This window comes from Neoarius graeffei, chromosome 12 (assembly GCF_027579695.1).
Source record: "Neoarius graeffei isolate fNeoGra1 chromosome 12, fNeoGra1.pri, whole genome shotgun sequence".
In the NCBI taxonomy this organism is placed as follows: Eukaryota; Metazoa; Chordata; class Actinopteri; order Siluriformes; family Ariidae; genus Neoarius; species Neoarius graeffei.
The window spans coordinates 76,311,825-76,383,913 of record NC_083580.1 but is presented as its reverse complement, the minus strand read 5'-3'; the positions used below and the strand labels follow the sequence as shown (position 1 = coordinate 76,383,913).

Genomic DNA, 72,089 nt, shown 5'->3' with positions numbered 1-72,089 from the left:
AAATGGCTCTATAAATACTACCATACTTTAAAAATATACTCCACAAAGAAATTCACTCAAATGCAAAATTTTAGTACTCCCAAAATACACTCACTAAAAATCTTTCACTTAAAACCTCAAAACTCTATCAAAATCAATCACTTTCCAGATAATTCACTTGTAAACTTTCACTTAAAACTTTCAAACATAAATTCAAAATTTATGGGGCGGCACGGTAGTGTACCGGTAGTGGTTAGCATGGTCGCCTCACAGCAAGAAGGTTCCGGATTCGAACCCAGCGGCCGGCGAGGGCCTTTCTGCGTGGGTTTCCTCCGGGTGCTCTGGTTTCCCCTACAGTCCAAAGACATGCAGTTAGGTTGATGTGGGGCGGTCTAGGGCTGAGGTGCCCTTGAGCAAGGTACCTAACCCCTGGGTGTTCTGGGCTGCCCACTGCTCTGGGTGTGTGTGTTCACTGCTTCAGATGGGTTAAATGCAGAGGATGAATTTCACTGTGCTTGAAGTGTGCATGTGATGAATAAAGTCTTTAAAAATAGCACTAAGACACTACCACACTATTCAAATACACTCATCAAACAAATTCTCTGTCATGCAAAATTTCACTAAATACTTTAGAAGTTGTACAGTTTGTTTCTGAAATGCTATAGAAGACTAGTTTAATTTCACACTCAAATGTCCATTATATTCTGATTTAAGGTATCTTTACCTTAAAATGTGTAACTGGCTGGTCGAACATTTGCTTATCCATGGAAATTCATTCTCCCATGCAACCTGGTATTTGCATTCATATTTTTGCCCTTTGGTATTGGGTTTAGTGGCCATGATGAATGACTCCTTGTAAAAAATGATGGACAGCCTGGGTGAACCCTACATTACAGAAGTGACTGTCGTTCTGTTCGTTGATTGGTTAAAAATCAGTTGACGTCAGCAGTGTTTCTCATACGATTCTGATTGGACATAATCAGGAGTATTTTTAACTTGGTGGTAGGGATTTCCCCAAACTGGGAGATTATCCAGTTTTTAACAAATACGATCGGGAGGCGGGAAATGGAGGCTACAATCAGGAGCCTCCCACCGAAATCGGGAGGATTTGGCAAGTATGTGTTTGGAGAAAGGAAAACACTGCGTTCCAGCATAAGAACCTCATCCCATCTGTGAAACATGGTGGTGGTAGCATCATGGTTTGGGCCTGTTTTGCTGCATCTGGGCCAGGACGGTTTGCCATCATTGATGGAACAATGAATTCTGAATTATACCAGCAAATTCTAAAGGAAAATGTCAGGACATCTGTCCATGAACTGAATCTCAAGAGAAGGTGGGTCATGCAGCAAGACAACGACCCTAAGCACACAAGTCGTTCTACCAAAGAATGGTTAAAGAAGAATAAAGTTAATGTTGTGGAATGGCCAAGTCAAAGTCCTGACCTTAATCCAATGTTGTGGAAGGACCTGAAGTGGGCAGTTCATGTGAGGAAACCCACCAACATCCCAGAGTTGAAGCTGTTCTATACGGAGGAATGGGCTAAAATTCCTCCAAGCCGGTGTGCAGGACTGATCAACAGTTACCACAAACGTTTAGTTGCAGTTATTGCTGCACAAGGGGGTCACACCAGATACTGAAAGCAAAGGTTCACATACTTTGGCCACTCACAGATATGTAATATTGGATCATTTTCCTCAATAAATAAATGACCAAGTATAATATTTTTGTCTCATTTGTTTAACTGGGTTCTCTTTATCTACTTTTAGGACTTGTGTGAAAATCTGATGATGTTTTAGGTCATATTTATGCAGAAATATAGAAAAGTCTAAAGGGTTCACAAACTTTCAACCACCACTGTATTGTCTAATGATACATGTTCATGTTGCAAGTCCTGAAACTTGGAATTGCATAATTTTTGACCTTTGAACACTAGAGTGATGAGACATGCAGCGGCTCCATCTGCTGTACGAATGATTCTTAACTGTCCAAAACAATCCATCCTGTCTTCAGTTTTGTGAAGCAGAAACGCAGTGCTTGGTGGAACAATTCATATCAATTTTTTTTTTAATCCCAAGTGATCAGAAATGGGCGGCATGGTGGTGTAGTGGTTAGCGCTGTCGTCTCACAGCAAGAAGGTCCGGGTTCGAGCCCCGTGGCCGGCGAGGGCCTTTCTGTGCGGAGTTTGCATGTTCTCTCCGTGTCCGTGTGGGTTTCCTCCGGGTGCTCCGGTTTCCCCCACAGTCCAAAGACATGCAGGTTAGGTTAACTGGTGACTCTAAATTGACCGTAGGTGTGAATGTGAATGGTTGTCTGTGTCTATGTGTCAGCCCTGTGATGACCTGGCGACTTGTCCAGGGTGTACCCCACCTTTCGCCCGTAGTCAGCTGGGATAGGCTCCAGCTTGCCTGCGACCCTGTAGAACAGGATAAAGCAGCTAGAGATAACGAGATGAGATGAAATGATCAGAAAGTAGACTTGAGTGCAAAATTGTTCGTGACAACTGCAGTTCTAAAGGTATCATGGTGATTGTAGTCCTAACCCATCGTAGCAGAACTGTTTGTGTTATATTAATTGTCCAAAGCCATTTTCTAAGTCTATCTTTGGGCCGTTCATATAGTGCCATTCTCCACAGGAGCAAAGTAATGAGAACAACTAGAAGTAGGGCATGAGGATGGATCAGGCAGCCAGTACTAGGTTATCTCTCTCTCTCTTTCTCTCATACTTGTTCAGAGATAAGCTAGTCAGATAATATTGCAGCCCACTAAGTGACCCAACTGTCAGGGAATCAAAAACTACTGATGATAAATTATACTTAATTGAAAGTACAGATCATTTATCCTGTCATAAAATCCTAATCACTTAAAAGTGGCAGTATTCAGCCAAAATGCAGTCAAGTGACAGTCAAAAGTTCCTACCTTTAAATGTACTTAAAGCTAGATGGCCTTTCAATTTCATAAAATTGGTGAAATTTAGTTCCCTCTGAAATGTGGTCATTGTGATATATGTTTATTTCTGTAATATCTCACAAAATATCAGGCCATTCTGTGGCTGGCATCCACAGTGTTGCATTACTACCATCTACAGGTTTACCTTTGACTGTGCACTGACAGTTCCATCATTCTGTCACTAAACGAACAGCTGATCACACCGAGGTGCTCGCTGACCGCCGATATTTATTAGTTTGGTCCTGTGTTTCCTTTCCTTCGTATATAACATAACGTCTTTTCTTCTCACTTTCTGTTACTGTAGTCGGTCTTTCATGTTTCATTTGCACACTCACGTCCTCCATTTTTCTCTCCTGTTTCAAATTTGTATCCCACAATGCCTTGCGTGAACAGGGAAAGCCCACCACGTGATGCATGACGTAGTATCTTGAATTGGGTCATGGTGAAGCAGGAAAAAATAGCAAAGAATTTAGGGCCATGTGGCCTTAAATTCATTAATTGTTCCATTAAAAAAAAACTAATAAAATTGGAAGTCTGTGATTTGAATTCCGTAGCTTTTGGTCCACTAAACAGAAATAATTGGGTGTTGGGGAAAATTCTTTTTATGACCTACACTTGAAAAATCTGAAAGGCAATCTAGCTTTAAGTATTAAAATGTAAAAATTTTTTAAATGTTTTGAAATGAAATAATGGCACTTTTCATGTGAAACCTAACTTTTATGACGTATTATTACTAAGCCTATGCCGACTACACCATTTTGCCTAAAAACATCATTCAGTCTCTATAGTTTTGCTTCTCATAAGCATGACTAACGCTATGTAGCTGGCTAACAAATTAATCCGGAGTAAAATATCATGTAACGAACCAGTAATTACCATTAGTTAGTAGAATTTGACTTGCTGTGTTGCCAGTTACACTGCTGTAACTAATGCTAGTCTAACTTGGTATTCGCAAAGAAAACAGCCATGTTAGCAAATTAGCTAAACTTACCTCAACATGCTTGCTTGTTGTTGTTTTTTCAAATTAGATGGAGTTCGTGCCTTGTAGGTAGGCGAAAGAGACGCTTCATTTTATAGACAAGTCTTTGCTTATTCCAGCATATTGAACCATTTTACTGAGGAAGGGCCAGAACACTCATCTTCACCTTCCACACTGCAGTCCGATGGATTATCCATCTTCAAAAGCACACAAATAGTTATAGCACGAACTACACTGTGTAACAGAGTGTATAACTGGCAAAATTCCTCATTGTTTTTTCTACACTGATGAATGTCTTTGGATGCTAAACCGAAATGACTGGATGCTAAACTGAGCCCATTTAATTGATGTATATTGAAAAGTCGTTGGTGGGATAAAAGACGAAGAAAACCTTCACGATTTGTAACAAGTACTTTGAATGTCTATTTAATAAAAATGTAAGGAATAAACAAGAAGTTTTTCTTGGAAATATTTTTTAAATAAACATACAGTATTCAGTTTCAATAATACATATGTGTAAAGTATATTATATGTTATGGTGTGGACAATGTCTGGTTGATCTCCTCCTCCACAAAGCTCCATCAATGAGCCAGAATCCTCAGGCCATTACACCGATTAGAATGCACACTGGGACCTCCTGTAGTTCTGTAGCTTATCTTATGTTTTATCTTATGAACTTGTGTATCTATTACCTGTGTGTCTGTTATCTTCTGTAAGATTCTATTACATATTGAACAACACAGCTATAAACTCAAATCTTGTGCTTATGCATTGTCAAAAAAAGTCTTGTTGATTAATTATTACACTGTAATCAGATTACTAATTTTGCTAACTGTTAAAGTGCTCTGATATGAAGATAGAACAAGAACAGATAACGATTTAAACCCAGGTCTGCAGCTGTGTTATAATATTTAGCTGCTATTCAGTTATTCACGGACTTCTTCACTTCTTGTCTCTATAATTTCTTCGAGATAGAAACTAGCTCAAGTGAAACACAAATAGAAGAGTAAGAAGAATTCTTTATTTGTCACATGCACACTCAAGCATAGTGAAATTCGTCCTCTGCATTTAACCCATCTGAAGCAGTGAACACACTCATGCACACACACAAGTGAGCAATGAACACGTGAATTTCCCCGATGTGGGATCAATAAAGTGAATCTAATCTAATCTAATCAAATAATGTATTTTATTTTCTGAGAGTGTACCATATACACTGATTAACCATAACACTAAAACCATTAACAGGTGAAGTGAATAACATTTGATTATTTTGTTATAATGCCACCTGTCAAGGGGTGGAATATATTAGTGATAGGTTTAGATCTGTCTGTACTGAAGGAGGTTGAATTGACAAGGTATGACCTAAGAATGTAGACCCTCTTCCACCTAGAAGATTCTACCTCACAGATCGATCCGGGTGCAAACAGTCACTGACACAGACACAGCTGCTCAGAGATGTTTCTCAGTTTATTGTAGGACAAACATGAGTATATATTCACATTCGAGAGTGTGTTGTGGCTATGTGATTAGATGACAATGATTTCAGAAGCTGAGGTGTCTGTGTGTGACAGAGTAATGTAAATGGATGATGAAGCATTACTGTACATCACTGGTTTGAACCACACTACTGTATGAAAGAAGAGAGAAATTATGTGGCCCATTCTATAATTGTGGGTCCATTTCAAGTGTTGACTCTGTTAGTCATTGTCAGCTCTGTTGTCGTTAAACTGAGCAATCGGTTAACAGAATTCATGATAACAGAGTTGACCTTTCCCACCATTTTGTGTCTTAACTCCACATGCTAGCTTCAAACTAGCTACCACACGGCATGCATAAAAACAGAATTTTATGGCTTTTAATCATATTATTGTTTTTAAAAAATGAGTGAGAGATTCACTCCAATATCACAATAACAGATTTGACGAATAAGCTACTGTTGGTGTATCCATGACATTTTGTTCAAATTAACCCCTGTTTCCGAATAGCAGTGGCCATTATGTCAGCAGGACAATACTCCGTGTCACACTGCAAAAATTGCTCAGGAATGATTTGAAGAACATGACAAAGGGTTCAAGGTGTTGACTCGGCCTCCAAATTCCCCAGATCTCAATCCGATTGAGCTTCTGTAGGATGTGCTGGACAAACAAGTCCGATCCATGGCGGCAATCCACCTCGCAATTTAAAAGGACTTAAAGGATGTGCTGATAACATCTTGGTGCCAGATACCACAGCACACCTTCAGAGGTCTTGTGCAGTCCAGGTCTCGATGGGTCAGAGCTGTTTTGGCAGCACAAGGTGGACCTACACAATATTAACCAGGTGGTTTTAATGTTATAGCTGATCTGTGTGTGTGTGTGTGTGTGTGTGTGTGTGTGTGTGTGTGTGTGTGTGTGTGTAATAGGAAGTACTGACCTCAGCGCAATGGACTCCTTGTCTTTTTTTTCCACATCTGACACACAGGTGCTCATGACGTGCCACGTCCATGGAGCTTCCTCTTCCTTCACAATATGCAAACACGTGAATCCTGTGCTCTGTTTGATGTGGCAACACATCACTGTATCTCCTGTAAACCTGTGGTGAAATCTCAAGCCGACCTGCCAGTTTGTGCGCTTTAGGAAGAATGTGCAAATTTAGGTGCAAAATTATGCCATGGGAATTTAACTGAAAGACGGCTGAGTGCTTTGACAGACGACACACAAATACATGTCAAATATGTGTTTGGATAGCTGTGTTTGGGATTCAGATGAATTGCTTTTCAGTTCTGGTCATGTGGAAAGGAAGTGTTAAAGATGATAGCTTTTTTAATTTGACTTATATTTTATTCTTCCATTCTTTTATGACCTTATTTAGATCACATATGGTGAAATGAGGTATGCTGAGGCATCCGGTAGATTGAGACAGTTTAATTTATCAGTATTTATTTCCTGGCCTGATACGTGAAGGTCAAACATGTCACTAAGCTCTTGCAGCAGAACAGCATGAGAGACTCCATTCACGGAACATCATATAACGGGGTGCCTTCGGCATCAAACAAGAAGACAGGGAGCTAATCCCAGAAATCTGACGTAGAAAAAATAACATAAGCTTTGGCTAGGTTTTTTTTCTTTTCTTTTTTTTGTGGTTGTTGTTTTTGTTTTTCATAATTTTATAAAACTGACATGGTTGATATCACACATTTTTATCAGAGGAAAACCGTCAGGGCCTTCTAGGCCTTCAGAGAAGACCCAAACATATCATCATTTCAAATGTTATATGTAATTTCTTTCATTCTTCAATTACTTTCATAATTTCATTATGCAACCCTGATTCCAAAAAAGTTGGGACAAAGTACAAATTGTAAATAAAAATGGAATGCAATGATGTGGAAGTTTCAAAATTCCATATTTTATTCAGAATAGAATATAGATGACATATCAGATGTTTAAACTGAGAAAATGTATCATTTAAGGAGAAAAATTAGGTGATTTTAAATTTCATGACAACAACACATCTCAAAAAAGTCGGGACAAGGCCATGTTTACCACTGTGAGACATCCCCTTTTCTCTTTACAACAGTCTGTAAACGTCTGGGGACTGAGGAGACAAGTTGCTCAAGTTTAGGGATAGGAATGTTAACCCATTTTTGTCTAATGTAGGATTCTAGTTGCTCAACTGTCTTAGGTCTTTTTTGTCATATCTTCCGTTTTATGATGCGCCAAATGTTTTCTATGGGTGAAATATCTGGACTGCAGGCTGGCCAGTTCAGTACCCGGACCCTTCTTCTACGCAGCCATGATGCTGTAATTGATGCAGTATGTGGTTTGGCATTGTCATGTTGGAAAATGCAAGGTCTTCCCTGAAAGAGACGTCGTCTGGATGGAAGCATATGTTACTCTAGAACCTGGATATACCTTTCAGCATTGATGGTGTCTTTCCAGATGTGTAAGCTGCTCATGCCACACGCACTAATGCAACCCCATACCATCAGAGATGCAGGCTTCTGAACTGAGCGCTGATAACAACTTAGGTCATCCTTCTCCTCTTTAGTCCGAATGACACGACATCCCTGATTTCCATAAAGAACTTCAAATTTTGATTTGTCTGAACACAGAACAGTTTTCTACTTTGCCACAGTCCATTTTAAATGAGCCTTGGCCCAGAGAAGACATCTGCGCTTCTGGATCATGTTTAGATTCGGCTTCTTCTTTGAACTATAGAGTTTTGGCTGGCAACGGCGGATGGCATGGTGAATTGTGTTCACAGATAATGTTCTCTGGAAATATTCCTGAGCCCATTTTGTGATTTCCAATACAGAAGCATGCCTGTATGTGATGCAGTGCCGTCTAAGGGCCTGAAGATCACGGGCACCCAGTATGGTTTTCTGGCCTTGACCCTTACGCACAGAGATTCTTCCAGATTCTCTGAATCTTTTGATGATATTATGCACTGTAGATGATGATATGTTCAAACTCTTTGCAATTTTACACTGTTGAACTCCTTTCTGATATTGCTCCACTATTTGTCGGCGCAGAATTAGGCGGATTGGTGATCCTCTTCCCATCTTTACTTCTGAGAGCCGCTGCCACTCCAAGATGCTCTTTTTATACCCAGTCATGTTAATGACCTATTGCCAATTGACCTAATGAGTTGCAATTTGGTCCTCCAGCTGTTCCTTTTTTGTACCTTTAACTTTTCCAGCCTCTTATTGCCCCGTCCCAACTTTTTTGAGATGTGTTGCTGTCATGAAATTTCAAATGAGCTGATATTTGGCATGAAATTTCAAAATGTCTCACTTTCGACATTTGATATGTTGTCTATGTTCTATTGTGAATACAATATCAGTTTTTGAGATTTGTAAATTATTGCATTCCGTTTTTATTTACAATTTGTACTTTGTCCCAACTTTTTTGGAATCGGGGTTGTATAATTGTTCTCTTCTAATTTGGCCTCATTTTCTAGCAAGTGTGCTTCAGAAATGAAAGGACAGAAATTACTGTCTTGAAAAAATTAAAATCAAGTTATCCAATGAGATTTTTTTGTTTGTTGTGTCTAAGCTGAGAAGAGTTTAGAGTTGGCTCATTCATCAGTTAGGACTTCATTGCCGGGACAGAAGGCCATGGCAGTGTATGTTTATGTAGGAAGTGACAGATGACTAATTAACCAATCAGATTTTGATTTACAGTGGGAGGGAACAAAAATTTATCGGCCTTGGCCTACTTGAAGACCAAGGTGAGCTTAACCGTGATTCGGCGTCATCAGTGCAGCAGTGAAGTCACCTTCCAGCCAGTGTAGCATTCATCAGTAGTGTTAGCAAATGCTAATAAAGCGGTCAAGCCAGTGCTATCTATCAAGAGCAAGTAGCACAGGCTAACAACCGAGAAACTAAGATTTCTGTCTCCAGACTCTTCTTCCACGCTGCACACTTGCCACAGTATTTTTCACTCAGACTTAAGTATTAATTTCCCTGTGCAATTTACTTAGTTACCTTTAAAGTCAACATCGACAGCTACACACATCAGAGTGACCTGGCAGCCTGCTGCTAATCCCTCGCAAAATCCTTTGCCCTGTTGCTTTTTTGGTGTCTGGCTAAATTTTAGCTGAGCTGAAGTCCCAGCTCTAATAGTAATGGTTCACCACTGATTTTTATGATGCACTAATACACACGTATAAGATGTACGAACGTAAGAAAATAAGCAGCATGTTAGTTCAAATCATCTACATATGTTTATTGTTTATCATTTTCAAGATGTCCTTGAAAAAATAGATAGATAGATAGATAGATAGATAGATAGATAGATAGATAGATAGATAGATAGATAGATAGATAGATAGATAGATAGAAATCTATCAACACATTGAGGATTTCAGAAGTGTATGCTGTATCGAGGGATTGTGTTTTATTTTGTCATGAAAGCTTAGACAATGTGGAAATTGAAAAACTATATACAGTCCTGTGTAAAAAGTATTTTTAGTACAAATTTTGTTTACAAACTTGATGACTTGCATTATTGAATCAGTAAAAAGTATTAGCCAATTTCCTGATACCTGAGGCTGCAGCTCATCTTATAAAATTGCACAAATTGTACCTGAAAATATTATAGTTTTTTTAAAGCAAAGGTTCGTCTCCCACCAAATATTGACTTTGTTTCATTATGTCTGCCAACATTGTTGGAGAAGGTTATACTTTCACTTCAGTTTGTTTCTTTGTTTGTTTGTCTGTTCCCAACATAACTCAAAAAGTAGTGAATGGATTTGGGTGAAATTTGGAGGAAAGGTGAGTCATGGGCCAAGGAACAATTGATTACATTATGATGCAAATTAGGATATGGAGCCAGGATTGTTTTGCCTGTTCCCAACATAACTCAAAAAGTTGTGAACAGATTTGGATGAAATTTGGAGGACAGCTTTAGTATTATCCTAGTATCAAGAGATTTTGAGTTTGATGTTATGTTGATAAGATGTGGCTTGGCGGAGGTATACACCCTACCGATTGCCCTTCTAGTATATTACTGTTTACTGATATTTATAGCCTAGTTGTTGTTTTTTTGAGATGTAGAAACATTACAGTTTCAAAGGCATTTGTGGCAGCGGGGGCGTGGCCAAGCAGCAGTCTGTGAATGGAGGGCGGGGTCAGGGAAGGTAAGTGGCAAGGTCATTACGCCTGATGTCAATTTGTGTGTGTGTGTGTGTGTGTGTGTGTGTGTGTGTGTGTGTGTGTGTGTGTGTGTGTGTGTGTGTGTGTTGCAGGGATGGAGTATAAAGGAGGGGGAGAGGAGAGAAGAGGAATTCGCTCCCTGACCATAACACATGAGTGAGTGAGTGAGTGAGTGAGTGAGTGAGTGAGTGAGTGAGTGAGTGAAAGAAAGAAAGAAAAAAGAAAGAAAGAAAGAAAGAAAGAAAGAAAGAAAGAAAGAAAGAAAGAAAGAAAGCCGAATAAAGTGCGTGTGTAAACACAAACTCTCGCCTGCCGTGCTTCTGTGCTCCACCCACATCGGGGATTACTACAGTGGTGCTGAAACCCGGGATGCACAGAAGGGAACCACCCCATGGAGTCCTCCCCGTTCAAAGAGCTCATCCTTGCCCTCACTACCGCCCAGCAGAACCAGTATCAAGAGCTGATCACCCTCCGGAAGGAGCAGCAGCAGCAGCGCTTCGAAGCCTTGATGCTGGCCGAGCAGGAAGATTGCCAGGCGTTCCAGCACCGGCTCACGTCAGCAGGGCCGCCGGCCACCGCTGCCACCACCCTCACGAAGATGGGACCGCAGGATGATCTGGAAGCGTTCCTCGCTCTCTTTGAGCAAGCAGCCGAGGCATGGGGGTGACCGCTGGACCAGCGCACGGCACGCCTCCTCCCGCTCCTGACTGGCGAGGTGCAGCTCGCAGCGCAGCAGCTACCTGCTGACAGCCGGCTGGTCTATACGGACCTGAGGAAAGCCATCCTGCAGCAGCTCGGCTGCTCCCCGGAGCAACACCGTCAGCGCTTCCAGACGCTGACACTGGAGGAGGTCGGCCGGCCGTTTACATTCGGCCAGCAGCTCCGGGACACCTGCCGGCGGTGGCTGAGGGCGGAAGACTGCGACGCTGAGGAGATCATTGATCTGGTGGCACTGGAGCAGTTCATCTCTCAACTTCCGGAAGGAGCAGCGTAATGGGTCCAGTGTCACTGCCCGGCGTCGCTGGAACAAGCCATCGAGCTGGCGGAGGACCATCTGGAGGCGGCTCCGACGGCAGGCAGACGAGGCGTCTCCCCTCGATTCTCTTCTCTCTCTTCCCCCCTGTCTCTTGTCCCCCTCCCCACCCTGTTCCCCTGCCACGGAAGCGGCGGCTGGCTCCTCCCCAGCCGGCCCGTCGCACCCGTGGTGTCCTCCCATCTCCCTCTTCTGTGTCTGTGTTGTCTCCCCCTCAGGTGAGTGACACCCATAACACCAATGCAGAGGGAAAGCCTGGGCCGGTGTGCTGGTGCAGCGGGGAATCGGAGCGTCTCCCAAGTCAGAGCCCCGCAAGGGAGGTGGGGGCTGTCATCTGGATCCCCAACGTGCCAGAAACCGCCCCCGATCGGGCCAGAATGTATCGTGTACCGGTGAGTATTCAAGGGGATACATATCACACTTTGGTGGATTCCGGTTGCAATCAGACCTCAATTCACCAACGCCTGGTGCAAGGTGAGGCATTGGGGGGAGCACAAGCGGTGAAGGTGTTGTGTGTGCATGGGGATGTTCACCATTACCCTCTAGTGTCGGTCCAGATTCTATTCCAGGGTCAAACGCATAAAATGAAGGCGGCGGTTAATCCTCGCCTTACCCACCCGTTGATCTTGGGTACTGATTGGCTGGGATTTAAAGAATTAATGGAGTATTTAACACGTAGTGGGTCCTGCCCTAGTAGGTCATGGGAAGATCCTGGTGTGGCATTGGCTGGAGAAGCTGTCGCAGAGCTGTCCATGTCGATACCGTGTCAGAGTGAGGAGCACCCCGCTCCTCCTCCCTCTCTCGGGGAGTCCCTTGGGGATTTCCCGTTAGAGCAGTCACGAGATGAGACTCTGCGGCATGCGTTTGACTAAGTGAGAGTAATCGATGTTCAAACTCTTCAGCCAAGCGCGGCACCAACCTTCCCCTATTTTGCCATTATTAAAGATAGATGGTACCGAGTGACGCAGGACACTCAAACTAAGGAACGAGCAACCCAGTTGTTAATCCCAAAGAGCTGTAGGGAACTCGTATTCCATGCGGCTCACTTTAATCCCATGGCCGGACACTTGGGGCAAGACAAAACACTAGCCCGTATAATGGCCCGGTTCTATTGGCCAGGGATTCATGGGGATGTCCGTCGGTGGTGTGCAGCGTGCCATGAATGCCAATTAGTAAATCCCGCGGCCACTCCAAAAGCTCCATTGCACCCTCTTCCTCTAATCGAGACCCCGTTTGTGCGAATTGGGATGGATCTCGTCGGGCCATTAGATCGGTCAGCACGGGGATATCACGCTTTATTTTAGTTCTAGTGGACTATGCAACGCGATATCCGGAGGCAGTGCCTCTCCGCAATATCTCAGCACGCAGTATTGCGGAAGCACTCTTCCGCATTATCTCCCGGGTCGGGATTCCGAAAGAAATCCTGACAGACCAAGGCACCTCGTTTATGTCACGCACACTGCACGAGCTGTATGGGTTACTGGGGATTAAGTCTATCCGCACCAGTGTCTATCACCCACAAACGGATGGATTAGTCGAGTGATTCAACCAGACACTCAAAAACATAATCCGGAAATTCGTTAGTGAAGATGCACGTAATTGGGATAAGTGGCTCGAACCCCTGTTGTTTGCAGTACGAGAGGTCCCGCAAGCCTCCACAGGGTTTTCTCCCTTTGAATTATTATATGGGTGTAAGCCGTGTGGCATTCTGGATGTGCTGCAGGAAAATTGGGAGGAGGGACCTTCACCGAGCAAAAATGAAATCCAGTACGTTCTTGACCTGCGCGCAAAACTCCACACCCTCACGCAATTAACCCAGGAGAATTTACGGCAGGCACAAGAACGTCAAAGCCGGCTGTATGACAGGGGCACGCACCTTAGAGAATTCACGCTGGGAGAAAAAGTACTCGTATTATTGCCCACGTCGAGTTCTAAATTAGTCGCCAAGTGGCAAGGGCCCTTCGAGGTCACACGACGAGTCGGGAACATTGACTATGAGGTAAAGCGAACGGATAGGGGCGGGGCACTGCAAGTCTACCACCTTAACCTTTTAAAATGCTGTAATGAGGGGGTCGCTGTGGCGTTGGCGTCGGTAGTCCCAGAGAAGGCGGAGCTGGGGCCGGAGGTAAAAAGGATAACATCTCAGGACACTCCGGTCCTTTGTGGAGACCACCTCTCGCCGACCCAACTCACGGAGGTAGCCAAGTTGCAAAAGGAATTTTCCGACGTGTTCTCTCCCCTTCCGGGTCGTACCCACCTCATAGAACACCACATCGAAACGCCCCCGGGGTGGTAGTGCATAGCCGCCCTTACCGCTTGCCCGAACACAAGAAAAAGGTGGTTCGGGATGAACTCAAGGCCATGCTCGAAATGGGCATAATCGAGGAGTCCCACAGTGACTGTAGCAGCCCAGTGGTCCTGGTTCCCAAGACTGATGGGTTGGTCCGGTTCTGTGTGGACTATAGAAAGGTCAACGCGGTGTCTAAATTTGATGTGTATCCAATGCCTCGCATTGATGAGTTGCTTGATCAGTTAGGCACTGCTCGCTTTTATTTGACACTGGATCTAACCAAGGGTTATTGGCAGATCCCCTTGACTCCTCTATCCCGAGAGAAAACGGCCTTTTCCACACCGTTTGGTTTACACCAATTTGTCACGCTCCCCTTTGGGTTATTTGGGGCGCCTGCTACGTTCCAGTGGCTTATGGACAGGGTCCTCCGCCCTCATGCTGCCTACGCAGCCGCCTATCTAGATGACATAATAATCTACAGTCATGATTGGCCGTGGCACTTGGAACACCATTCTAAATGCTTTATTTCTGGCTTTGACCACTTTTTTACATTCATCTGACCACCATGGCACCATTTTCTTTTCCCTTATCCCAGAAGACTCACCCAGAACCTCCTCTGCTGACTCATATAATATATTTGTGATTATGGAATTTACTAATTCAACATCATCACTTAAGTTTGACATATTCTCCATAAGTTTGCCACTTGCCTTCATGCTATATTAGGGTGACCAGACGTCCCGGTTTTACCGGGACAGTCCCGATTTGGGGTTGTGTGTCCCGAGTCCCGACAAAAGTCTGTCGGGACACGGATATGTCCCGGTTTTCGCCACTCGCGACATTTGCGACTGAGCAGTGTGGGAATCATTAGCGGAGAAATGTCTGCATTTACTATTTTGATGAATTGACAGGAATTGCAAACTTTCCTGGTTACTGCCCCCTGGCCCTGTGGCATGGGTGTTTATTTAGCCACATTATTCCAGACAACAGAACATGTTGCCATGCAACAATAAAATAAACATTAACTGGCGCGAATGTTCTTTGTCTAGCAGCTAGCAGCAGTAATGCCGCAGCAATTATGCCGAAAAGAAAAAGTACCTTTTCCAAAGATTTACAGGGCACCTACCCCTTCCTCCGAGAGGTGCAGAACAATGTGCACAAAGCCTACTGCACACACTGTAAGTGCTTTGTTCTTGTACTGAGTTGGGTAGCCTATGCTGCAAATGCTGTGCGCTCCTGTGGGGGCTTTCCTTGGGCTGTCGCCCTTCTCCTCCTTTATTGCTGTTTTGTTTGAGTGTATATTTACGGAAGCCGCGAGAGGCCCTTCATATAATCTTTTTTTATTCACCTTGTTATCCCGAGATAACGACATAATTAATTCAGGATCTCGAGAAAACAAAACCGTTATTCCGAGATAACGACATAATTAATTCAGGATCTCGAGGAAACAACACAACTAATTCGAGATCTCGAGAAAATAAAACCGTTATTTCGAGATCTCAAGAAAACAAAACAATTATTCCGTGATTTTGAGAAAACAAAACAATTATTTCACTGTATCTCCATCGGTAGAGACGACGCCGGGCCAGTCTTCTGCGGAGGTGCCGCGGACTAATTTTGAAATTATCCCTTATTAAAAGACTTAATGCAATCTCTCCCTGTGTCAACCCCTGATCAAAATATTGCCTTATTAGGTGATCGATTATTCCAGGCATTCTAATGACCAAAGTTGCGTCTATACAGAATGAGAAATAGCCCTAAAGTCAGCATATCACAAGTCTCTTGGCGCACCTGAATGAACCATTTCTCAGCTGTTTACTCGAGATCATGAAATAATTGTTTTGTTTTCTCGAGATCACGGAATAATTGTTTTGTTTTCTCGAGATCTCGAATTAGTTGTGAATGTGTTGTTTTCTCGAGATCCTGAATTAATTATGTCGTTATCTCGGGATAACAAGGTGAATAAAAAAAAGGATTATATGAAGGGCCTCTCTCGGCTTCCATATATTCTCAAATCACTTGTCTCTTTTTTGTTTCTGTTTAACATACCATTCTGACAGTTTGGCCATATTGCTGTGTTGAACAGCTTGTTGCACCTTCCATTAAAGTGTTCACTTTTGTACACATCTTCTTGCTTTATTCATTCAGTTGTGGGGAATGGTTAGTAAGGTTGATTCTGACCTAGGCTATGTTGAGGTCACATATCTACTTTTTAAGTTCATGCTATAGTGCATGCAATTTTAGAGATATAGCCTACATGTGCATATGCATTCTTCTTGGTGTTCTCACAAACGGGTGAAATAAATCAGTTTAAATTTGGCCTATGGACATAGCCTGGCCTATTCTCAGCCATTACAACATCTGTTGTCTGACCATAATTTAACTGATCTGTATACCACTATGCTACTAGATAACAAAATGCCTGTTTGTTTTATTTCATGTGAGATGTTGATAAACGTGAGCTTCAACAAAATGATAAGAGCACCTCTCTGAGTGTCACGTTTACGTTAAAAAAGGTGTGCGTGCACGAGCATGGTCGCGCGCAAAAGTGTCCCGGTTTCAGACTAGGGAAATCTGGTCACCCTATGCTATATAGTCCCCAATTAGCCTCTCTCATTTTCCATCTTGGGTACCAGTTTTCTTCCAAATTAACATTCTGCTCTTGTATCTTGGTCCAAATTGGGTAATGATCACTTCCTAATGGGTTATTATTAAGAACTTCCCACTGACTGACTCCTGCTAATCGTTCTGAAAGTAAGGTAAGGTCAAGTGCTGATTCTGTTCCATGTACTAGATCGAACCTAGTGCCTGTTCCATCATTTAAACAGACTAGATTGTGGTCATCCATAAACTCCTCAACAGTACTCCCATTATCATCTGTTCTTTTGCTTCCCCATAATGTGTTATAAGCATTGAAGTCTCCACATAAAATATTTCTACAATTTCCCTCCACACAAAAACTATCTAAAAAAATCTCTTCTAATCTTTTGACAAGGGTTATAGAAGTTAATTATTTTAAACTTAGTTCTACCCACCCATACTTCCACTGATATTGCTTCAATTTTTTATTTATACTTTGTGCTTTGTAATTAAGTCCCTGTTGAATAAATGTGGCTACTCCCCCATCTGTTCCTAGGCTTCTATCTTTGCGTACTGCTACATATCCATAGATTATAAAGTCAAGTGATGGCTTTAACCATGTTTCTTGAATACAAATGATATTAGGTTTAACCTGCTGTTCTTCAATAAAATGTTTAAATTCTTGCCCATTTGTACAACCCCGATTCCAAAAAAGTTGGGACAAAGTACAAATTGTAAATAAAAACGGAATGCAATAATTTACAAATCTCAAAAACTGATATTGTATTCACAATAGAACATAGACAACATATCAAATGTCGAAAGTGAGACATTTTGAAATTTCATGCCAAATATTGGCTCATTTGAAATTTCATGACAGCAACACATCTCAAAAAAGTCGGGACAGGGGCAATAAGAGGCTGGAAAAGTTAAAGGTACAAAAAAAGGAACAGCTGGAGGACCAATTTGCAACTCATTAGGTCAATTGGCAATAGGTCATTAACATGACTGGGTATAAAAAGAGCATCTTGGAGTGGCAGCAGCTCTCAGAAGTAAAGATGGGAAGAGGATCACCAATCCCCCTAATTCTGCACCGACAAATAGTGGAGCAATATCAGAAAGGAGTTCGACAGTGTAAAATTGCAAAGAGTTTGAACATATCATCATCTATAGTGCATAAAATCATCAAAAGATTCAGAGAATCTGGAAGAATCTCTGTGCGTAAGGGTCAAGGCCGGAAAACCATACTGGGTGCCCGTGATCTTCGGGCCCTTAGATGGCACTGCATCATATACAGGCATGCTTCTGTATTGGAAATCACAAAATGGGCTCAGGAATATTTCCAGAGAACATTATCTGTAAACACAGTTCACCGTGCCATCCGCCGTTGCCAGCTAAAACTCTATAGTTCAAAGAAGAAGCCGTATCTAAACATGATCCAGAAGCGCAGACGTCTTCTCTGGGCCAAGGCTCATTTAAAATGGACTGTGGCAAAGTAGAAAACTGTTCTGTGGTCAGACGAATCAAAATTTGAAGTTCTTTATGGAAATCAGGGACGCCATGTCATTCGGACTAAAGAGGAGAAGGACGACCCAAGTTGTTATCAGCGCTCAGTTCAGAAGCCTGCATCTCTGATGGTATGGGGTTGCATTATTGCGTGTGGTATGGGCAGCTTACACATCTGGAAAGACACCATCAATGCTGAAAGGTATATCCAGGTTCTAGAGCAACATATGCGCCCATCCAGATGACGTCTCTTTCAGGGAAGACCTTGCATTTTCCAACATGACAATGCCAAACCACATACTGCATCAATTACAGCATCATGGCTGCGTAGAAGAAGGGTCCGGGTACTGAACTGGCCAGCCTGCAGTCCAGATCTTTCACCCATAGAAAACATTTGGCACATCATAAAACGGAAGATACAACAAAAAAGACCTAAGACAGTTGAGCAACTAGAATCCTACATTAGACAAGAATGGGTTAACATTCCTATCCCTAAACTTGAGCAACTTGTCTCCTCAGTCCCCAGACGTTTACAGACTGTTGTAAAGAGAAAAGGGGATGTCTCACAGTGGGAAACATGGCCTTGTCCCAACTTTTTTGAGATGTGCTGTTGTCATGAAATTTAAAATCACCTAATTTTTCTCTTTAAATGATACATTTTCTCAGTTTAAACATTTGATATGTCATCTATGTTCTATTCTGAATAAAATATGGAATTTTGAAACTTCCACATCATTGCATTCCGTTTTTATTTACAATTTGTACTTTGTCCCAACTTTTTTGGAATCGGGGTTGTAATTAAACTCCTGGCATTCCACTGTAATATGGACAGTACCATTATAAAACACCACCACATAACTGCTGACTTTCAGACACTCTGGTCGCTAATACTGCATTTACAGACTCAACGGATAATTCCCCTATATCCAGGTACTTTTCTGCTGCTCTTGTGATAATCTTTATTCTCTCTGTTCTGCTATCTGTCTCAGCTGAGCATAGCAACGGTGTTTCTGCTACGACAAATGGTGCGTTCAGTTGTACTCGTAAGTTGGAAGTTTGAAATCGGAAAAGCATTGAAATCTAGCATCTACCAGCATAAACATTGGGGTTTTCGTTTCATTTCATTAACTATCCATTTTTTTCGAATTCCATGTTCCATGATGTCCCAGTTTTTAAACTGGGAAGCGCTCAGTTCTGAGGTTATGTTGTTCGGAGCTCCAAGTTCCGACTTCCAGTGTAAATGTAACGCACCATCTTGACCCCGGGGTCCTAAGGGGAGCTGGTGACTTTGCCTGTCGCGGTAACCATAGTGATCATAAACTACTGTCTAATGACTGAGCTGGTGATCTTTCTGCCACATTAAAGTGCCATTCCACCATTGGCTGTATTCTTTGGCATAAAATACAATATATTTTATGACATGACTAGACAGAGAAATCTTTTAGCTTCAAAATGATATATCAAACATAATTTTTTGACAACGACAAGTATATTAATTTTGCGACCAAAGTCACCTACCCTTTTAATTTCTGCACGGTAGTGAAACGTGATGTCATCGGCAGGTTTCCCTTCTTGTGTACCACGTCACGTGTGACGTGGCACAGATTATCAGCAATGGCGGATAGAACGCGATTTCCACTTGTCGATTGCTGTGCCGATATTCACCATCGACCGTCTCCTTTGGGCATCACTTGCTAATTTCCTTCGCTTCTTTTCCGGAGCTGACAATCGCGTTCTAGCCGCCATTGCTGATAATCTGTGCCACATCACACGTGACGTGGTACACAAGAAGGGGAACCTGCCGATGACATCACGTTTCACTACCCCGCGGAAATTAAAAGGGTAGGTGACTTTGGTCGCAAAATTAATATACTTGTCGTTGTCAAAAAATTATGTTTGATATATCATTTTGAAGCTAAAAGATTTCTCTGTCTAGTCATGTTGTCATAAAATATATTGTATTTTATGCCAAAAAAATACATCCAATGGTGGAATGGCACTTTAAGCCAGAGAAGAGGGAAAAAAATCACAGCATTTGTTTCAAGAACCAAAAGATGTAAATATCCTATGCCTGTTGCCTGTTGACTTTCCCAGATGTGACAAATACTTGTTTTGTAATGTTGAGTAGCTAGTCTGATAATAATAAGAAGGAATTTGGACTTACCTGAAGTAGGCTAAATGTAAAATAACAGCATTCTAGGCTGTAGGTGAATATCTTTTTTAATGTTGTTATTTTTATGTATAATGTTATTTTAGTAAGCAGCAACTGTTAACTGAAATTATGAGATTTAAGATGTTAACATTGTCCTCCTGGCCTGCAGGCAATCCCTGGTGGGGTCAACAATGAAAAAGCAAAAAACAATTACAGCGTTTTTTCAAAAACCGAGCAGTATAAGTATCATATTGCCTGTTAACTTTCCCAGATGTGGCAGATATTCTTTTTATAATGTTGAGTAGCTAGTCTGACAATAATAAGAAGGCAATTTGCACTTACCTGAAGTAGGCTAAATGTGATATAACAAGCTTTTTAGGCTGTTATTAAGCAACTTTTAACTCAAATTACAAGATTTAAAATGTTCAGTTAGAAAACTCACAATTCTAATGTATATTGAAGCTTCAGTACACACACACACACACACACATTATATATATATATATATATATATGCATTTACACAAAATGGAATCATTTGCTGACAGCTCAGTCCCCCCCCCCCCCCCCCCCCCCAGTTCAAAAATCCTATCTGCGCCCCTGGCAGTGGAGCATCTTCAGATCCAGTCCATGAAAATCCAAACTTTAAATAATCATGGTCATACTTCCTTCTTTTTTTGCTTGGCCCAGACTCTGTCTCCTCACTCACTGTAGCTTTAGGTACTAAAAATCGATCCATTTTGTCTCTGGCAAAGGCTAGCTGAAGTTCGCTAAATGTCCGCAATAGTCCACTTGCATGTGACGTCACAGCCGATCCAGATTGTAAACAGACGCCATCTTGTCAGTCAAACGCCATATTTCCGCCATCGCAATTTACCGACATTGACTTTCGTTGTTTTTCGCCCAAATCTGCAAATATTACCGTGCCACAATGCCGGAGAGTTGTATGGCATATAAATGCCACAACAGGAGAGGTCAGAAATCGGGAAGAAAGTTTCATAGGCTGCCACGGGACCCTGACAGGCGTGCAAAATGGATTGCTGCTATCAGCCGGGCCGATCCAAACAACAACAACAAGGCATGGGTACCGACTGGAAAGAACGATCACTGGCGCCTGTGCAGTGACCATTTCATCTCAGGTTCGCCATGTATTTATTCCAGTATATCCATGTGGTATCAGTACTAGTACTCAATACTTAAGTGACTTACTCATCCAATGAGGATTGTTATTTTCTTGTTTACAAGATGCCACATCTGAGGGGGGCTGACAAATTCTGAATTTCTGTAAAGATAACTGTCCAGAGATTTATAAGCACGCAGTGCTTCACCACTGAACAGCGAGGAAAAGTTAATGAGGTACACATCTGGGTATTCCACCTCTGGCAGTTCAATATCCACTGACACGGTTGTGAAAACTACGTCCGGTAATCGATAAGGGTCACTAATCTGTAGGTCGTTTATTTTAGACATATATCTAGTTATCTGTTCATTAGAAAAATGAGCCGTGTAGTCCGTCGGTTGAAATTGATCCATTTTGTATACGAGTGCAACAATATTCAGCTGTGTTGTTGACTGACAAGATGGCGGCTGTTTACATTCCAGCCGGGATTCGGTCACGTGACTGCAAGAGGTCTATAGTAACTTATCAGGGTTTCTGCACATTTTTCAAGTACAAATTTAAAGACTTTCAAGACCTCTAAATGGAAAAATTAAGATTGTACCATGGCAAAGAAAATGATAAATACGACAACTTAAAACTGTTTTCTGCAATAGTTTTTTTTACTAACTTTAAGAAGAATGCACACAATTGGTGAACAACAGGGTGCATCAATGGCAACTGTTAGACATGCAAACAGCTGAAGCAAAGTCGTGTGTTCTGGGCCTGCAGAACTACTGTAGCAGCAAGGAGAAGACTGGTGTTTACTGGAGAAAACACCATGAATCATTTCAAAAATGAAAACAATAAACGGCAAGTAGAACCAGCTGAACAACCTTAGCCGGCATTATTTCAATCCCCAAACATTATCTTTGATGATGTGTGATTTTGTGTCCGACAGCAAAATCAGTCTGAGTGTCGTACAGTATACAGCTGGCTGAGGAAGTTCTCGACTATCTTCTGCATTATAGCAGGTAACAGCATATACCTGTTTATGCAGTCATACAATCATCAGAGCGTTACATTAAACACAGAAAAACAACTGTCACCTTTCATAACCATTATTATCAATATTAATCAATGTGTTGTAATAACTGTAAACTAATTATCATCAGTGCAATTGTTATATCAATGTTCATTATTCAAAAATAATCATTAATTATTATCTATAATCCATGAATAATTGTTTGTATTACTACTACTACTACTACTAACTAGTTTTTTAATAATAATAAAAAATAACTCAATTTTATAACATTTTAATAATCACTACTTATAAGCTATATTAATTAATAATTAATAGAGTAGCAATTATTATAATTCAGTATTAATTACTACTTAATTAATAAGCAGTGATTATCAAAATGTAATTTAATAATTAATACGTAGTAATTATTATCAACTACTACTTAATTATACTAATAATTAATAAGTTGTGATTATTAAAATGCTATAAAATTGAGTTATAAGATTATTTAAAATTATTATTATAAAAGTAGTTAGTAGTAGTAGTAGTAGTAGTAGTGATACAAACAATTATTCATGGATTACAGATAATTTGTTTTTAATAGTGAACATTGATATAACAATTGTACTGATAATAATAATAATAATAACAACATTAACAACAAGTATTACTAGTAGTGTTTATTATTATTATTATTATTATTATTATTATTATTATTATTATTATTATTATTAGGCAGATGAGCAAAAGTAACATTCTTACTCAGCAGGATCTGAGGGATTGGCCATATCTCAAAGACATTAACATTCCCAGTCTGGAGGCAGAGGTGGAATTGCTCATAGGTACCAATGCACCAAAACTTATGGAGCCATGGGAAGTAATCAATAGCCATGGTGAAGGGCCATATGCAGTTAGGACCCTACTGGGGTGGGTCGTGAATGGTCCGCTGAGAGGTAGTGAAGTTAAGGGCATGTATGGCTGTTCTACTGTTACTACCAATAGGATCTCAGTCGCCAAGCTACAAGATCTGTTAATTGCCCAATACAACCAGGATTTTAATGAAGTAACATCAGATGATTCATGTTTGTCCCGGGAAGACCATAGGTTTATGCAAATTGTAGAGTCATCAATCCATCAAGATGAGGGTCACTACTGCTTTGACTTGCCCTTTAAATCTGCAAATGTTACACTTCCAGACAATCATTGTGTTGCAGAGCAGCGTCTCTTTGGTCTTCAAAGAAAGCTGAAAAGAAACAAAGAATACCATCAAGAATACACAGATTTCATGTCTGAAGTTATTGCAAATGGTTATGCTGAGCCTGTCCCCCGTCAACAGCTGAATAGGTCCAATGGGAAGGTTTGGTATATTCCCCATCACGGGATATACCACCCTAAAAAGAAAACACTTAGGGTTGTCTTTGATTGTGCCTCTGTCTTTCAAGGAATCTCTCTGAATTCCCAGCTCCTGCAAGGTCCCCTCCTCACCAGCACCTTGCTTGGTGTACTCACCAGGTTCAGACAGGAATGTGTAGCATTGATGGCAGACATCCAAGCAATGTTTCATCAGGTGAGAGTGTCTCCAGAGCACACTGATTTTTTACGTTTTTTGTGGTATCCTGATGGTGACCTAACACTTGCCCCTATGCAGTATAGGATGAAAGTGCACCTTTTTGGAGCAGTATCATCACCTAGTTGTGCAAATTACGCATTGAGGAGAATTGTGCAAGATTACAAAGACCACTTTGAACCATCCATTCTAAACACAATACTCCATAACTTTTACATGGATGACTGTTTAACGTCTGTGTCCTCAGAGGTGAAGGCCATAAAGATGGTGAACGAGTTGACCGCAGCATGTGCCAAAGGAGGGTTCCGCCTGTTGAAGTGGACAAGCAATAGCAGTGAAGTCTTGGCCAGCATTCCAGAGGCTCAGAGATCAAAGACCACCAGGGAGCTCGATCTAGATCAAAATGCAAATGCTGTTGAAACTGCTCTTGGTCTGCATTGGTGTATTGACGCTGATGCCCTAACCTTTAAGTTGGCCTTAGAAGAGCGCCCACACACACGACGTGGCATATTGTCTATTGTGTCTTCTGTGTTTGACCCCTTAGGCTTTCTCACACCATTCATGCTGCCAGTGAAAAGAATGCTGCAGGAGATGTGCAGACAGAACATCGGTTGGGATGCTCAAATACCTCATCTCTTCTCTCAGCAGTGGTCCAACTGGCTTGCAAACCTGCATCATATTGCTGAGCTCAAAGTGGACCGGTGCATGAAGCCCAAGAGCTTTGGGGAACTTACTCGCATGCAGCTACACCACTTCTCAGATGCCAGTGAGTATGGCTATGGGACTGCTTCCTACCTCAGAATGGAGAATAAGGAGAATCAAGTGAGTCTTGCTTTTATCTTGGGAAAAGCTAGGGTTGCCCCTTTAAAGCAAACAACCATTCCCCGTCTTGAATTGACTGCTGCTGTCCTAGCTGTCCATGTAGACAAGATGCTGAGAAAGGAAATGCAGCTTGACTTGCAGCCATCAGTGTTCTGGACAGACAGCACCACTGTTTTAAAATACATTGCCAATGAGACTAGAAGGTTCCATACATTTGTAGCCAATAGGGTAGCTGTAATTAGAGAACTGACTTGTGTTGCACAGTGGAGATACGTTGGCACTAAGCTGAATCCGGCAGATGAGGCGTCCAGAGGGCTGAGTGCTGAAGAGTTTCTGGCCTGTGAGAGGTGGCTGAAAGGACCCCTGTTTCTCTTGAAGGGAGAGGAGGAGTGGCCTGCTACCATACTGGAGCAGCCTCTGATCTCTGTTGATGACCCTGAAGTGAAAAGGGAACCGCTGGTGAGTGCTTTTGTTTCGCAGACACCATTGAATGCGACACAATTGTTTTTAACCTACTTTTCTGATTTTAAAAGATTAAAGAGATCTGTTGCATGGATTCTCAAATTTAGAGACATGCTTTTAACATTGTCACAAAAGAGAAAGCTTTTTAAACCTGAGCTGCAGAAGGAAAAAGTAAAGGTTTCTGGCCAGCCGTTGACACCAGCCGACCTGCAGAGGGCAGAAGATGCCATTATTCGCTTCTATCAGCAAGAGAAGTTTGCAGAGGAAATTGCTGCACTACAGGAAGGAAGGCCTGTTATGCGCAGCAGTGATCTCCATAAGCTCGATCCAGTGCTGCAGGATGGATTGTTGAGAGTTGGAGGTAGGCTCAGTAGGTCGGCCATGCCCGAAGTGGAGAAGCATCCTGTTATTCTGACAAAAGACCAAAATGTATCCAAACTCATCCTGAAGCACATCCATCAGTGTTTGGGCCATGCAGGTTGTAATCATATGTTGTCCTTTCTCAGGAAGAAATACTGGATAACCCATGCAAATTCTACTTGCAGGAAAGTCATCTTAGAATGCACAGAGTGCCGGCGCTTCCAGGGAAGGATGGGGCAGCAAAAGATGGCGGACCTCCCAGAGGAAAGAGTTGTTCCAGACCTGCCCGCCTTCACCAACGTGGGCGTTGATTATTTCGGACCAGTGGAAGTGAAGAAAGGCCAAGGAAGAGTGAAGCGTTATGGTGTTTTGTTTACATGTCTGGCAAGTAGGGTAGTTCACCTTGAGGTAGCCTATGCTCTTGATATGGATGCATGCATTAACGCCATCCAACGTTTCATGTGTCGAAGAGGTCAAATATCTTATTTAATATCTGATAATGGCACCAACTTTATTGGAGCTGAGAGGGAGTTAAGGGAAGCCGTTTCAAACTTAGACCATAGCAAGATCCAGCATGCTCTTTTACAAAATGGTCTAACATGGTCTTTTAACCCTCCAGCAGGCGCTCACCATGGTGGGGTTTGGGAGCGGTTGATCCGGCATTGTGAAGCGTGTCCTGTTTTCCACTCTCAGACTCCAAACCCTGGATGATGAAGGCTTCCACACAGTTTTATGTGAAATTGAAGCAATTCTGAACGGTCGACCAATCACAAAGGCCTCTGAGGATGTCAATGACCTGGAAGCTCTCACACCAAACCACATTCTTCTCCTGAAGACAAAGCCAGTCCTTCCACCAGAGCTGTTTCAAAAGGATGACCTGTATCTGAAGAGAAGATGGCGACAGGTGCAGTTCCTCTCTGACCTTTTCTGGAAACGTTGGGTGAGGGAATACTTACCACTGCTCCAGGAGAGACAGAAGTGGATGAGGCCTAAAAGAAGTTTTGCCATTGGGGACATCATGGTCATGATGGACCCATTAGCCCCAAGAGGGTCCTGGCAGATGGGACGAATTACACAGACCTATCCAGACAAGAGGGGTCATGTGCATTCAGTCCAGTTAAGAACAAGAACAGGTCAATTGGAAAGGCCAGTCACCAAAATATGCCTCTTGATGGACCCATGGCAGACGACCCGAAGTGCCACGGACGATGACCAGATGACTAGATGACCTGGCCGCTCTAAGAAGACATTTAGTCTTAAGAACTCAGATTAGCTCTGCCCAAATGGCTCCTTAGTTTTAATTGGGTAATTGTGGTTTAGTATTCACTCACAATTAGGGGCCAGGGTGTAGGAGCCATTTATTTTCACCTATAGGTAGGTTTAGTGTAGTTTTAGATTTAGTCACTAGGGGGAGCACTTCACTTTTAGCGTAGGTCATGCAGGCACAGGTATATTACGGGTATTTGTCATCCCCCAACCACTTGTCATTAAACAGAGATCTTCCCATAATTATCAACGCTTTCTAGCACCCACGTAAGCTACCTGCGCATCGCTCACTCTTCACAACCACCGCACCACACCACAACCACACCACACCACAACCACACCACACCACACTTCCTCCAGTAGCCTCCTAACGTTAGTTCTTGATTTACAGAATGCATAGAAGACGCACAGAACCAATGCTGCCCCCAAAAGGTACGCTGGTCACTTTTAAAATTACGGTTAAAAAAAAAATACCCCAAACTGGATGGAGACATTTCACTCATTCGGTCCAATATTAAATTTAATACCTCTCTTTCGAAAATTCCAGTCATTCCAAACAATTTAAGACGTTTTAAGGCCTTGAAAACCGAAAGTTGTATTTAAGGGTGTTTTCACACCTGGTCCCCTTTAAAGGAACCAGACTCAGTCCTCTTTAAGGGTGTTTTCACACCTGGTCCCCTTTAAAGGAACCAGACTCAGTCCTCTTTAAGGGTGTTTTCACACCTGGTCCCCTTTAAAGGAACCAGACTCAGGGTGTTTTCACACCTGGTCCCGTTTAAAGGAACCAGACTCAGTCTGGTGAACCAAAAAGTGGACCAACAGAAAAAGAACTCAGTTCTTTTTGTGTTCACACTGTGAATTTATTACAAAGAGGACTGGGTTCTCTTTCTGGTCCAGTTAAGCTTTGATGGGGCCTCAGTCCTCTTTCTGTTCACACCAGGTCCTCTAGAGCCCTCAGACCCCCAGTGCACGGAATTCTGGGTAATTTTCTCTTGAATCAAAATGTCTGCTGCCATGCTTGCCCTGCTGTATTCTTTGATCAAAATAGTGCGGATTAAGGAAAATAAATTTATTCCAGCTATCTATGAGCACAAAACACAGCTGGTAAGTTCCAAAAGGAAGTTGAGTTTCCCTGCTACAGTCACGTGACCAACTACAGCAAACGAAGAAGGTTAAACTACAGTGAAAAAGGCGAAGTGAACCCGATGCGCTTTTTGTTCACAATGCGCAGATTAGGCGAACCGTACCGTTGATTTTTTTGCGAACCGTACTGAGACCACCTCCTGAGGTGGTCTCAGTTCGGTTCACTTTAAAGGGGTCTGGGTACGGTTGGAGTGTTCACATATGCGCAAAAAATGCTGAGTCATCGATCTGAGTTCGGTTAGATGGCTGAAAGGGACCAAGTGTGAAAACACCCTAAAGCTAGCCGCACACTACGCCGATCCACGCGGTACCGAACCGACCCATTTCAGAGCCGACTCCCGACAGGGCACGCACATATCCCCGACTAACTCACGACTAAAAGAAAACAGAGGTTAATATCTTGGGCCATTATTAAAAAATTTTCTGTTTCCGGTCCACCGGCCGGGTGAGTGCCGTTTGTGCGGGTGAAATTTTTTTAATGCCGGTTTTTCGACATTTTTTTCGGGTTCGTAAATCTAAAATCGAACTTGACATTTCCGCATTCCCAGGGCTTTCCACTAAGGCTCATACTAGCCAGCCATGACAAATAAGTAGCCAGCCGGGGGGAGTAAACACAAAATAAACTCCTGTGCACGCAGTTCCCAGGGTTAAGTGTATTTTCCACAGACCATTTATTTATTCACTTTACTCAAATACAAAGTAAAATGGAAGTAAATCTTCTTTCTTTTCTTGCGTATTGCATCATGAGGCGTTCCTGGCTTGTAAATCTCTTATTTTCGGTGCATGACACATTCACGCAACTGAGCATGCGCCGAGTGCGCGCGCACACCGCATGTCGGGGTGCGGATCTCCATTGATCAACGGTTCAGTTTGACATTTTTGTCAGTCCGTTCATTTTTCGAAAAGATAGAAGTCACATGATCACGAAATATCACGTGTTATATGCGAAAGATATGATTGGCTATTGCTAGCGACTCTCGCCGATCAGTCTGGCTCCCGATTAGTTTTTCGAATCGGCTGTGAGATGAGTCGGTACCATCGAAAACTAGTCTTTACGCCTGACTCGCGACTTCAGTTGGCTCGGTACGCTGAAAATCGGCGTAGTGTGCGGCTAGCTTTAGACTTTGTGAGACTTTTTAAGGACCCGCGGGAACCCTGCAAGTTATTAACCCCGCCGACAGTAGTCGGAGGGGTTATTATTTTCACCTGCGTCAGTCTGTGTGTGTGTGTATCTGTCTGTCTGTCTGTCTGTCTGTCTGTCTGTCTGTGTGTCTGCAAGATATCTCAAGAACCAATGGATCGATTTGGACCAAATTTTGTACGTGTTGCCAATCACCCAGGAAGGAAACCATTAAATTTTGGAGGTCAAAGGTCAAGGTCATGGCAGAACTTCGAAATTTTCGCCCAATGTATTTTAATAGGGAAAAGGCGGGGTTTGCACTCGTTAGAGTGTCCCTGTCTAGTTCTGGTTTATTTTTCCTCACGTTGCGCCCCCCCGAAGAACTCTGGCGCCCCCTAGGGGAGGCGCGCCCCACACTTTGAAAAGCCCTGGTTTAAAACAAAGCAAAATTGGTCTTACTCCAAATATTGACTTTGTTTCATTTATTATGGCCTACTGCTTACTGTTTAATGTTGAAACATGCATCTAAAACAAAACAAAAAACAAAGTGTCTAAGATTTCCGTATCTTTACCCTGCTGATACTTTGTTACACATATACTGCAGCCTCCAGCAGAATGCTGCCTTAGTCCCCGCCTCTTCTAATTAGCCCCGCCTATTCCGTTGGTGCTGCCGTTAACCGACTGGTCGCGTACCCGTGCTCGGTGGTTGGCTGCTGCAACACCGATAAGCTTGACTGAGTCAGAGCTGGGAAGGTCAGCTGAGAGGACAGGAACAGGACAGAAGCAGAAGGGTAACAGTTTAATATCCACTGGGTTTCTTTCTGGTCCGGTGCGTTTCCGTGATCGAGCAACACGACGGGTTTCTGAGCTGAAAAGAGAAGAGGTTGTGTTGAGTATCAACATTTCTAAACCCCAGAGCTCAGCTGGTGTGTGTGTGTGTGTGTGTGTGTGGTTATTAGAGTGCTGAGTAAGAGTGACCAGTGTTCCGGGTTATTTCTGCATCCTGTGATGTTCTTTAGCGCCTGTGTGTGTGTGCGTGTGTGTGCGCGCTTGTTGGTGTCCACTTAAAGCTGCAGATGGTGCGACTCATCTAAACAAACGTCACAGTTTGTTTGCAACGGAGCCTTGCGTCCATTGAGTGTGTTGAGGATGAGGATGAAGGAACACAGCTGTAGCTGTAGCACTGTGAAGTGTGTGGATTGTTTCAGATATTTTTGGCTGGACTTTTCCACATGAGAGTTAATAAGAATACAGCAGGAGAGAGAGAGAGAGAGAGAGAGAGAGAGGAGGAAAGCTCTTCACCCTCAACTAGGGTTTTATTCATGCCTTCAGAATGATTCGTACCTCAGTAAGGAGAGCTGGAACGCTTCAGAATCAGAATCGGGTTTATTGTCAAGTGCGTTATCACATTAGATTAGATTAGATTTTATTTGCCATTTGTGCAAACCAACAGTTCAGACACATTGGAATTTTTGTGCAGGGCTCTCTCAGAGTCAACAGTTTAGGAAATAAAACACTATTTATAGAAAAAAAAAACCATTAGGAAGTAGAACATTATAATAAAAATATAAAATATGAAGCACTATACAAAAAGGTGGTAATGTGTACACAATTTGAAAAAATACAAGTATTAAACAAAAGGAGAGGGCAAATGTTAGGCGGCACGGTGGTGTAGTGGTTAGCACGGTCGCCTCACAGCAAGAAGGTTCCGGGTTCGAACCCAGCGGCCGGCGAGGGTCTTTCTGTGTGGAGTTTGCATGTTCTCCTCGTGTCTGCGTGGGTTTCCTCCGGGTGCTCTGGTTTCCCCCACTATCCAAAGACATGCAGTTAGGTTGACGTGGGGCGGAGGTGCCCTTGAGCAAGGTACCTGACCCCTGACTGCTCCCTGGGCGCTGTAGTGTGGCTGCCCACTGCTCTGAATGTGTGTGTGTTCACTGCTTCAGATGGGTTAAATGCAGAGGATGAATTTCACTGTGCTTAAAGTGTGCATGTGACGAATAAAGGTTTCTTAAATAACAGTAATAAAATAAAAGACTAGTCCTGATTACCTTTCCTGGATTATGAAAAGAGGGGAAAGTTATATGGAAATATTGCACATTTTGGGAGGGGGATGAGAGTTATGTGGGGATATTGCACAGTTAGAATATTGCACATTTATCAGAGGGTATATAACACAATCCTATTTCACAGACAATAATATATTACATATTGCATATGACAAGTGAAGTGATGTAGTAATGGGTTATTGTTACACTTATTCAGTAGTTTTGTTTTGCGATCAGTCTGACTGTGGCAGGGAAGAAGCTGTTGAAGAACCGTGTTCTATGAGTGATGATGCTGTCCACTCTGCTGTGTCTCAAGTTGTACGGACAACTTGAGACACATACACATACAACGTACACATACAAGGAATTTGCTTTGGTGGTTGGTGCTTGAACAGTTAAGATCGAAGAATTTAAAAAAACCCACACAATTAATAGTTATTCCACAAAATGGAGTCGTACATGAGCTGATATCTGACAAGGCGCATAGCTATAACCAAGTCGTCTATAATCCATGTACGACGAGATTGAGTGGAATAACTGTTTTATTCTATCCACATTCACTGGATTTTGAGAAACAGAGGGGTTTTGCGGGGTTTTTTTTGCAAATTCGATAAATAAAAACCTTATACAAAACATCAGACGAAATCATTTCCGCTTAGAATGTAAACAAACCGGTAAAACGACAGGAGCAATTTGTGAAAAATGCAATAATAATAATAATAATTCTTGAAAAAAAAAGTTCTTACCATGAAATATTTCGTTGTGGATTTTTTTTTTTTTTTTTTGGGGGGGGGGGGGGGGGGGGAGGGTGTTTTCGAGTAAAGTTTTTATTTCGTCCTTGGTTGGTTCAGCAACACGCTCCGCCATTTTGTTTTTCTTGACACGGTATATGAGCTGATAACCTAGTAGTAGAGTAGCCAATCAGAGTGTGCGATTGTTCATATCTAGTGAATGTGAATAGAATAAAAGTAGTTATATACAAATAGAATAAAAAATAAGAAGAATCTTCTTTGTCCAGCACTTTTGCCAGGTCAGGGTCCATGTGGACCTTGTTGATCCACATGTCATATTAATTGGAGCATGGTTTTATGCCCTTCCTGCTGCAACCCTCACATTTCTGGGTTTGGGAAACAACCATTCACACCTACGGACAATTTAAAGTAGCTAGTTAACTTAACTGCATGTCTTTGGACTGTGGGAAGAAACCGACAAAGACACGAGGAGACTATGCAAATTATCTCCACACAGAAAAGCCCCCGTCGGCCACTGGGCTCAAACCTAGAACCTTCTTAAGGCCTCTGCATGCTCTTGCGACAAGGCTTTCGCAGATAGTTTTTGGGAGGTGCGCACAGAGCGTCTGCGAAGGTGGGGGGGCTACGCAGACACTATCTGCGACACCGTCTGCGAGGACTGGGTTGTCAGCATAAATTGGCCTTTACTGTGAGGTGACAGTGCTAACCATTATACCACCATGCCACCCTGAAAAATAAGAAGAATCTAAAATATACAAATTTGAAAAGTGGACATATTTAACTTAAGGAGTGTGTGCATGGGTTGTTTTGAAGCCCAAGCTGTACATTGTGTCCTGGAATGTACAATTTTACTGAAAACAGAATCTCAGCTTGTGAGATAATTTAGCACAATATTGATATTATATTGTCATCTCACCTCGTCTATTTTCAGGCTTATTATTCACTAATTACTATGAATTGGTATGTCGCTACAAAAGATGAATATACATCTGGATCTGCTGATGTCTCTTATGAGTTTTAATGGATTTTAGGAATTCCTCCTCAGCTGGCTTTCTCTCATGGAGTCATAGTGAAATAAAAAAACGCCCTTCCCTTCCCTTTTCACAGGATGTCGAAACAGAAGGAGGCCGTGGAGCGTGCCAGGAAGGCCTTTCGTACGGGCCGCACCAAACCCCTCGAGTACCGCATCATCCAGCTGAAGAACCTCCAGCGCCTTTTTGTGGAGAGACACAAGGAAATCGCAGATGCTCTCAAGAAGGACCTCCACAAGGTGCCTCACTACTGGTGTTTACAAAGCAATTCCATGATTGCGTTGCTGCTGTTTAGCCCTCGTAGCTCCTAAGAATTAAACTTCTACAAAACAATGAAACTTTTACAAAGTTAACCATTTTGCAACACTGAATTTAAGAAAAGATGTGTTTAACCCTTAAAAAAAAAAAGAGTTACACCATCTCAAGCAACAATCTGTTTTTTTTTTTATTTAACCAGGTTTCTTTAGGAATTCTTTAGAATCAGCAAAAACAGAATTTTAAGAATGGTGTTAGTTAACATCAACGCTAATGACATGACATGAAAATAGTAAGGACATTCTATTGATTCTGTTGACGTATAATATTGTTTTTTTTCTAAATAAATAATTTACATCCATTCTATAAAATTAAGTTTGACTTAATTAAACCAGGTTGTATTTTCAAAGCGAACTTGTCAGTCAGTATGACTGAAATTAAAAAAAGAACAAAAGAACTTCCTTTTTGCCTATGCATGATCTTCAGGAAATTCAGATGGTGCAACTTCCTGTTGAACATGTGACTTAGTATTATATTATATTATATGGACGCGAGTGTTTTACTGGGAAATACACCACTCGTATTTTTCATCCGAGCTCCATCCAGGACACGGAGAACCAAAACCGTGACATAAGTCTCTATATATCACTCGTGATTAAATTGATGAATTTTTTCAATAAATTTGGGGACTTTTTGTTTGTGAATGTATCGCTGTAATAAAAAGAAAATCACACGTTGGCTTGAAGATATGAAGTTTATCTTCTCGTGTTGAAAAACTCGCATTTTTTATATGAAATACCTCACGGATCTGAGTGACATATCTAAATAATATTGGCTGGATTTTTTTTCGTGGTATATCAGATATATTCCATTCAGCTAGCATGATACTGAACGAGTCGAAGACGAGTAGCTGAATGGAATGTATGTGATATACCACGAAAGAAAGCCAGCCAATATTATTATTATTATTATTATTATTCATACACATTCCTTTTGGGTGTTCAACGTGTCTTTCTCTTTCAAAATTCTCTCAAAATCTTCCATATTTAATGAAGCAAATCTGGTGGCCATGTTTGTTTACAAATTATCACAGTCGCTCGCTTGCTAGCGTGGAAGTTTTACATCTCCGATGTTTGACGTCATGTTGTCTTGACAGCCATGCAATATCGTAAACCATATTCAACGCTCATTCTCCTTTGAGTAGAGTGATGTAATACATGTAGGATTAGCGATATGCTGACAATATTGCATGCTATCGAACCAAATGAATGAAACCTGCTAGAAGGGAATAGAACATGTTTTTATTCCATCGAAAAAGTGTCCTGTATGTATAATAATTTAGCTTAATGAATACTGCTCATCATGTAATTTATGTGAAAATGGTCTGATATTCATCATGGCTGTTTCTGCCGACAGAGTGAGTTCGGCATCCCGCTGTATGAGACACTGGGTCTAGAAGGAGAGATCAGCATGGCTATAAGCAAGCTGACTGAATGGGCGGCTCCACGGCCGGTGGCTAAAAACCTACTGACCATTTCAGATGAGGTGTACATTCAGCCCGAGCCCCTGGGAGTGGTGCTCATTATTGGGGCCTGGAACTACCCCTGGACCATCACCATCCAACCACTGATCGGAGCCATCGCCGCAGGTGCCCTTTGTGACTATTTTCATCTGAAAATATACCTGTCCACATATCCATTTTATTCCATTACACAGTATACACACTGCAGCTTTGCCTTCTCCAGTGAGAAATAATCAGAGTGATGTTTAAAAGGACCAGTCAGAGTGCATAGCTTACAAAATGGCCTTTTGTGTCCGTGTCAAAAGAACGCCAAGCCCTCAAGGCTATAAAGAGAACAGAACAACAGACGCTATGTCTCTTCATGTACAGTCATGTAGGCATTTTAATCTAATATGAGCCTATGGGATATGTTTCCTAAATACTTTGAGCTTTGAAAAACATTTACACATACAGTAGTATTAATCCACCTAACACTGTGTTGTTATGGGGTTTTTTTTAATTATGCCATCTCCATTACACTACTGTTTTTAAGTAGCAACCTTTCGCAAATACAAACCATCTCACTGTGTCAACATTTCTGTAACAGATAACACAGAGAGAGAGAGAGAGAGAGAGAGAGAGAGAGAGAGAGAGCGCTTATTGGAAAATAATTAGGCGGGTAAATTCGATAAGAAAAACATTATTAGTGATGCATTACTATGTTACATGTACAAGTATTAGTGCTACTAGAAATTCTTGTTAAAGGTCCCATGGCATGAAATTTTCACTTTCTGAGGTTTTTTTAACGTTAAAATGAGTTCCTCTGACCTTCTTAAGTCACCCCAGTGGCTAGAAATTTCATAATGTATAAACCAAACTATGCCCAACATTTGAGAATGGCGCGTCAAAATGGCGCGTTGATAAACTCTTCCCTTGCCTACGTCAGCAAGGGAGATGATCCCCACGCCCCCCCTCTGGATTCCCACCCACTGTATGGATTGCCCGCCCAACTCAAAAGTTGCTGTTTGTCCTACCAAGCCTACTGCGCATGCGCGAAGCCTACTGCGCATGCGCAGAACACATGACTACATTTTGTAGTGAGGAGCCCATAGAAGACACAACATGGAAATTGCGCTGTACATGGATGTGACAACACAGAAAGGAGTCTGTTTTTACTGCCGAAGGGAGAGCCCCTGAAGACGCAGTGGCTTAATTTTATTTACTCCAATAATACGCCGTCGAGTCTACCTAAGACGGTGTATGTTTGTCAGAAGCATTTTCCTGAGGAATGTTTCCACAACTTGGGACAGTAGGGCAGGTTTTGCACATCAACTGTCACTGAAGCCTGGGTCTGTGCCAAGCATCCCTGCCGCATCAGCAACAAACACCGAACAAGTAAGTGTATAACTGGTCGTTTTGCCGTGTTTTAAAATCAGTGCGTTAGCCTAGCAATGGCTACATTAGCTGTGCAGCTAACCGCTTCCTGCAGTTAGCCAGGTACATGGGCTCGAGTTGTACCATTTTTTTAGACAGGGCGGACGGACCAGGGCATTCGCCCGCCTGGCTGTGCCCGATGAGGAGCGCTCTCGGCCGGCTTGGGAGGCAGACGGCAGCCCCTCCTGGAAGTGCAGTTTTACCATGGGCCTCATGCGGAAAAAAATGACAAAGTCCCACTGCTCAGTTTTACCATGGGCCTCAGGTGGGAAAAAATGACAAAGTCCCAGTTTTACCATGGGCTGGAGTTGTACCATTTTTTTAGACAGGGCGGACGGACCAGGGCATTCGCCTGCCTGGCCGTGCCGGACGAGGAGCGCTCTCGGCCGGCTTGGGAGGCAGACGGCAGCCCCTCCCCCTCCCCCCATGGCACGCCCCCACCCTCTACCCTTCCCCGCCTCCTGCTTCTCATTAGCAAAACGACGCACTGGGAAAAGCGCTGAAATGGGGCTTTCTCCCAGGAGGCTATATCTACGTACCGAGGGTTCATTTCGAGAAAGGCTGCGGATATAACATCCGGAAGCCTCCACGAGCCCGTTTAAACCATCAACAAACCACCATGCCATGGGCCCTTTAACAAAATGCACCTGAAGCACTTTTGCATTTTTTAAGTCCACCTGAGTGGTGAGAAACTCTTAAGAGATGTGTGTAACTTCCTGTTTCACTGGGATATAAATATGAAGTGACCCAGACACTAATTCTCTTTGTCATTCATCGACATGATGAATAGAGACGAAACCTTTATCAGGTAATCAGCTAAATGTAGTCGAGCTAACGAGCTAAGTCCAGGAAATAAACAAACAACAAAACACGAATAAATTGTAATAACATGTCTTGATCGTAGCCATGTTGTTAAATCACTCAGTTTCATGGACTGAGGTAATGTTTTCTCATACAATCTTAAAGGTCCCGTGGCATGAAATTTTCACTTTCTGAGGTTTTTTAACGTTAAAATGAGTTCCTCTGACCTTCTTAAGTCACCCCAGTGGCTAGAAATGTCATAATGTGTAAACCAAACTATGCCCACCCTTTGTCAACATTTGAGAATGGCGCGTCAAAATGGCACGTTGATAGGCTCTTCCCTTTACTACGTCAGCAAGGGAGATGATCCCCACGCCCCCCCTCTGGATTCCCACCCACTGTATGGATTGCCTGCCCAGCTCAAAAGTTGCCACCATAGATACGTCATTTCAATTTTGTAGTGAGGAGACCATAGAGGACACAACAACATGGCACCACCTAAGCGAGCGAAACATGGAAATTGCGCTGTACATGGATGTGACAACACAGAAAGGAGTCTGTTTTTACTGCCGACGGGAGAGCCCCTGAAGACGCAGTGGCTTAATTTTATTTACTCCAATAATACGCCGTCGAGTCTACCTAAGACGGTGTATATTTGTCGGAAGCATTTTCCTGATGAATGTTTCCACAACTTGGGACAGTACAGGGCAGGTTTTGCACATCAACTGTCACTGAAGCCTGGGTCCGTACCAAGCATCCCTGCCGCATCAGCAACAAACACCGAACAAGTAAGTGTATAACTGTTAAGTCGTTTTGCCGTGTTTTAAAATCGGTGCGTTAGCCTTGCAATGGCTACATTAGCTGTGCAGCTAACCGCTTCCTGCAGTTAGGCTGCTGGGCCATAGAAGGTTCACGCTGCATGCTGCACGCTACACGCTACACGTTCACGTGAAGAACCGGACCCTGGGCCATTAAACTTCATGCTTGGATGTTCACGTGTTGCGTCTGTTCTACTTTGACCGAGTAACCAACAATATGGACTCTTCGGATGACGACGATCGCCTCATTCTGCTTTTACTGAGACAGAGGAAGAGAAAAAGGAACAGAATTTGGAGCCGAGAACACTTCCTTCTGAGAGAAACCCGTGGTGAATTTCACCGAACATTCTATAATCTGCTTGACAATCCCGATGAAGAACTATTTTTCAATTATACCATTCAATTATATTTTTTCTGAAGTTTTCCCCTGAAAGCATAGAGTTATCTCCCTAGACCCGTTCTGATTGGCTGGCGCGGCGGTGACCGCATGCATTGACTGGAATTTCCATCTTCACGCCTAGAAAAAAGTGTGCATGTTCATTTCACGCTTCACGCGTGAAGTGTGCAGCGTGCAGCGTGCAACGTGAACGCCGTTCTATGGCCCAGAGCAAGTCATGCTACGTTTGTCCACCTTTCTTTACACGCGTGTAGCGTGCAGCATGCAGCGTGCAGCGTGAACCTTCTATGGCCCAGCTGCCTTAGCCAGGTACTCTGCGCTACAAAACCAAAAAGCATACAGCATGCTCTGTTAAACTGAGTTTAGTCTGGAGATTGACTGTAACTTATGAGCTTATGTTTGACTATTGCTCCGCAATGCATGTCTTCTGTTGGATAAGCGATATGTTGCTGTAGTTGCTGCTTCTATCCTCTTTGGTTATGGAGTGCGTGTTCAAGCCTAGGGTATTATACGTTCATAAACTACTTGTATCCAGCACGATAGGGATATGATGAAGTATGGTGGCTATTTATATCAGCATGTGAACATTTTGTCAAGCAAACCGGGATATAGCCTAAATCACTACCTTTGTGTAAACACAGACTCGGTTTGATCGCGAACTTTATAACGGAAAACATAACCAACCCAATAATTCCCGTTTCCAGACATAACATTTCAAACTCACCATTCTGATACGTCCTGCTGAAGTCGGTGATTTACAGTTTGTTCAACTGCTTGCGCTTCTGCTTCGGGGTCGGACTCCGGGTCAAAAGCGAAAGCTTGGACTGTTGCTTGACCTGCCATTGCTACTGTTCACACACAGGTAGCATGCCCGCAGCTTGGTCAAGCCCCTCCCCCTCCCCCCATGGCCCGCCCCCACCCTCTACCCTTCCCCGCCTCCATGCTTCTCATTAGCAAAACGACTCAACTTGGACTCAACTCAGATCAGTAGTGGACTTGACTCAGATCAATAGTGGACTTGACTTGGATCAGTAGTGGACTCAATTCGGACTTGACTCAGATCAATAGTGGACTCAACTCAGATCAATAGTGGACTCAACCTGGACTTGACTCAGATCAATAGTGGGCTCGACTCAAATCAATAGTGGACTTGACTCGGATCAGTAGTGGACTCAATTCGGACTCGATTCAGATCAGTAGTGGACTCGACTCGGACTCAACTCAGATCAATAGTGGACTCGACTCGGATCAGTAGTGGATTCGACTCGGACTCGACTCAAAAATTTTTTTAATGACTTGGACTTGAACACTGGGGACTCGAGACTGGACTCGGACTCGAGGTTAAGTGACTCAACTACAACACTGATATATATATTCTATCCACATTCACTGGATATGAGCAATCGTGTGCTCTGATTGACTACTTTACTACTAGGATATCAGCTCATATACCCTGAGTAGAAAAAACAAAATGGCGGCGCGTGTTGCTGAACCAACCGAGGATGAAATAAAAACTCTCGTCAGTAATGGTGTTGAGAGCGCCAGCTCCAAACAAACTTTTAATATGGCTTCTCAGAACTACAACACCCAAGAACCACAGCGCTCTCTATCACCTGTCTATTAATTACACCTGCCACTCATTTCCTGGTTTATCAGCCCTTTGCTATTTACTTTAATTCAAGTCATTTTTTGATACCGAAAGAAAAATAACTTTCTCCATGATGAAATAAATCACTTGCTGTAAAAGTTCTACATGTTAATTTCACATCCAGTTGAATGATGATGGCAAAAAACAGTGATGCATTTTTTACTGACATATTTTTTAAAATACAAAATTCAGGAGCAGGGATAGGGAGGTGATAAAAGCAGCACAGCAGGAGGTAAAACGCTGTGTAAGGGAAGCTAAGGACAGCTACAGGAGGAAGGTGGAGCAGGAGCTGAAGGAGAACAGCATGAGGGAGGTCTGGGAAGGTGTGAAAACTATCACAGGCCACAATACAGAGACCAGAGTTGTTGAGGGGACAGTGGAGAGGGCGAATGAGTTGAATGACTTTTTCAATTGGTTCAACCAGCCCACGTCCCCCCCACCCTCTCACTCACTGCAGCCATCTCTCCTTCTTCCCTCAACACACCTCCCCCCAGTCATCACAGCAGCCCCCTCCTCCCACTCCTCCCCCACCTCAACACAGACTCCTCCATGCATTACTGCAGACCAGGTCAGAGGTCAACTGAGGAAGCTTCACCCCAGGAAAGCAGCAGGCCCGGACAAGGTGTGTCCCCAACTACTGAAGACCTGTGCTGCTGAACTGGGTGAACCACTCCAACGCATCTTCAACCTTAGCCTGCAGCTGGGGAGTGCCCACCCTCTGGAAGACATCATGTATCGTTCCAGTTCCCAAAAAGAATCGGCCCACCGAGCTGAACGACTTCCGACCGGTGGCACTCACTTCACATCTGATGAAGACGTTGGAGCGGCTCTTCCTCAGCCTCCTCAGACCCCAGGTACAACATGCCCAGGACTGCCTGCAGTTTGTGTACCGGGCAGGTGTCGGTGTGGAAGATGCCATCCTCTACCTACTACACCGAGCCCACTCTCATCTGGATAAGGGAAATGGCACAGTGAGGATCCTCTTCTTGGACTTCTTGAGTGCCTTCAACACCATCCAGCCCCTATTGCTTCAGGACAAACTGAACAGGATGCGAGTGGACCCCTGCCTGGTCACCCAGATCTCCAGCTACCACACTGACAGGCCGCAGTACGTCAGGCTGAAGGACATCACGTCTGACACTGTGATTAGCAGCACCGGAGCACCCCAGGGCACGGTGCTGGCCCCTCTTCTCTTCACCCTGTACACCACGGACTTCTGCTACAACTTGGAGCTGTGTCACATTCAGAAGTTTGCCGATGACACAGCCATCGTTGGATGTATCAGTGACGACAGAGAGGAGGAGTATAGGAGCCTGGTGAGGGACTTTGCTGTGTGGTGCAACAGGAACCATCTGCAGCTCAACACCTCGAAGACCAAGGAGCTGGTCATTGACTTTGGGAGGTCCAGACCAAGGTCACGACCAGTTCTGATCGAGGGAGTCGAGGTGGAGGCTGTGGATTCCTACAAGTACCTCAGGCTGTGGCTGGACAGCAAGCTGGACTGGACTTGCAACACCAATCACTTATACAGGAAGGGACAGAGCAGGCTATACTTCCTTAGGAGGCTGCGGTCCTTTAACATCTGCAGGAAACTCATGTGGATGTTCTATCAGTCTATGGTCACCAGTGTCCTGTTTTACACTGTGGTGTGCTGGGGGGGGCAGCACAACCAAGAAGGACACATCCAGGCTGGACAAACTGATCAGGTGGGCCGGCTCTGTGGTCGGCATGAAGTTGGACTCTCTGGTGACAGTGTCAGAGAAGAGGTCTATGGACAAACTATTGAACATCATGGACGATGCCAGTCACCCTCTGCACACCGTCATCAGCAACCAGAGGAGCCTGTTCAGTGACAGAATGCTTCTTCCCAAGTGCAGGACAAACAGACTCAAAAACTCCTTTGTCCCTCACACCATCAAACTGTACAATTCCTCTTTGTGGGGGGAGGAGGGGTAGCAGGAGGACAGAGGATGGGAAGGAGCAGTAGCCTAGCCTAACAATAAGCAATACCGGACAATGTGCAATATAAAGTGCAATATCTCTCCTACCGCCACCCCCCCTTCTCCCCACCTTTTTTTTCCCTTCCCCCTCCTTCCTCTCTTCCCCATATCTTATTCTTTTTATATATTTTATGTAAACACTTAATTTATTTTAATTTATCTAGAAGTTTTCTCTATTTCTTTTCTCTGTTTATCTGTAATGATGCTGCTGGAATCTTAATTTCCCTGAGGGAACCCGCCCAAAGGGATCAATAAAGTTTTATCTAATCGAATCTAATCTAATCTAAGGTCTCGTCTTGTCTCGTCTTCATCCGCTTTATCCAGGGCCGGGTCGCGGAGGCAGCAGTCTGAGTATGGAAGCCCAAACTTCCCTTTCCCCAGACACCTCGGCCAGCTCCTCAGGAAGAACACCGAGGCGTTCCCAGGCCAGCCGAGAGACATAGTCCCTCCAGCGTGTCCTGGGTCTTCCCCGGGCCCTCCTCCCGGCGGGACATACCTGGAACACCACCCCAGGGAGGCGTCCAGGAGGCATCCGAAAGAGATGCCCGAGCCACCTCAGCTGATTCCTCTCAATGTGGAGGAGCAGCGGCTCTACTCCGAGCTCCTCCCGAGTGACTGTGCTTCTCACCCTATCTCTAAGGGAGCGCCCAGCCACCCTGCGGAGGAAACTCATTTCGGCCGCTTGTATTCGCGATCTTGTTCTTTCGGTCATTACCCAAAGCTCATGACCATAGGTGAGAGTCGGAACATAGATCGACCGGTAAATCGAGAGCTTCGCCTTTTGGCTCAGCTCCTTCTTCACCACGACGGACCGGTAAAGTGACCACATCACTGCGGAGGCTGCACTGATCCGCTTGTCAATCTCACGCTCTATCCTTCCCTCACTCGTGAACAAGATCCCGAGATACTTAAACTCCTCCACTTGAGGCAGGACTTCTCCACCAACCTGGAGAGGGCAAGCCACCATTTTCCGGTTGAGAACCATGGCCTCGGACTTGGAGGTGCTGATTCTCATCCCAGCCGCTTCACACTCAACTGCAAACTGACCCAGTGCATGCTGAACATCCTGGTTTGAAGAAGCCAACAGGACAACATCATCCGCAAAAAGCAGAGATGAAATCCTGTGGTTCCCAAACAGGATTCCTTCTGGCCCCTGGCTGCGCCTAGAAATTCTGTCCATAAAAATTATGAACAGAACCGGTGACAAAGGGCAGCCCTGCCGGAGTCCAACATGCACTGGGAACAGGTCTGACTTACTGTCGGCAATGCGAACCAGACTCCTACTCTGTTCGTACAGGGACCGGACAGCCCTTAGCAAAGAGCCCCGAACCCGATACTCCCGAAGCACCCCCCACAGAATACCATGAGGGACATGGTCGAATGCCTTCTCCAGATCCACAAAGCACATGTGGACTGGTTGGGCATACTCCCATGAACCCTCGAGCACCCTATGAAGGGTATAGAGCTGGTCCACTGTTCCACGACCAGGACGAAAACCGCATTGTTCCTCCTGGATCCGAGGTTCGACTATTGGCCGAATTCTCCTCTCCAGTACCCTGGAGTAAACCTTCCCGGGAAGGCTGAGAAGTGTGATTCCCCTATAATTGGAGCACACTCTCTGGTCCCTTTTCTTAAAAAGAGGGACCACCACCCCAGTCTGCTGCTCCAGAGGCACTGTCCCCAACCGCCACGCGATGCTGCAGAGGTGTGTCAGCCAGGGCAGCCCCACAACATCCAGAGACTTGAGATACTTGGGGTGGATCTCATCCACCCCCGGTGCCTTGCCACCGAGGAGCTTGAAAACCACCTCAGTGACTTCGGCTTGGGTAATGGACAAGTCCACTTCTGAGTCATCAACCTCTGCTTCCTCAATGGAAGATGTGACGGTGGGATTGAGGAGATCCTCGAAGTATTCCTTCCACCACCCGACAATGTCCCCAGTCGAGGTCAACAGCTCCCTACCCGCACTGTAAACAGTGTTGGTAGAGTACTGCTTCCCCCTCCTGAGGTGCTGGACGGTTTACCAGAATTTCTTTGAGGCCGACCGATAGTCCTCCTCCATGGCCTCACCAAACTCCTCCCAGTTCCGAGTTTTTGCCTCTGCAACTGCCCGAGCTGCGGCATGCCTGGCCTGCCGATACCCGTCAGCTGCCTCCGGAGTCCCAGAGGCCAACATGGCCCGATAGGACTCCTTCAGCTTGACAGCATCCCTTACTTCCGGTGTCCACCACCAGGTTCGGGGATTCCCGCCACGACAGGCACCGGAGACCTTGCGGCCACAGCTCTGAACAGCTGCATCTCCAATGGAGGTAGAGAACATGGTCCATTTAGACTCAATGTCCCCCGCCTCCCTCGGAAGCTGGGAGAAGCTCTCCCAGAGGTGGGATTTAAAGACCTCCCCGAAAGAGTGCTCAGCCAGACGTTCCCAGCAGACCCTCACCATACGTTTGGGCCTGCCAGGTCTGTCCAGCTTCCTCCCCTGCCAGCGGATCCAACTCACCACCAGGTGGTGATCAGTTGACAGCTCAGCCCCTCTCTTCACCCGAGTGTCCAAGACGTAGGGCCGGAGATCAGATGAAACGACACCAAAGCCGATCACTGACCTCCGACCTAAGGTGTCCTGGTGCCACGTGCACTTATGGACACCCCTATGCTCGAACATGGTGTTCGTTATGGACAAACCGTGACTAGCACAGAAGTCCAATAACAAAACACCACTCGGGTTCAGATCGGGGAGGCAGTTCCTCCTAATCACGCCCCTCCAGGTGTCACTGTCGTCGCCCACGTGAGCGTTGAAGTCCCCCAGTAGAACAATGGAGTCCCCAGTCTAAGCACCTCTCAGTACCTTTCCCAGGGACTCCAAGAAGGCCGGATACTCTATACTGCTATTCGGGCCGTAGGCACAAACAACAGCAAGAGCCCTCTCCCCGACCCGAAGGCGCAGAGAGGCGACCCTCTCGTTCACTGGGGTAAACTCCAACACATGGCGGCTGAGCTGGGGAGCTATAAGCAAGCCCACACCAGCCCGCCGCCGCTCACCATGGGCGACTCCAGAGTCCTCGAAGTATTCCTTCCACCACCCGACAATGTCCCCAGTCGAGGTCAACAGCTCCCTACCCGCACTGTAAACAGTGTTGGTAGAGTACTGCTTCCCCCTCCTGAGGTGCTGGACGGTTTACCAGAATTTCTTTGAGGCCGACCGATAGTCCTCCTCCATGGCCTCACCAAACTCCTCCCAGTTCCGAGTTTTTGCCTCTGCAACTGCCCGAGCTGCGGCATGCCTGGCCTGCCGATACCCGTCAGCTGCCTCCGGAGTCCCAGAGGCCAACATGGCCCGATAGGACTCCTTCAGCTTGACAGCATCCCTTACTTCCGGTGTCCACCACCAGGTTCGGGGATTCCCGCCACGACAGGCACCGGAGACCTTGCGGCCACAGCTCTGAACAGCTGCATCTCCAATGGAGGTAGAGAACATGGTCCATTTAGACTCAATGTCCCCCGCCTCCCTCGGAAGCTGGGAGAAGCTCTCCCAGAGGTGGGATTTAAAGACCTCCCCGAAAGAGTGCTCAGCCAGACGTTCCCAGCAGACCCTCACCATACGTTTGGGCCTGCCAGGTCTGTCCAGCTTCCTCCCCTGCCAGCGGATCCAACTCACCACCAGGTGGTGATCAGTTGACAGCTCAGCCCCTCTCTTCACCCGAGTGTCCAAGACGTAGGGCCGGAGATCAGATGAAACGACACCAAAGCCGATCACTGACCTCCGACCTAAGGTGTCCTGGTGCCACGTGCACTTATGGACACCCCTATGCTCGAACATGGTGTTCGTTATGGACAAACCGTGACTAGCACAGAAGTCCAATAACAAAACACCACTCGGGTTCAGATCGGGGAGGCAGTTCCTCCTAATCACGCCCCTCCAGGTGTCACTGTCGTCGCCCACGTGAGCGTTGAAGTCCCCCAGTAGAACAATGGAGTCCCCAGTCTAAGCACCTCTCAGTACCTTTCCCAGGGACTCCAAGAAGGCCGGATACTCTATACTGCTATTCGGGCCGTAGGCACAAACAACAGCAAGAGCCCTCTCCCCGACCCGAAGGCGCAGAGAGGCGACCCTCTCGTTCACTGGGGTAAACTCCAACACATGGCGGCTGAGCTGGGGAGCTATAAGCAAGCCCACACCAGCCCGCCGCCGCTCACCATGGGCGACTCCAGAGAAGTGGAGAGTCCAGCCCCTCTCAAGGAGCTGGGTTCCGGAGCCCAAGCTGTGCGTGGAGGTGAGCCCGACTATCTCTAGCCGGTACCTCTCAACCTCCCACACAAGCTCAGGTTCTTTCCCCCCCAGCGAAGTGACATTCCATGTCCCAACAGCTAGCCGCTGTGTTCGGGAATCAGGTCGTCGAGGCCCCTGCCTTCAACTGCCGTCTAATCCACACTGCACCAGCCCCCTACGGCTACCTCTGTGGGTGGTGAATCCACAGGAGGTCGGGCCCACGTCACCGCTTCGGGCTGAGCCCGGCTGGGCCCCGTGGGCAAAGGCCCGGCCACCAAGCGCTCACATACGAGCCCCAACCCCGGGCCTGGCTCCAGGGTGGGGCCCGGACTGCGCCATACCGGGCGACGTTACGGTCTTTGATTTTTTTTTATTCATAAGGGTTTTGGTGAACTGCTCTTGGTCTGGCCTGTCACCTAGGACCTGTCTGCCTTGGGAGACCCTAACAGGGGCGTAATGCCCCCAACAACATAGCTCCTAGGATCATTCAAGCACACAAACCCCTCCACCACAATAAGGTGGCAGTTCTAGGAGGGGCTAATCTAAGGTGCAATTATTATTTTATGTGTCTACAGCAGTGCCCCCTGTTGGCTCAGTTATGTATGTATGTATCATTTATCTACCTTTAGCAAATGCTGTTGTGTTACAAGTAATTTTTGGTGAAAAAGCAGCACAGTGGAAGATTTTTCTCGCGGCACTACTGCAGTGAGATTGTGAGCAGGAATTTGTCTGAACTCTACCCCACTTTCCCTGAATGCTGTGTTTGCTCAGAGATCAGAGATCACTTCAGCTTCCCTCCCTCCTGTTATCATTCAGGTTAAAAGTTGATGCAGTGATCTTTCTGCATACAAGGTTCACAACGATTATACACCAGAGTTTTAGATTGATTTCCATCTGAACTTTGGAATGATCTTTCAGTGTTTGGACATTTCATGCATTATTTATGACCATAAAAGCGCTTTAGGGAAGAATAACTTTAGGAGCGTTTGTGTTGTAAATTAGTGTGTGTTTGATGGATTATACAAGTCGTAATTCCCATAATCAGTGTATTCAATCAGTGATTCAGCAAAGTACTGCATCTTCACCGCTGTAAGTGGTGTTCTTAAATGGTCTTCTTTTTTTTCTTTTTGCTATTCTTGTTTTTATTGCATGAAGGACTTAAAGATTTTATACCAGGGTTTATAAGTTGTGTTCAATAATCAATATGAAAATAATTCAAAAAATAAACTTGTGTTTGGTTTGTTTTTTTAGGTAATGCCGTTGTTATTAAGCCGTCAGAAATCTGTGCTCACACTTCCAAAGTGATGGGGGATCTTCTGCCATTGTACCTGGACAAGGTACGAAATCACTGATCACTGATCATGAAGAAAAACTCCACCCTTTCATGAACATGCATCTTTTTGGACTGTAGATTTGAGAGGAAATCAGATCAAGGGTTTTGCTCTCAGATCAAGGGTTAAAGGAGAACTGAAGGCAAATTTTTTTTCATCAAAATTCTATTTATCTCATTTTATTAAATGTCGGAATGCATTTTTAATCTCTATTTTGTCGCTGCTATAGCAAGTTATGAGTGTTTGAAATATGCTGTGTAATATATCAGTCCATATCTTAAAGCAACAGCTGTAAACGAGATTCGTTGAGACCTGTGCGAGACATCGTAGGACGGAAGTAAAACGTACAGTGGAAATCAGAGTGACCAACATCTGCCAACGTTGTCAAAAGACGCGCGCGCCCTCTTTCGAATGCTGATGTAATCAAGCCGGAAGTTTTGTTTGTTTTCATAGTGATCAGGAAAGTTTGGAAAAAGTAGGCAGTAATCGTCATTTAAACTCGTTTTTGTGCAATATTTCGTTTGGAAAACAGTTTTCAAAATGGTGGTGCTGACGCCTGGCTGACACTTCACGTTTCGAAGTCTCGCACAAGTCTCGTGAAGATCGCGCGGATAAGCGACGCCTGCCATGGACCAAACGAACTAAACTCAACACGGCTAAAAAACGAATAGGCCAATAAGTATAATATTTAATTGCAATTAGGTGCCAATATGAGCCACAATATAAGGTTACTAAAACCCAAAACGTAACTGACTAACATGTTAATTAAGAAATAAAGCAAGTTTAAAAATGACTTCAGTTCTCCTTTAAGGTTTTTTCTTTCTTGGTTTGTTTGCTTGTTTCTTTTATTTTTATTTTGATATCATGGCGGTCATTTTTGGAGAATGTACAATTTCTCATCGGCGTTCATTCTGACAGACGTCCAGTTATGTTATACTACATTCAAAAATGAAACATTTGAAAAATGAGAAACAAGACCAGGTTTTGAGAGCCGACCAGCTCACATGTCACGTGTTTTTTGTCTTATTAACTTCAAGAGAGGAAAAAAAAATAGTCTAGTGAGGGAACTTCTCTTTATAGCTGCTATAATGTAAGCGATAACAGGAATTATTCTATCCACATTCACTGGATATGAGCAATTGCATGCTCTGATTGGCTACTCTACTACTAGGCTATCAGCTCATATACTGTACCATGAGTAGAGAAAAACAAAATGGCGGAGTGTGTTGCTGAACCAACCGAGGACGAAATAAAAACTCTACTCGAAAACAAAACCTAAAAAAATACAAAAACAAAAGTAACAAAATATGGAATAAAAGTATTTGATGGTAAGAACGTATCTTTTTTAATTTTTAATTCTTCAAGAATTATTATTATTATCGCATTTTTCACAAATTGCTCTTGTCATTTGGCCGGTTTGTTTACATTCTAAGCGGAAATTATTTTGTCGGACGTTTTGTATAAAGTTTTTATTTATCGAATTTGCAAAAAAATAAAAATAAAAATGCTCCATTTCTCAAAATCCAGTGAATGTGGATAGAATAAAACAGTTATTCCACTCAATCTCGGTGCTACGCACCTCGTCAGCTATCAGCTCATGTACGACTCGATTTCACAGAATAATTGTTAAATATCTTGTCTCGCTGACGGTCTAGAGGACTTAACATAATTGTAAATGGTTAAAAAACATGTTGTACACTATACCAAAACCCCAGGAATCTAGAAATAACTTTTTAAATTCTTGCAAGAATCAGGAGTCATAGTGTGAAATATTCAGACAAAACCATCTCTGGATTCTGGGGGATTTTACACCGTGGTATTTGTAGGTAAACTCTTGTGGTATAAGAGGAATAAACCACTTCATGTCATGCTGATATGAGAAAATAATCATCTTCAGGATGGCATCGGCGCTCCAGGTCACATCAGCCTGTGATACATGACATCATCATTGATTATTTTCCTATAACACATCCCCAAGTGTGTTGTTTCAGACATGTTTAATGCTATTCGTATTCGTTTATTCAGATTTTCACACAGTCGCCTGTTTCTGTAAGTGAAATAAACTCATGTGGTTATTCCAGGAGATGTTCCCAGTAGTTACTGGTGGAGTCGCAGAGACTCAGGAGCTGCTGAAGCAGAGATTTGATCACATCTTCTACACCGGTAACTCCCTGGTTGGGAAAGTGATCATGGAGGCAGCCGCTAAACACCTAACTCCTGTTACTCTGGAGCTGGGAGGAAAGAGCCCCTGCTACATCGATAAGAAGTGCGATCTTAGCGTCACCTGCCGGTGAGTCTGATCAACCCAGGTTTTTCGATCAAATCAAACATTTGTAGGAACTTAAAGGTACTCTATGATTAGTATGGCATGATATTTTTATATTTTACAATTGTGCAGCCGTATTGCTTGGGGAAAGTACACAAATTGTGGCCAAACATGCATCGCACCAGATTACATCCTCTGTGACCCGAGCATCCAGGACAGAGTAATAGAAGAGATCAAGAAGAACGTGAAGGTATGTTTATGACTAATTCAGATCTAAACGTTCTACGTTCTACGATGACCATAGCTGTATCTTCAGTAGTTTTGGAAAGTTTTGTTTTGTTTGTTAGCTCATCTGACGATAAGGCCATGAGCTGTTGCCATGGCGTGGCGTCCATTGTCCGTCCGTCGTCCACAATTCACTTAAATCGTATCTCCTCCTAAATCAGCTCCCCACGGATTTCTGTTCCGATTGTTTTGTTTGAAAAAACTCATCACTCTGCACAAAACTTAGTCGTTGTTTTGTCAGATTTTTCGCTAACAAGTTACTAATTAGGCCAAATTAACAAATTTTCCAGGCCTCTCACTAGAATTGTATCTCCTCTCTCAGTTCTCATCTGATTTCAGTTCCGATGTTTTAGGTCAGTCTTCTATCAGGGAACAAAACTTGATTGTTTGTTTATTGATTTTCCTGTTGTAAACAATTTGTTTACAGCTTTTTTTATTTTCAGTTAAATCGTATCTCCTCCCTCCTTCAGTTCTCAATGGATTTCAGTTCTGATTGTTTTATTTGAAAGAATTAGACTTTCTGAACAACCCTTGGTCACTGTATTGTCAATTTTTGCTAACAAACTGCTAATTAGGTCACCTTAACGAGTTTTCAGACTTTTCACTAGAATTGCATCTCCTCTCTCATTTACCATGCAAATTCAGGGCACGATTCGGACTCAAGTCTGAGTCCTGGCCTCGAGTACTACAAGCCTGTCCTTCACATAAATTTGGGTGGAGTAAATATGCAAATGAAGTTACGTAGCCATGACAGAAGACGCTGGTAAAACCAGCAGTGTGTGACAGCAGTGTGTACGATTTTCACGGCTGCAGTACTGCATAGCCACAGCAAGGTGAAATAAGCCACGCCCCCAGGTAAACTTTTCATTTTCTGCAGATTGTTGCTCTGTGAGCATTTTGAGCCAGATGGTTGCGACGGAATGCTACAGTAGTCCTTGTAAGCCTCACGTATGCCTCAAGGATGCTCACGGATACCTTCATGGTTGCGACAGATAAATGAATTCATCCAGCGCTTAACCCACAGCAATGTTCAACACAACAAAACTTTCCAGGGGTGGAAGCCACACCATCTTGGTTGTCAAGGTAGCTCCCTGGCTCTCACATATTCCAATGGAAGGGCCGGGAATGCGTGCTGGTTGACCCCCAGAAGACTCAAAATCGTATACCGGTGTCTACCATGAAGCGAGTCCAGCTATGTGAGACCTTAGCTTAAGTTTCACGAGACATACTGTACATGTGTTGAGAGAGTGTCGGGATGGTGTGAGGTCCACACCAAGACAGGCTCTGCGTGGACAAGGTGAAGAGGTTTTGGGACGTATTAAAGCCCAGTTGAGCAAGTTGTGAACATGCATTGAAGCTGAGCACTTTATGATTTTCATGCTGCTGTTCTTTTTAAGGAATTCTACACAGAAGATCCCAAAACCTGCCCTGACTATGGACGCATCATCAACCAGCGCCATTTCAAGAGAGTGATGGCGTTGATGGAGGACAGCACGGTGGCGATGGGAGGAGAAAATGACGAGTCTGAGTGCTACATTGGTAAATACTGTTATCTCTGATGCTAGCATGTTTGTACCCCGTCTCTAGTGCAGTATTTATAAAGTGTGTTAGTTTTGGAATGGTGAAATGGTGACACCTTTACAGCTAACACCAGTTAAGAAGGTTTTATTTAAAGGGCTGATGACACGTTTTTGACATCTTTGGCGATGTTTTATAACATAAAAAGTAATTCCTGATGATCCATATATTAATTCACGAAGGCGCCTATTTTACAAGTTATGATAAAAAACGCGGCTATTTGGGCAAATTTGACGGGGCTGCAGCACCCAGGAGACGAAAGAGGAGGAGGAGCTATATGACGTCAGCGAAAGAACCTTCCTCCTAACTTACCAGTTTGTTGTTGATGTGACAGGTGTTCAGTTTGTCATTATTAGTATTATATATATATATATATATATATATATATATATATATATATATATATATATATAGTTAAGTATTATGCCTTCGCGTTGTGTTGCTGGCTTTTGCTCCAAAACCCACAAGGATGGGGTAAGTTTGTAAAGAGACCCAATTTATACCAGTGGCTATAAATGCCACCACAGGTTCTATGGGCAACTAGTGACACGGAAATCAGGGAAACAAACCAGGAGAATAAAAGTTAAGAAAATATTTTATTTTTACAAAGTCATCAATAAAAACATAATTAGAACCAGATAAAAAAAATACATAAACAGTAGGGGTGGCACGGTTCACAAAAGTCGCGGTTCGGTACGTATTGCGGTTTGAGGTCTGCGGTTCGGTACGTATTGCGTTTTTTTTTTTTTAAATCTTAAGTACTCTGTATTTGGGCATATAGCCTACTATTTACCTTAAGTAAACATAGTTTAGGATACAGCATTTAAGAGAGGTTAAAATTATAGTTACAATGAAATAATCATGCACAAACTGAGTTTGAGTTGACATAAGCACATTTTATGAACAATCTCTGATGAAAAGCCAGGTAGTATTTTGAAACAGCAAGAGGGAAGACATGGATGATTTCAACAGCTTTTTTATTTACTACAGTATTTATACAAAGTGTCAGGAGTGTTTGCTGCCATGTTGTGGCATCTAGAGGAACCAGGTGTCTTTTGTCACATACAGAGTTTTCATAATTGGAAGAAATAAAAATGAGTTCTTAAAGCTTACTTTTGAACAGATGTGTGTGTTAAAACTTAAACTTTTATGTGGCGTCCAACCAACCACCTATATACAAAAACCGAATCAAAAACTCTTCTAATCCCTGAGAGTGAGGATGTATTTTTTCACTTGAAATTAAAGTGCAGTGTTTTGAAACGTATGGCTGGATTTCTTATCTAATCTTAAAGTGCCACTGTATTCTTAGAACGATTTATAACAAAATACACACACAGCCAATATAAAATATTGCAATAAAACCAATCACTGCACTGTTTAAAACAAACCTCCCCTCCTCTCGCCGGAAAAAAAAAAATCTAGTTCGCCCATTATCCTGTGTCATTCTGAGATGCGCAGATAGACAGTAAAGGGAATTCCGAATTCCCTTTACTGTCTATCTGCGCATCTCAGAATGACACAGGATAATGGGCGAACTAGATTTTTTTTTTTTTTCCGGGCGCCGCGGTACGCCGGAAATCCGGCGCGGCGCCGGAACGCTATCACCCCTGTTCGCGCGAAAGAGAACCACGTGGTTTCATACAGGCATTCGGCTTTTTTTTTTTGGCGAACGTCTTAAATAGGGGTACCGCGGTTTATACGCGTATTGCACCGCAACAGGCGTATCGTACGGTTTGGTTTTTTTCCCATAACCGTGCCAAGCCTAATAAACAGGCAAACCAGACAGCAGATGCAAAGTGCTATGTGCTTAATTAAATAAATCACAGTCTGTGAGCAGAAGGTAATCGGATGAGTATACAAGTGCTCAGCAAAATACTACGACCACACAAAAACACTGCAATTTATGGACTGAGACACCCTCATCCGCCAATTAATATGAAACGGCTTCAGGTGCACCTGTGACAGCCAGCGCAGCTGAACCCCGCCCCCAGCGCTCCGCGTACCAGCCTACAAGTTTATTCAAGTTTCCCAGAGATCCCGAGATGCATGCGAAGTGGGTGAAGCAAGTCAGGCGCACTCACCAACATCCGTCCTGTGCTCTGAACACTTCGATTTGGATTGTTTTGGCACCTTCCTAGCTTAAAAGAATCTCTTGGGTGTTCAGTTCAGCACAAATGTGTTACTACCATCAGCGGTGCCTACAGTCAGTGTTGCCAGATTGGGAGGTTTCCCGCCCAGTTGGGTGGTTTCAAGTGCATTTTGGTGGGTTTTGAACAGTATCTGGCAACACTGCCTACAGTATTCCGGCGACTCCTCCAAAGACAGTCCTCCTGTCAGAACATGTGTTGTGAAACGACATAAGATAAAGGTACGTAGAGCTATAGATTCTACATGATAATCATAAATGTAATCATAAAGTCGGCGTGATATCAGTCATGTATTTGCTTGTGAAAGCTTGCGGCTTTCATGTAACTGCCGCCTAGCAACGAGAGGCAAAGGGTAAAGAGGGTAGGCTATCATAGATTCTATTTGGAAGAGATCAACACAATTCTAGACTCCCAGAAGAGGAAGAGCTAGCACTAGAGAGTTCACCGGCGTTTTCATGCGCCATTTCCATTGAGTAGAACCAGAGTAGAACAGCCAGTGAACCGCAGCGTGTTCTTCCGCTGACGTCACAGCATGGCCGCGAGCCACGGACCCAGTTTTCTTGCGCTGTGCAATTAAAAGTTGGATATTTGCATAACAACAGCTTCTTTTCACGTAATTATAACAGAAATCTAACATGTTTGCCATGTTGTATAGTTTATTTAAGAAATTGCATAGAGTCATGTTCGTGTCATCAGCACTTTAAGGCTGGTGTTCGTACTGTGTGCTTTCGTTACACAGCTCCAACAGTCTTAAGAGATGTCAAGCCTGAAGCAAAGGTCATGCAGGAAGAGATCTTTGGACCCCTTCTGCCTATCCTGAGTGTTGGAAGTGTGGATGAGGCCATCGACTTTATCAACCAGAAAGAGAAACCTCTGGCTCTCTACATCTTCAGCTCAGACAACAAGGTAGAAGCAGCATCTGGGATTAAACTCAAACTTCATGTCCACGTAGTTCTTCTTGCATATTCACAAACTATAGTTATTCATTTCAAGTTCAGATTTTGCAGTGTTTTTCCCCTTCGGTCTCAAATAATCCCTTTGTGCTATTTGAGAAAGCGAGGGGGAAAATCCTCAGTGCAAAATCTGAACGTGACATCATCGTGACATAAAACTGCTCTCAAACCGAAAGATCACAGGTGGACAAAAAGCACCAGAAGGTGACGTGTGAACCAGAACGTTAGATGCTTTTTGTATTCAGTAGTTGAAACCACCAGATGGCGCTGTGATATAAATTATGTTAAAAGGCCTCCATGAAACACTGTAGAAAAAGAATTAAAAGCAGAAGGTTTAAACATGGGAAATTTGAGATGATTAAATCAGCACTTGTTCATGTGGAGGTGTGGTTAAAGCGAGACGGTCTTTCGAGTTCATAAAATCGATGAAATGTAGTTCTCTCTGAAATGTGGTCATTGTTATATATGTTTATTTCTGTACTATCTCACAAAATATCAGGTTATTCTGTGGCTGGGAAGTTATTTAATTTGAGGGGATTAAAGCAAATAATGTGCATGAAATCGCTCGCTTCATGCAGTCGAGCAGACAGAGGAAGTCCGTGTGTGTGCGCATGCGCAGGTTTCCCTTTGAGCGTGCACTGACAGTTCCATCATTCTGTCACTAAATGAACAGCTGATCACACCGAGGCGCTCGCTGACCGCCGATATTTATTAGTTTGGTCCTGCGTTTCCTTTCCTTCATATATAACATAACGTCTTTTCTTCTCGCTTTCTTTCTGTTACTGTAGTCAGTCTTTCACGTTTCATTCGCACACTCACGTCCTCCATTTTTCTCTCCTGTTTCAAATTTGTATCCCACAATGCCTTGCGTGAATGGGGAAAGCCCACCACGTAATGCATGACGTAGTATCTTGAATTGGGTCATGGTGAAGAAGGAAAAAAATAACGGAGAATTTAGGGCCACATGGCCTTAAATTCATTAATTGTTCTATTCAAATTCAGTAGCTTTCAATCAACTCAACAAAAATAATTGAGTGTTGGGGAAAATTCTTTTCATGACCTACACTTGAAAAATCTGAAAGGCAGTCTAGCTTTAATTCAAAAATAATTTCAAAATGATGTATTATTTGTGCTCTTTTCTTGCTTTAGCTCATCAAACGTATGATCTCAGAGACTTCCAGTGGAGGTGTTTTGGCCAATGATTGCTTGGTCCAATTCTCAGTCAGCTCCCTGCCTTTTGGTGGTGTTGGTAAGTAGATGACCTACACACTCAAACAATCACAGCATTATTCATTATTATGGCCAAGTTCTTGCCCAAACTGATAATCCCATCACCAGTTTTTCTTTCGCTAATCAGACACAAGGTACGCCACCACACTTGCCGGAGCACTTGGGGATTAGATGCCTTGCTCAAGAGCACTTGAGCCAATCCTGCTGGTTCAAGGAATCAAACCAGTGACCCTTTGGTCCCAAAGCTGTTTCTCTAACCATGTGGCCATGGCTTCTCTGAAGTATCATTTATGCATTATTACTGGACTTTTAGGGGAAGCCGTGTCCTAATGGTTAGAGAAACAGCTTTGGGAGCAAAAGGTCACTGGTTTGATTCCCTGGACCAGCAGGAATGGCTGAAGTGCCCTTGAGCAAGGTACCTACTCCCCTGGTTGTGTTGTACTTCACCCTGGATAAGAGTGTCTGCTATTTGCCTGTAATGTGAGACAGATTTTACAGACAGGAAGAATTCAAGCATTTAATAGAATCTCATAATAAATGTGTCACGTTCATTATGTCTTCTTATTAAATCAAGTCATTAGTTTTCTTTTGTTACAGACATGTAAAAGTTTTTTACTTTACCTGACATGTTTCGACGGTGTAACTTCCGTCTTCATCAGAGGGTCACCCGGATGTTGGTGTGTGACGTGCTTTTGTAATCAGCTGATGTTACGGAGGTGTGCCCTCCCCGTCAACATTGACAGGTCGGTCACACCTCCCGCTGTCAGTGTTGCCCCCTCAGGACGGCGCTCCAACATTGACCGACCTGTCAATGTTGACGGGGAGGGCACACCTCCGTAACATCAGCTGATTACAAAAACACGTCACACACCAACATCCGGGTGACCCTCTGATGAAGACGGAAGTTACACCGTCGAAACATGTCAGGTAAAGGAAAAAACTTTTACATGTCTGTAACAAAAGAAAACTAATGACTTGAATAGAATCTCATGGTAGCATCATTTCTGTGGAGTTTGGAAGCTGAGAAAAGTGTATGGAAATTAATTTCCTATATTTTATTCATATACATGTCATGTTTAGTAGGTTTTTTTTCTGATTTGTTGTGTATTTAATACATTTTTATATTTCTGCAAGTGTTTTTTTTTTTCTTAGACTTGAACTTGGAGGATGAGATTGAAACAAAATGTAATTAAAATGTATGGGTTAGATTTAAAAACAAAACAAAACCTAGAACCCTAAAAATACAAATCTCAAAAATGCAGTCTTTATATAAATTATGGACTGTGATTGGCTAAATGTTGAATTTGACCACTGAAAGTGTTAATATTTCCTCGGGAATCACAGATGCTTCAGCTTTGGCTTAATTCTCATAAAATCTTGATTTGAATTTTTAAGATTTGTATTTTTTGGTTACACTTTAAATACATAAAAATATTTAATAGGATATGTGTAGGGCGGCACGGTGGTGTAGTGGTTAGCACTGTCGCCTCACAGCAAGAAGGTCCGGGTTCGAGCCCCGTGGCCGGCGAGGGCCTTTCTGTGCGGAGTTTGCATGTTCTCCCCGTGTCCGCGTGGGTTTCCTCCGGGTGCTCCGGTTTCCCCCACAGTCCAAAGACATGCAGGTTAGGTTAACTGGTGACTCTAAATTGACCGTAGGTGTGAATGTGAGTGTGAATGGTTGTCTGTGTCTATGTGTCAGCCCTGTGATGACCTGGCGACTTGTCCAGGGTGTACCCCGCCTTTCGCCCGTAGTCAGCTGGGATAGGCTCCAGCTTGCCTGCGACCCTGTAGAAGGATAAAGCGGCTAGAGATAATGAGATGAGATGAGGATATGTGTACATTTATTTGAGAATTCATTAAAAATGCCAGTTATTTGTTTGAGCTAATACAGTACAGTATTTCAGGTTTAAAACTAAATGCATGGCGCCCCCTGCAGGTAACAGCGGGATGGGCTGCTACCACGGCAAGTTTACCTTCGACCAGCTGAGTCACCTGCGAGCCTGCCTCATCAAACAGCTGAGGATGGAAGGAATGAACAGCGTGCGCTACCCACCACACACAGCGAAGAAACTGGACTGGGCTCGCTTCTTCATCCTCAGACAGATGAAGATGGGCAAGCTGGTTCGCGTGGCTCTCACCGCACTGCTGTTTGTCGCCGCTGCCGTCATGGTTCAGGTAAAAACTTTCAACCTGATTGTGGCACTGTGATGACATGAATAACCTTGGATAGATTTTTCAAATTTTCACTGCAAATACAAATGTGAACAGTGTATCTTGTTTAACTGTTTATATACTGTACACCAATCAGCCATAACATTAAAACCACTGACAGGTGAAGAAGTGAATAACACTGATTATCTCATTACAGTGGCACCTGTCAAGGGGTGGGATATATTAGTATTAGGCAGCAAGAGAACAGTCACTGGGTCTGAACATCTCCAAAATGGCACATCTTGTTGGGTGTTCCTGGTATGCAGTGGATAGTGGTCCAAGGATCCAAAGGACAACCGGTGAACCGGCGACAGGGTCATGGGTGTCGAAGGCCCATTGATTTGCATGGAGCACAAAGGCTAGAACATATGGTCCAATCCAGAAGAACTACTGTAGTACAAACTGCTGAAAAAGTTAATGCAGACACCTCTCTGTTTTAGCTCTTCTGTTCTTCTGGATTGGACCATATGTTCTAGCTTTCGTGGCCCATGCAAATCAATGGGCCTTCGAAACCAATGACCCTGTCGCCGGTTCACCGGTTGTCCTTTGGATCCTTGGACCACTTTTATTCAGTACTAACCACTGCATACTGGGAAAACCCCACAAGATGTGCCGTTTTGGAGATGCTCAGCCCCAGTCATCTCGCCATCACAATTTGGCCCTTGTCGAAGTCACTCCTTACGCTTGCCCATTTTTCCTGCCTCCAACATATCAACTTCAAGAGCTGACTGTTCTCTTTCTTATTGCCTAATATATCCCACCCCTTGACAGGTGCCACTGTAATGAGATAATTTACAGTTATTCCAAGAAATCGAGTCGTACATGAGCTGATAGCCGATGAGGCGCGTAGCACTGAGTTGGCTATAAGCCGTATACGACGAGACTGAGTGGAATAACTGTTTTATTCTATCCACATTTACTGGATTTTGAGAAACAGAGCATTTTTATTTAGATTTTTTGCAAATTTGATAAATGAAAACTTTATACAAAACATCTGACAAAATAATTTCCGCTTAGAATGTAAACAAACCGGCGAAATGACAGGAGCAGTTTGTGAAAAATAATAATAATAATTCTTGAAAAATTAAAAAAAGACCTGTTCTGTTCTTAACGTCAAATACTTTTATTCCATATTTTGTTGCTTTTTTTAATCCCCCGCTGGCCAAAAGGCCCGAAGGGGGATTGTGTCGTTGTGATGTCTGTCTGTCTGTCCGTCCCGGGAAGGGTGCTCACCTTCTGAAATCAACTCCTCTCACAATTTTTGGAGGAATTTCATGAAACTTGGCAGGAATCTTTGTTATATGTCGGTAATACATATATTGTAATTTCCTTAAATTAGGTCACATTTTACCAGAGTTACAGCCCTTAATTAACAAAGTTATAATTTGACAATTTCATGAGAGTGTGTTTTCCTTCTGAAATCAACTCTTCTCACAATTTTTGGAGGAATTTCACGAAACTTGACAGGATTCTTTGTTATATGTTGGTAATATGCATATTGCAATTTCTTTCAATTCAGTTGCATTTTACCAGAGTTATGGCTGAGTTGCCAGCGGGGGATGTTGTGCTCTCAGAGCACTCGTTTTGTATTTTTTGGGGTTTTGTTTTCGAGTAGAGTTTTTATTTCGTCCTCGGTTAGTTCAGGAACACGCGCCGCCATTTTGTTTTTCTCTCCTCATGGTATATGAGCTGATATCCTAGTAGTAGAGTAGCCAGTCAGAGCACACGATTGCTCATATCCAGTGAATGTGGATAGAATAATCAACGTGATTCACTTCTTCACCTGTCAGTGGTCAGATTGTTATGGCTGATCGGTGTATACTATACGTCAAATGACTTAAAAACTATTTCTTCTTTTCAGAGATTCCTCACTGACTGAAAGAGTAACACTAATGCAGAGAATTTATCTCCATTTTTGAGGAAATCAACCAATCAGGATCGTCAATTATCCCCAGTTGGTCCACTTCCCTGCCTTAATCTGAACAGCCTTGAAAGTACAGTAGTTGTTTTTAAATAATTTCTTTTAACAGTGCTGCATCTAATGAAGAATCCAAATTCAGTGCATGCTGATTAATAATGATTTCTGAATGTGACGTGAATATTAACAGCACATTAATCTGTTATTAACTTGCTTATTATACCGAGTTTCCCTGACTGACGTGTCGCCTTCGGGACGATTTTAATGAAGGAAAATGAATCATTTCACGGTTATTATGTAGCATTATAAGTGTGATAACACTATATTTGAAGGGCTTTTTAACATTCATAAGCATTGCATTGCATCTTTGTTTTTACATGAAAAAAACATCTCATCTCATTATCTGTAGCTGCTTTATCCTGTTCTACAGGGTCGCAGGCAAGCTGGAGCCTATCCCAGCTGACTACGGGCGAAAGGCGGGGTACACCCTGGACAAGTCGCCAGGTCATCACAGGGCTGACACATAGACACAGAACCATTCACACTCACATTCACACCTACGGTCAATTTAGAGTCACCAGTTAACCTAACCTGCATGTCTTTGGACTGTGGGGGAAACCGGAGCACCCGGAGGAAACCCACGCGGACACGGGGAGAACATGCAAACTCCGCACAGAAAGGCCCTCGCCGGCCCCGGGGCTTGAACCCGGACCTTCTTGCTGTGAGACGACAGCGTTAACCACTACACCACCGTGCCGCCCTGAAAAAAAAAAACATCTGTAAATTATTGTTCGACTGCTTGAAATTGATACTTCTTTTCCCTTATCTTGTCCGTGATTAGTTTCTTTTTGCCAGCACACTCAGGACACTTTGATAAAGTTATAGAACGTATACATAGTGCTTGATATCAACAAGACAACCGCAAATTGATTACCACTTCAGTCTGCATTTGAGCTTTGTAAATATGTGAAGTTGTACTGAAATGCTGATTTATAATCGTTTTGAATGCAGCTGTATACAATTACACTTACAGAATATAATATCCAAAAGATCCGATGACAAGTGGACGCTTCAGAGAAGATTTTATAGCAGACATCTTAATTCTTCATGCATGTGCATTTAGTAAAGACAGCGTCATAATTTCCAAGGTCAGAGAGGTGTTTCGTGGAGAGATCGTGAGTTCAAATCCCGATGATGCTACGGCTTTTTGATTTTTCATATCTCACTGTTCTGTCTATGTGCATGTATTCAGAAGAGGGCAGACAGCTACCTGGTTGGTAACTGTTCTGATAGTGAAGTGATGGCTGGTGGGTGGGACTTCGCAGTTGATCAAAATGCAAAAAGAGGGAAAATTCTCAAACGTTCTCCAACATTTGCATAACAGTAAGTGATGGTTCATGGAAAGCCTGACATAATTATCAAGTACTGTAATATTTTATAAAATATTGATGCATTGCTTCTGAATGTGTAATTAAGGCCCAGGTTATTATTATTATTATTATTATTATTATTATTATTATTATTATTAGATGTTACAGGTCAAAAAATTTCAACCTACACTGCAAAAAATGATATCTTGTTGAGAGAAAATCTCTTCAATATGGGTGAATTTATTGAATATTTCTTATTAGAAGATTATTAGAACTCAAATATAAGATTATTTAGCTTGGTTTTAGACACTTCTACTCATTTGAAGCTTTAAATTTTCTTATTCTGGTGGCAGATAATTTTGCAAATTTTAAGCATTGAATTCTAGAAAGAGGCAAAATGATCTGCCAATAGAATAAGAAAATTTAAAGCCTGAAATGAGTAGAATTGTCTAAAAGTAAGTTAAATAATCTTATATTTGAGTTCCAATAATCTTCTAATAAGAAATATTAGATAATATTAGATATTTTCTCTTAACAAGATATCGTTTTCTGTAGTGTAGGTGATTTTTTTTTTTTTTAACCCGGGTTAAAATTTTTAACCTAGTTCATAATTTCCAACCTAGGTAAAATTGTGGGTTTACCAATGCTTCCTACAGTCTATCACCTGGGACCTCAACAAAAAAATAAGGAACTCCCAACATCAGACTCTCCCCAACAATCTCCCACCTGGTCTCCTATATGTGGCAGATCACAGAATCCAGGGACACATGTCGGCCCGGGGGCATTTTGAGTTATTGACAGATTCAGAAAGTACAGTTTCTAAGCTTTCCAATGATGCCTTCCATGTGGAGATCTGACAATATTTGAAGAATGTGTGGCCTTTTGAAAGTGTATACTTCTTAAAACAGAAAAGGGAGAAAATCGCCCTCAAAGTTTTCCATCTCAGCTACTCTGGGTGTAGGGCGGGCACATAATGGTGCTCATTTGCATGACATTAAGGAAAGCCCTACCCCCTACTAGCTAGCACGATACTACTTTCATGTAAACAAAGTGTTAGGACTGGGACTGTTTTGGCCTCTAGAGGCCACTGTTATTTCCTTTTCTGGCCATGTTTGTTTTGGGCCTCTAGAGGTCACCACTGTGTTCTGTGTTTTGTTTTTGTCTTATTGCCTGTTTCCTGCCCCGCCCTGTCCTTAATTAGTTTGTGTATTTTATACCCCTGAGTTCAGTCCTCTTGTCACAGAGTCTTTGTGCTGTTATGTTTAGCTCTAGTAACCTCTGTTCCGATTTCCTCGCCCGTGTCTTTGTAGTTTTTGTACTTTGCTTTTTTTTTGGACTTTGTGTTTACCATTTTGGATCCTCTGAGCGTTTGTATTTTTGCCTCTTCTTTTCTGGTTTTTTGGCTCTTTGTTTCTTTGAACTTTTGTTTTTTTCCTGGTTATCTTCTGAGCGTTTGGATTATACTTTTGTTTTCACCTTGGATTGTACTGGTAATAATGGTACTGGTAATAATGGTAACCGTCGACCGCTTCTCCAAAGCTCTTAAGCTTATTCCGTTACCTGGTATCCCCACAGCATCCCAAACAGCTGAACTACTATTCTAGCAGGTATTCAGATATTATGGTCTCCCTAAGGACATAGTCAGCAACCGGGGCTCTCAATTTGTCTCATGCTTCTGGACATGCTTCATGGAAAGATTGGGGGTATCTGTGAGCCTCACGTCTGGATACCATCCCCAGTCAAACAGCCAAGTAGAGAGGGCTAATCAAGAAATTGCCTGTTTCTTAAGAATCTTCTGCATGCGTAACCAGGGGGACTGGGCATGCTTCCTTCCGTGGACCGAGTGTGCACAGAACTGTCTCAGACACTCTGCAACTCAACTAACACCATTTCAGTGCATACTTGGCTACCAACCATCCCTGTTCCCTTGGGACAACATGCCAAGCCAAGTACAAGCCGTAGATGAATGGTTTTCATGCAGCGAGACGATATGAGAGGAGGTCCATCAATGGCTTGAAACTATCAACACCAAGTATAAAGAATCTGCTGACAAACATAGAGCAAACAATCTAGACTTTTCCCCAGGCGACAGAGTATGGATAGCCACAAGAAACCTAAGAGAACCCAACACCTGTAAAAAAAAAACTTCAGCCACAATATATCGGACCATTCAAGGTACTTTGTCACATCAACAAAATCTCGTACTGTCTAGAACTCCCCCCTCACAGCAGGTTATCCCCTACATTCCATGTCTCTAACCTAAAACCTGCCATTCCAGGCCCCCTTGCTGAGAATGTACCTGTCCAGGAGCACCCAGCTCTCAACATAGAGGGTGAACCCATCTACCAGGTAAATAAGATCCTCAACTCTAGAAGAAGAAGAGGACAAGTTGAGTACCTGGTAGATTGGGAAGGCTATGGACCCGAGGAACAAATCTGTCTGTCCGCTAAGGACATTCTAGACATATTCCTCAAGCAGGAGTTCCATGCCCTACATCCTGACAAACTAGCACCCAGAGGTAGGGGGCTCCCAGAGGAAGCTCCTCGGGGGGGTTCTGTCAGTAAACCTGCTGAGAATGCTTTGACTACAAACATGGACACCCTGAACTACAATCCCCAAGACTCACAGCGCCCTCTGTCTCCTGATTACTAATCACAGCTGCCACTCACTCACACTTTTCCAGTGTGAAGTATCGTTCTGCTCCCTCAGTTCATACCAAGCCTTATATCTTTCTGATTGCCTTTCGTATTTCTGACTTTTGCTTATCCTCTCACATTTTCGCTCTTTGTCTTTCCCCTATTACGTTGTTTGCTGATCGCCCGACCCACGCTAGTTTATCAACCTCGATTTCAGTCTCTCGTCTTGGCTCTGTTTACTGTTTGCATCCCGCTCCCTTCTGCACATACATCCGTAAGTGCCTGCATTCTGATGTGGTTTTTTTAAACTCTTTATTCCTTTTTCAATTAACATTGGTACGAATAAGACAAACACCACATCCAAAAAGAAAAAACAAAAACGCCTACACTTGACATTAGGCACAACACACAATTGAAATGGGCGGGAGGGGTACTACTCGCTTCAGTCTTATTAATCTGATCTCATAACAGCTGAGAACTTGACCCATCCTTCATCTTGTACACAGTCCATTTAGACCAGAGTTGTGTATGGGTCCCTGCTTTAGTCCTTAGAGAATGAGTCTGTTTTTCCATGGAGTCCACTTCCTCTCCGATGTCCTGCCACTTTCCGGACTTGGGGGATCACATTTCAACCAGTTCCTTGTAATTGCCTTTTTGCATGCAAGTATCAGAATTTTGAAGAGATAGATGTCCTTGGTTTGAAACATGGCACCAGGTATCAATCCCAGGAGCACAATCCTGGGGTCCTTGGGAATCTTGAAACCAAATACCGGTATATCCTCAAGAATTTGAAAAACTCTGTCCCAAAATGGTTGCAGTTTTGTACATGACCAAAACATATGCGAGTGTTCGGCATTCATGTGCCCACTGTCAGTAACAGCGTTGCGAGCACAAGCTTGAAACAGCCTCCAAACATGGCCACCATGAACAACACTTCCCAAGAACTGCAGCACCCTCTGTCCCCAGCTTATTAATTACACCGGTCACTCATTTCCTCCGTAACCAGCTTCCCTATTTAAACACCACTCTCACTCCCGATCAGCACGAAGTATTGTACAGTGTTTACCTCCTGTTGTTAACAAGCCATTTACTTTCTGCTGTTGACCTTTGTTTACGGTTTCCTCGACCTCGTCCCCTTGTCTCGCCTTCGTTATTCTGTTTGCCGATTGACCGACCTCTGCCTGTTTCTCTGACCACGATTCTCGTCTACTGATTTGGCTTCGTCTACAGTTTGCTTCTCCCGCTCTCCCCTGCGCCTGCATTCGTAAGTGCCTGTACCCTGACACCCACATTGTCTCCAGCATTGCTGCTGCATTCTTAATTGTTTACTTTTAATGTGAATTGTAATTTTTTTTAAAAATCGAATTGTTCTTCCATCCAAATTCCCTCCGTCTTTTACAGCTAGTGGAAGGTTGTTGTGTTTTACACAATCACTCTCTGACAGCTGAATGGTCATTTCCTGTTCCCATTTCAATTTAACATGCAGCGAATTTGCACCATTTTGTTTACCATTTTGTAAACTGGAAGGAGTGATTATACATTTTGAATTTATTAACGAGTCCAGTCTTATTTCATCAAGTAGTTTAAAATACAAAGTCTTTCCAAATCCTAAACCTAAACCGAGATATACTAAGTCTCACTAATACAAGTAGCAAATTATGAACTGGGCTAAAAATTCTAACCTAGGTTGAAAAATTCCACCTGACCTACAGTTCTGACCTGGAACATCGATACCTTTTAAGTAAAGTGTTAGTTTATAACACTGTACAAAATCTACCTTTTATAAACAGGGTAAAATTGTTCTTTACCTTCAAACGTAGTCAAATGCCAGCGACGTTATTCTGCTTGGAGGTCCATTATCACTCATTTCTTGATAGTAACTAAAATGTGTTGCTGAAGGATTTCCAGAAATGTACCTCGGAACCGGTAAATGTAGATCCAGATCTGCGCATGTGATTGTACTCTATTCTATTCTAACCAAGTTAGAATGAATCAGCTAATGATCAGGCTGTGGATGAAGTCAATTAGGTGTGTTGAAGCAGCGTACTTTGAACTGGAACTGACTCAAAATGAAGACGCAGTGTCATATTTTGGAATAACGACTTTTTCTAGCAATCATCATTTCAATCACAATTGAGAGGTCAGTACTGGGTGCAAATACTTTTTAATTTTTTTTAAAGTATTTGAACACTTTATAACTGTTTGGTCTGTCATTTCATTTCAGTTTGTTTTTCAAATTTAATGTCTCTGTTGGATATTAATGGCACTAATAAATGGATTTTATGAAGGCATTTTCTTACCTGTAGAATAAATTCATTTTTACAGAGATGAAACAGCATCTTGTGGTTTCTTCTTCATCTGTGAAACACTGATATGCGATCTGGATGTGTTTCAAAATTTTACAATAATCAATTCAGCCAAAACAGTATATTTTAGGTGTAATTTCAGTGGTAGGTCATCCATAAGGGCACCATGTAACTCATATTACTCTTCAGTAAGAGGTTTCATTCACACACATGCTACTCCATGCATTTTACATTACACTGAATCATTAATTACCTGTTTTGTGTGGTGCAAAATTTAAAAAATTGTTGCTAATTGAGAGATATACGCTGACGTTCCATTGATTTGCTCACCTTTCTAGATGTTCTGGGATGTTCAGTTGTGTTGCAGTGTGCTCACTGCTGCATTTAGGTCCATAGAGTTATTATTGCACCTAGTGGTCAAAAATGTGAACTGCAGTAATCGCTAGTAGAGGCCCTTTGAGGCAGGACTCATGCTGCCCCATGCTCACTCTATGAACATTTTCTGTTTTGGAGGAACAGCAGCAGGACAGTTAATAATGGTTACCAAATTGGGCTAGTTAGCTCATCCGGCTGTAGGCCAGGCTGGATGAGCTTATGCGATCACGGTTCGTCCATCCGTCATCGTCCGTCCACAATTTACAAAAATTGCTACTCCTCCGACAGGATTGATCAGATTTCGATCAAACTCACATTCAATGTTCTCCAGGTGGGTGTGCATAAAAGTTGTCAAGACAGTGGTGCCACTTGTCATATTTACAATTTTATGGGCATCAGAATTTTTTGAGTGACTCGTCACATTAAACGCTACTCTTCATAAACTGCTGGGACATTTTCACTGAAACTCACCCAGAAGACTCTAAAGATCACGAGTTTTTGTTCTGTTTTTGCAGATATTTGTTTTTGTTCCATTTTTTTTTCCTGAAGATGTATCCTTTTCCATTGCTGTGCTCTGCTTCCTCTCAAAACTAATGACACGCCCACTGATGTCATCACAGTTTGCTCTGGAAGAAAAATTCGCCTCAATGAGGCTGTAGCTCATACCAGCCACTGTTGTTGTGTGTGAATTTGAAATCCGATCAATCCTGTGGGAGGAGTTGCGATTTTTCTGAAATTGCATATGACCCCTGTGTAGCCGCATCCATGGCAGGTGGCGCCACCTGGTGAACAATTCTTGTTGGAATATATCTTTAGAGTCTTCTGGGTGAGTTTCAGTGAAAACATCCCAGCAGTTTACGAACAGTAGTGTTTGGTGTGACGAGTCACCTAGAATTTTCAAACACCCATAAAATCATAAATATGACAGGTGGTGCCACCGTCTTGACGACCTTTATACATACCAACCTGGGGAACATTCCGTAGGAGTTTGATCAAAACCTCATCACTCCTGTAGGAGGAGGAGTGATTTTTGTGAAATTGCACGTGACCCCTCTGGAGCCTTATCCATGGCAGGTGGTGCCACCTGGTGAATGATTCTTGTTGTAATATGTCTTTAGAGTCTTCTGGGTGAGTTTCAGTGAAAATATCCCAGCAGTTTACGAACAGTAGTGTTTGGTGTGACAAGTCCCCCAAAAATTTTAGACGCCCATAAAATCGTAAATATAACAGGTGGCCCCACCGTCTTGACAACTTTTATGCACACCCACCTGGAGAACATTGTATGAGGGTTTGATCGAAATCCGATCAATCCTGTAGGAGGAATAGTGATTTTTGTAAGTTGTGGACAGACGACGACGATGAATGTGGCCGGATGAGCTAATCAGCTATATTTCCTTCCAGCTGGGAACCAATTTTTCAGGTTCCGAACCAATTTATTTTTGGTTGTAACTCTGAACGGTTGAAAATTTGGTGCACAAATCAGAACAGAACCTGTTTCCTGTTGGTCGAAAAGAGGTATATGTAGAGTTTGCAGGTTCTCTTTGTGCCTGCATGAGTTTCCTGTAGGTGCCCTGGTTTCCTCCCATTTTCCAAAGACGTGCATTAAGTCAAGCGATTGGCTCCAGCTCAGCTACGACCTACAAAGAATGAATGAAAACTACTCTATCCATTTCTATTACATTAAATCTATTAAAGTATCTATTTATTTTGTTGATAATTAATACAACATTTAATAAAGGATGCTCTTTTCAACTATAAAAAAATTCTACCCAGAAACTATGATGATGAGTCATCTGAATATTCTTTACTTTGCGTGTTTGTCTCGTCCTGCACTGTGCAAACCTGTCCCTCCACTACACAGGAAGTGGATCTGTTGTCATCCAGGAACAAAAACATTCAGTCTTCATCTGACGTTAATAAACTATTTAATAATTATAACCATAGTCCATTTTCATTACTTAAAAAACCTTTATAACTGTCTGTGCTATTTACACTATCATGCTTTTTTTTTTTTTTACATTCTTGGACCACAAGTGCAACAGGCTGAACTGAGGCTACAATTAAACCATGTGCTCAAAGGAAGGAATTAGGAAGTTAAACTGGCTCTGCAAGCTGGAACATGTTTCGATGAAACCAACAAATCAAAGACAACACAGATGAAGCTTCTAGGATGTCAAGAGCGAGTATGCATGAATAACTGTGTAAACTGTTGAGTCCATAGACTTCAGTCATGACTCACATGTATTCTGATCAACAAAATTTTGCAATGTTTCAAAGCTATTTCACGTTAAAGAAACATCTTGTCGAGGATTATCAAGTGGAAGGTTTCAGTAAGTGAGGGAATGCATTAAGGAAAGTCAGCTGTTATTTGTGGCTTACAGTCAAAAGGAGAAAAAAAGGGACCAAACTAACTGCGCTTTCCATGTCGCTGTGGTGTAACACCATGTGTACCTTTAGTATGTATCTTTTAGCTAGAAAGCTCCAGTATATGTAAGCTAGTGTACCTACCTATAAAACTACCTGAAAATGGATTATGGTTCATTTATGTGTATTAATTCATTTTTAAATATTTACTATATCCATATAGTACAACCCCAATTCCAAAAAAGTTGAGATGCTGCATAAACAATGCAATAATTTGCAAATCACGGAAACCCTGTATTTCACTGAAAATAGTACAAAGACAACATATCAAATGGTGAAACTGAGAAATTTTATTGTTTTTTGAAAAATATATGTTCATTTTGAATTTAATATCAGCAACACGTTTCAGAAAAGTTGGTACAGGGGCGTGTTTACCACTGTGTTGCATCACCTCTACTTTTAACAACACTCTGTAAACGTTTGGGAACTGAGGAGACCAATTGCTGTAGTTTTGAAAAATAAAAGTTGTCCCATTCTTGCCTGATCTAATTTCAGTTGCTCAACAGTTCGGGGTCTCCTTTGTCATACTTTGCGCTTCATGATGCGCCAAATGTTTTAAATGGGAGACAGGTCTGGACTGCAGGCAGGCCAGTTTAACACCCGGACTCTTTTACTACGGAGCCATGCAGTTTTAATATGTGTAGAAAGCAGTTTAGCATTGTCTTGCTGAAAAAAGGAAGGCCTTCCCTGAAAAAGATTTTGTCTGGATGGCAGCATATGTACAAGCTACCCATGTCATGTGCTCTAATGCACCCTCATACTATTACAGATGCTGGCTTTTGAACTGTGCGCTGATAACAAACTGGATGGTCCCCCTCCTCTTTAGCCTGGAGGACGTGGTGTCCATGATTTTCTAAAAAGAATTTCTACTTTTGATTCGTCAGACCTCGGGACAATTTTCCACTTCACCTCAGTCCATTGTAAAAGAGCTTGGGCCCAGAGAAGGTGGCGGTGTTTCTGGATATTGTTTATATCTGGGTTTAACTTGCATTTGTGGATGCATTAAAGAACTGTTTTCACAGACGATGGTTTTCTGAAGTGTTCCTGAGCCCATACAGTGATTTCCACTATAGACACATGTCTGCTTTTAATGCAGTGTCTCCTGAGGGCCTGAAGATCACAGGCATCCAATGTCAGTTTTCAGCCTTGTCTCTTGCATACAGAGATTTCTCCAGATTCTCTGAATCTCATCTCATTCTCATCTCATTATCTCTAGCCGCTTTATCCTGTTCTACAGGGTCGCAGGCAAGCTGGAGCCTATCCCAGCTGACTACAGGTGAAAGGCAAGGTACACCCTGGACAAGTCACCAGGTCATTACAGGGCTGACACATAGACACAGACAACCATTCACACTCACATTTACGGTCAATTTAGAGTCACCAGTTAACCTAACCTGCATGTCTTTGGACTGTGGGGGAAACCGGAGCACCCGGAGGAAACCCACGCAGACACGGGGAGAACATGCAAACTCCGCACAGAAAGGCCCTCGCCGGCCACGGGGCTCGAACCCGGACCTTCTTGCTGTGAGGCGACAGCGCTAACCACTACACCACCGTGCCGCCATTCTCTGAATCTTTTAATGATATTATGTACCATAGATGATGTGAGTCACAAATTTTTTGCAGTTTTACACTGAGGAACGTCATTCTTAAATTGTTGCACTGTTTGCCCACGCAGTCTTTCACAGAGCGGTGAACCCCTCCCCATCATTACTTCTGAGAGACTCTGCCTCTCTGGGATGCTCTTTTCATACCCAATCATGTTACTGATGTGTTGCCAATTGACCTAGTTAGTTTTTTTCCCCCATTACACAACTTTCTCAGTCTTTTGTTGCCCTGTCCCAATTTTTTGAAATGCATTGCTGATATCAAATTCAAAATGAGCATATATTTTTCAAAAAACAATCAAATTTCTCAGTTTCAACATTTGATATGTTGTCTTTGTACTATTTTCAATGAAACTTATGGTATCCATGATTTGCAAATTGTCATTCTGTTTTTATGTTTTACACAGTGTCCCAAATTTTTTGAAATTGAGGTTGTACATTGTGGCAGCGGGGGCGTGGTCAAGCGCTGGTCTGTGACAGGAGGGTGGAGTCAGGGAAGGTAAGTGGCAGAATCACTACACCTGAGAGCAATTAACCTGTGTTTGTGTGTCTTCCCAGTGACCGCGCCCTATATAAGGAGGGAGAACGAGAGCAGAAAGGATCCCTGAACAAGACGCCAGTCGTGTGTGTGTCTGTTCGAGTTCAGAATTGCGAAACTGAAAAGTGTAGCAATAAACGCTATTTTGAACCTGATCTCTGTCCTGCCGTCCTCTGTGCTCCACCCACCAATACTGAACCGCCACATACATTTAACACATTTTAATATATATTTAAAGACAAATCTTACCTTATAGAAAGTTTAAAACAAATAAACAAACAAAACACTGATAAAAATGTATAATTATGAAATGCACCACAGGAAAAGAACTTAATGTATTGCAATTTGTTGGTGATATAATTCAAATACTTGTCAGCTTCCATGATCCATACACACATGTAAATAGTTGGGATGTTGTGGATTTCAGAAATGTATCATGCCTCAGCTATTTTTGCCAAACTTAGACAATGTGAAAATTCAAACAAAGATAAAAAAATTATCCCAATATACCTGAATTCACCCTCGTATTTTTTTTCTGAGAGTGTACTCACAGCACACCCATCATTATTATCTGTTATAGTGTTTATTTATACCCAAGTGTATCTTGCGTCATGTTGGTCAAGACTCCTTTCAACAAATTAAGGAACGAAAAAATCATGCCAGCATGGTGTTTCTAAGTGATATGGAAGTCTGTATCTGACAATTGAAAAAAAAAGTCACAACAAATATCATAATTATATGTTCTCATTATTATGACATACTATGTATATGTAGACATAATAATGACTTACAATTTCATAATAATGTGAATATTTTCTCAAAATTATGTATAGATAAATATAAATACAAATACTTAATATCTGATTATTATGAGATAGTAAGTGATAATTATCAGAAAGTTTCTCATATTTTTTATTATGAGAGAGCAAGTCATAATTAGTAGATACTAAGCCATTATCATAAGTTAGGACCTCGTTATTATGAGATAGAAAGTCATATTTG

General features: G+C 42.9%; 1 protein-coding gene across 3 annotated transcripts; it reads left to right on the top strand.

The window, feature by feature from the left end:
* The first annotated feature begins 29,634 nt into the window (after positions 1–29,634).
* On the top strand, positions 29,635–71,087 carry aldh3a2b (aldehyde dehydrogenase 3 family, member A2b). Of its 3 annotated transcripts, XR_009655800.1 has the most exons (12): positions 29,635–29,754; positions 32,868–33,030; positions 34,463–34,694; positions 47,164–47,249; positions 49,325–49,533; positions 49,642–49,759; positions 51,192–51,333; positions 54,259–54,425; positions 55,622–55,721; positions 57,639–57,877; positions 59,775–59,907; positions 70,957–71,087. XR_009655800.1 is itself a non-coding variant. In XM_060936434.1 (11 exons), the coding sequence occupies exons 2-11, from the start codon at positions 32,869–32,871 to the stop codon at positions 59,790–59,792; spliced, it is 1,473 nt and encodes a 490-aa protein (XP_060792417.1). In that variant the 5' UTR covers positions 29,635–29,754; position 32,868; the 3' UTR covers positions 59,793–61,408. The 3 variants fall into 3 exon arrangements, 2 of the variants coding, with proteins under 2 accessions (XP_060792417.1, XP_060792418.1); XM_060936434.1 differs by lacking the exon at positions 70,957–71,087 and having other exon boundaries at positions 59,775–61,408; XM_060936435.1 differs by lacking the exons at positions 29,635–29,754; positions 70,957–71,087 and adding an exon at positions 29,760–29,846 and having other exon boundaries at positions 59,775–61,408.
* The last annotated feature ends 1,002 nt before the right edge of the window (positions 71,088–72,089 follow it).

Coding starts and splice junctions, on each gene's coding strand:
- aldh3a2b (XM_060936434.1), top strand. CDS start 32,869: ATGTCGAAACAGAAGGAGGCCGTGGAGCGTGCCAGGAAGGCCTTTCGT. Junction 47,250..49,324: donor TGCCATTGTACCTGGACAAG/GTACGAAATCAC, acceptor TGGTTATTCCAG/GAGATGTTCCCAGTAGTTAC. Junction 49,534..49,641: donor GATCTTAGCGTCACCTGCCG/GTGAGTCTGATC, acceptor ACAATTGTGCAG/CCGTATTGCTTGGGGAAAGT.